This window comes from Mustela erminea, chromosome 6, assembly GCF_009829155.1.
Source record: "Mustela erminea isolate mMusErm1 chromosome 6, mMusErm1.Pri, whole genome shotgun sequence".
In the NCBI taxonomy this organism is placed as follows: Eukaryota; Metazoa; Chordata; class Mammalia; order Carnivora; family Mustelidae; genus Mustela; species Mustela erminea.
In genome coordinates, this window is record NC_045619.1 from 111837783 (window position 1) to 111893045 (window position 55263).

At 43.1% G+C, this 55263-nt stretch overlaps 1 long non-coding RNA gene across 2 annotated transcripts; it reads right to left on the reverse strand.

Moving 5' to 3' along the window:
* Positions 1 to 1991: 1991 nt before the first annotated feature.
* Positions 1992 to 36566, reverse strand: LOC116594219. 2 transcript variants are annotated; one of them, XR_004287103.1, is made up of 3 exons: positions 36479 to 36553; positions 27153 to 27253; positions 1992 to 2460 (listed from the first exon to the last, which is right to left on the reverse strand). It is a non-coding gene; the product is annotated as an uncharacterized LOC116594219 (long non-coding RNA). The 2 variants fall into 2 exon arrangements; XR_004287102.1 differs by lacking the exons at positions 1992 to 2460; positions 27153 to 27253 and adding exons at positions 33667 to 34264; positions 35384 to 35555 and having other exon boundaries at positions 36479 to 36566.
* Positions 36567 to 55263: the final 18697 nt, after the last annotated feature.

The following is a 55263-nucleotide window of genomic DNA, read 5'->3' on the forward strand; positions in this document are numbered from 1 at the left end:
ATATAAAATAGCCTGTAAGATAGAAGTAACTTCAGTTTTTACATAAAGAATAGTTTCTCCTGGCTTTAAAGAATAAAAATTTGTTTCTAGGTGATTGTGAGAATCAGTGCTTCATGTTTTAGTTTCTTAAGATACTTATTTAAGAAGTATATATACATTGTTAAAAACTCGGCTTATAGCTGATCCATGGCAAAGGATACTTATAAATTCAATATTTTACATTCAAATTTACAGCTATAGAATATTTACTTAAAGTATATATACTTAATACAAACCTGTGTTCAGTTAAAATTTCTCCAACTATATAGTAGCAATAGATAATTTATTGAGCTCTTAATTTTGGTTCCCAGTACACCTTCTTGGTTGAGCGAGGTCAAAGTAAAGATGTGAACTTTTAAAGCGCTAGTCCTAAGGGCAGTTGTGCATAGACTGTAGCTAAATGAATAGAGATAATACGGAGAGGCCCACTGGTTGAAGTTCATGAAGCATGTCTAAAGCTGATGCAATCAAATTAGGCAATTCTTATGATACATATACTACCCCGTGGGCTACAATTCATTAAAAGTAGGATTCACTGATGGGGAGAAGCCCCTTTCACATGAAATGACTCTACCACACAGGAAATTCTAAGGATTTTTCCTTTCCCTGTTCTCCGCTCATAGTTCAACCAATTCACCTTTCATCGTCTAACAAACATTTACTGGTGCCAGTGTATTACGTGGGTACAATCGTTGCAATGACAAGCAAAAAAGATTCAGTCTGTGCCAACACAGAGCTTTAGACTTGTAACAATCAGTCATAAATATGCCATTTCTAGTGTAAGTGCTTGTGAAGGAAAACCCTGGGTACCCTGGGGAGAGTTGTGTAAGAGAAGTTAGGAGGGCAGAAAATGAAAGCAGGAGAGCATATTTAAGTAGTAACATCGAAGATCTTCAGGTAAGAAGTGGCAGCCATAACCTAGGAACCAAAATATCTCTGTGGATGAATTACTTGGATTTTATGCAGGGGAGTTACATTTGCTCCCCCCGCCCTCAAAATGTAGGTGCATGAGTAAAATGGAAATACTCATTTTATTATGCTTTATAGTGTATGCATTTATTTTTTTTCTTGGGTGTTTGCGAACTATTTCAAAGTACTGTTTGCAAATTTGAGTGGAAAGTGAATAACCTGCATTAATGTGAAGAATAGACTCTAGAGGACTGTTGATGGTTGGTGTGGATACTTAGGAGACTATGGTGAGGTGAGCAGTTGTGGTGGTGGCAGTGGCCATCTCCAGAGTAATGAAGTAGATAAAACTGATAAGACTTGATAATGGGTTGGGCTAGGGTGAATGAGGAAAGGGGCGAGTCAAAGATGGCTTGTAGATTTTTGGCTTTCACAACTAACACCATTTAGTGAGTTAGAGGAAGCCTGGAACAGGATGAGGACGGAGGAGGAACATGATGACCTTGGTTATAACACCTTGCATTCGATGTGCTTTTGAGATAACCAAATGGAACAGGTAGTTGGTTCTACTGTCTGAAACCGCTTTGTAGAGGCTCCTGCCCTGAATCTTAGAAACCATTCCCTGGAGGCTTTTTGATGCATTCTTATTTCATTGACTCTTTTGCCATGAATTAACAGTGTCCAGGTTAAATGTGATTAGAGGTAAACATTTATTACCACACGAATGTATACATACATTTTGAGTCATAAAAACAAGAATGAAAAGAGATGAGAATATTTAGTAGTTTATACCCATTCTAGGGTTTGTCTTTCTATACTTTGGTGGGTGATCTTTGTTACCCACTTTGAGGCAAGGGCACATGTATGGAAGTGGGGTAACCGAGCCAGAAGTGAATCTGTATGATTATTTCTTATATTCACAAATCTTTGTCAGCTACTAGTTACACACTTCCCTTTAGGAAGAAATATATCAGTGTTTTGCATTCTCCTGACAAGCTTAACGATACCATTTTTCAGCAAGAATTAGGAACCTATGGGAACGAATTTGTAGAAAAGAACTTGAGCATGAAAGGAAGGGTTTTTCCATTTTTATTTATTTTCTTTTTCTCCATTGTTAGTGACTTACTATTTATAGTTACAGTAGTTGAGGAATGAGAGGTTGTGTTGAAGTTAGCGGTCCTGGGAGCAGGTAAAGTTAGCAGGTTAACCAGATTGATATTTTCCTTGGAAGAATTTTGGTGTTATAGGGAAGAGATGAATAATGTCTGGTTTTATCAACTAGCTCATGAGACTCTCCCTAGCACTGCACTCAGTCATCTGTTGAGAACCTCAACTTCTTCAAGTAGGCAGGTTTTACCTATTAGTTTGTCTCTTAGGGAGGAAAGGACAGACATGATAAGCAAAGATCTTCTTTCAGTAGAAATAAACTGGGTTAGCATAAATTGTACCTAATATTTGGCCCAAGGAGGCAACTGATGCAGCAGAAATATTCTGACATTAAAGGAAAAGTTGATGCTGAAAAGAAAAAAAAAAAAAAAGCTGTTTTAGTATTTTAGTTTATATAGTGCTGAAGTGACAGAATTCAAATCTATGCTATGAGGTAAATATCTGGGATTCCTTGTTTGGATTGTGTATTTCAAAATAACCATGTCTACATGTTGACAGCCAAGATGAAGATCTCCAGCCACTTGGTAAACTGGAAATACAGGGTATAAGAAGACATCAGAAAGGAGCATGCTCTCCCACTTGTAAACTATGTGCTTGATCCTGGTTGGGGGCACCCTGCCCACTGCTCCACATAACAGGGAAGAGTGGCACTCAGAGTAAGGAAGAGGTATCCATGACCTAACACCCAACTTTTTGTGCTTTCACTTTCATTGACCCATGTTTGAATGGAGGGAGCCAGTTTGCATTCCATAGGAGATTGTCCCTTTAGGAGGCCAAGCATAGCTCTGAAGAAGTTAGGCTCACTGCTATCCAAGCTGATTAGATCCAAAAGTTCAGAGACCAGGGGAAGAGCTTGAGGCAACTAATCTGGGATTCTGTGTGAAGCAGAGATAAAGGAAGAAACAGAAAGCTACCTGATTCATTTTTGGCCCTAGTAGACTATCAAACCTATCAGGGATGACTTACAAAAGGGCAAGCAAGTAGCCAACTAAGGAATCTATGAAACACAGTGGAGCACAGTAGAAGAGTGCTATAGTTTCTGAAAATACACTAGAGAAATACAGTGAAGTGTAATATGAACTGGGAATTAGGGTAAATCCTCTTGTGTGTTTACTTTGTTAACTGTTCTGCTCTGGGCATATATGCTCATCTTTATGAGAATGATATATTGTATTTTGGCTACATATTGAGTAAATTCAATTCACTCTTACTCTACTGGGTTGGATAGTGTGCGCCCCCGCCCCCCCGCCCAATTCCTATCTCCCCAGAATCCAGAATCTGTGAATGTGACCCTTTTTGGCAGTAGGGCTTTGCAGTTGTAATCAAGTTAAGATGAGGCCATCCTGGGTTAGTGTGGGCCCTAATATTTTGACTGGTGTCCTTCTAAGTAAATGGAAATCTGGACACAGACACACAGGAAATAAGACCACGTGAAGACAGAGGCAGAGATTGGAAGGTAAAGCAACAAGCCAAGAACATCAGGGATTGCTGGGGACCACCAGAAACTGAAAAGACAAGGAAGAGCACACCAACACCTTGGTTTGGACTTCCTGCCTCTAGAATTGTGAGTGAATAAATTTTGTTGTTTTAAGCCACCAAGTTTATGGTGCTCTGCTTCCCTTTTATACATTTTTTCAAATGGGTTTGTTTAAGATTGTTTTCTGGGCTTTTAATATTTTAAATAGTTTACATTTTAGCTAGGAGATGATACTTTATTATAAAAGCTAACTAAACACAATTTTTTTTCAATTTTTCCTTAAAAAGAGAGAAAATAGTTCCCAAAGAATCACCATTTACCAGGTGATGAATCTATATACACAAAAAGCCAAATGCTCACCTGCAGATATGATTGATTAGCATATTTGGGTAGAAAGTTGTTCTTAAACCTTTTATTCTATCAGATGGGACCCTATAAAACTGCACTGCTCTCTAGACAGAGCTTCACTTCTTCTGCTGCTGCATGTTCATGGAAATCACAGTACTGATCCCACACATACCAGGAGAAAATAAAGAGGACTTGGAGCAAATCCAAGTCCATGGTAAGAACTATATAAAAAAGGCCTCTGCCAGTGGTATGTAGCATCCTATTTGTGTGTAAAGTGAGGCACATTCTGTGAAGAAACAGAGGAAGAACTCTGGTTAGATCCCAGCATGCATCTATGGTCATGTTTACTAATTATTTGCTGGAAAAGAGCAACCAGTTTTCCAGAAAGCAGTCTTTTTTGATTCTTCCTCTTCTCCTCAATCTCTAATGTACGAGTGTCTTTTGGTTCAGTTCTTGGACTTTCTATCTACATCAACCTTTTTAGGTGATCTCACCCAGTGCAATGGCTTATATGCTGGCTACATACTAGTGACATCCAAAATAATAACCTCCAGTCCAGGCCTCTCTCCCACATTCCAGAAATGTATGTCCAGTGACCAACTCAGTCTCTGTAGCTGGATAGCCAATGAACATCTCTGTGTCAGCATATCCAAAACTGAACTTCTGGTCTTCCTCCTGCAACGCCATGCATGTTCTACTTACAGCCCTTCCCGTCCACTGATGGCAACTCCCTCCTTCTAGTTTCTCAGGCCAAACCTTAGAGTTTTCTTTACTCTTTCTCTCATGTCCCACTTGTTTATCTCTACGTTCAGAGCATACTCCGAATCTGGCAGATGGGTTGCACTAGAGACTGACAGTATGCCAGCAGAGCAGCAGGTATATGTATCAAGGAGTAGGCTGCATATCAGCATGGCTGGAGGCAAGGGACACTCAGCAGTATGGAAAGCAGAACCTGCATCAGCAAAGGAGTCAGCAGATATCAGGACCCAGCTATGGAGACTGGAATGTGCAAGCCAAGTCCTAGCTTTTTTTTTTTTTTTTTTAAAGGTTTTATTTATTTATTTGACAGAGATCACAAGTAGGCAGAGAGACAGGCAGAGAGGGAGGAGGAAGCAGGCTCCCTGCTGAACAGAGAGCCCGATGCGGGGCTCAATCCCAGGACCCTGAGATCATGACCTGAGCCGAAGGAAGAGGCTTAACCCACTAAGCCACCCAGGCGCCCCAAGTCCTAGCATTTTTATAACAGAGATCGTGTACAGGAAGCAAGACAAAACCTCAGTTAACCCAAATAGAGCCAGCCTAAAAGTCTCAGAAATAGGAAGAAATTCACTCATCAGATATGGGCACCAGCCTGAACTAGCAGTGCTGGACTATAGATCTTTTCTACCACAGGGATTTGGTTTGGAGGCTGGAATGGGGCTACATCTGCAAAGAAAGTCAAGAGGCCCCAGTTTGGAGAGACAGATAGTGGGGTGATAGTAAAGCTGTTCTAACACATTCTAACAAGATCACCAAGGAAATTTGTTTCTGATATGCTCTGATTCCAAACAAGGAGGACAGATATTTGAGTGTATGTACTGAGGACCTCGAGATAGTAGTTCCCAGGCTTATATCGTGTGAGCCTCAGTAGGCTTAATGCACAGTTAGATTGGCCTTAACAGTAAAATAGTTAAAGCTCATACTGAAAAATCCCCTTCCATGCGTTTTTGGCTTAAATGAAATAGCTTTGTCTCTTATGTGCAGAAGAAATACCCAAGGAGATACCTCCAGTTCTCCAGGTTAGACTGTAAACATTCTAGATGTTCCTTTTGTAAGCCAAATGAAAGGAACCTCCAGAATCTCTAGAAGAATTGGTAACATGAGAGACAACAAGGGCTGCCTAGTTTGGTTTCTTTTTCCTAGAAGGAAAAAGATGGAGAGCATCTTTTTCTTGACACCAGGCTGAAATTTGGTTGCTTGGACAACCAAAAATCTGTTTTTCTAGAACTAAAGAAGTGTTACAGTTTCTATGCCACTGAATTGAGGGGTCTGGAAAAATCTCTGGCCAAAAACACCTTCAAAACATCACCCTCACTTCAGTGTCTAAAATTTCTCTATTCAAGTCTCCTTTGGATTTGAGTAAAAATTCCTGGTTATTGTACAAACTGGTTTTCAGGAAGGGCTCATGTATTTCAGAATGCCTCTGCTTTTCCACCAGATGAACACAGCAAGCTATATTTCTATCTGCGTAAAGGAGTCAGGTCACAAATCTTGAGCTCTGGTGGAAGTAGACCATCTGAAGCATTCTAGAGGTGGGGGGAGACTGTCAAGAGACTGTAAGAAAAAGGCAGGGACACTGGAAGAAAGCAGGAATTGGGGAAACAAATGTTTCCCAGAAATGCTGTTTGGGAGCAAAATGAATTATGGGCATCTGTGGCAGGAGGGAACTAGGGTCGCAGTGAAGGGCAAGAAACAGACTGTCACACTGGGGAGCCACATGGGGAAGATGAATCCCCATAACATTTAGCTTTGATAGTGAGAAGGGCTGAATTTTGTGAGTTCTTACAACGAGCAGGACTTAAAGCCTGGAATTTTAAAAAATGTGTGTACTCAATCTAGGAGAGTCTGGAGGGCATTAAGAAGTAGAGTCCTGTCCTTAAAAAGACAGCATGATACAGAGTCAGCAGAGATAAAGAGATGCAGTGTAGAAGCAGCAATTTGAAAAACGCCTGGGTCACACGGTAGAGAGAGTGATTTTCTTATCTCAGGGGATGTCCCAGAGAGACAGGACCATGAGACTGCCTCTCCAGGAACAAAGGATCTGACAGGTATCATTCCCCACCCCCTACGGCATAAACATATGGCCACCTGCAAGAATCACTGCAGTGCCCACACTGCTGCCTAATTTGCTTACACCAAGTCCCATGCCCCTATGCTTCACTGAGTTCTCCCTTCCCAGTCATGCTCACCTCTGCTGTGGTACCATGGGGCCCTTCTCATAGAAGACTGATGCAAACCTCACCAGCAATAAGTGTCCTGATCCATAACTTTTGTGGGATCTCAGTTCCAGCAGTGGTGGCATCAGGTCTTACTTAGCAAACAGACCAGTGCGCACCTTGTTAAAATTTCTCCCACTCAGCTGGGTACCAAACACTGCCCAAAACAGGCAGAAAGAGCTTCTGCAGATGAATGGACTGAAGGAAAAATCAGCCAGAACTCAACAGCAAGGCACATACAACACACATAGGAGACACTTCCTGAAGTGCCAGGTCCTAGGGAATGGGACACTGCACTGCAGAGTACTACAGGACATCTTCATAAGGACATTCAAGAGCTGGAGGCTTAGCTGACATTTCTAACACACAGAAATGGACACAGAGTGTTGGACAAAATGAGGAGACAGAGGAATATGTTCCAAATGAAAGAACAGGACCACACCATAACAAGAGACCTAAGTGAAATGAATATAAGTAATACACATGATAGAAATTCAAAGTAATGATCATAAAGATACCAGGCTTGAGAAGAGTAGAGGACATCAGTGATACCCTCAACAAAGAGATAAAAAGAAACCAATCAGAAATTAAGAACACAATAAATGAAATTAAAAATACACTTGATGGAATAAATAACAACTTAGAGAAATAATGAATTAATGACCTGGAAGAATGAGTAATGGAAATTAATCAAGCAGAGCAAATGGGAGAAAGAATTACGGAAAATGAGAATAGACTTAGGGAACTCAGTGACTTCATCAAGCATAAGAACATTTGCATGATAAGGGGCAAAGAAGAAGAAGGAGAGAAAAGGGAGGGGAAAAATTATTTGATGAGTTAATAGTTGAAAAATGTCCTAATCTGAAAAAGGGAACAGATATCCAGACCCAGGAGGCACAGAGATCCCCCCAAAAATCAACCCAAGGAGGTCCACACCAAAACACACATTAACTAAAATGGCAAAAAGCAGTGATAAAGAAAAAATAAAAATAAAAGCAACAAGAGAAAAGAAGTCAGTTACATAAAAGGGAAACTCCATAAGGCTATCAGCAATTTTTCAATAGAAACTTTGCAGGTCAGAAGGGAGGGGCATGATCTAGTCAAAGTGCTGAAAGGGAAAAGTCTGCAGCCCAAAAAACTATCCAGCATGGATATAATTCAGAATAGAAGGAAAGAGAAAGAGTTTCCCAAACAAAAGTTTAAGTTTATGACCACTAAACTAGTCCTACAAGAAATATTAAAAGTAACTCTTTGAGTGGAAAGGAAAGACTATAAATGAGAGTATGAAAAGTAAAAACCACAAAAGCAGTAATAGTATTTCTGTTAAAAAAAAAAAAAAGTCAAGGGATTCTTAAAATAAAAGACATAATATAGAACACCATATACCTAAAACATTACAGTGGGGAGTAAAGAACGGGTTCAATTTTTTTTTTTAAAGATTTTATTTATTATTTGACAGAGAGAGATCACAAGTAGATGAAGAGGCAGGCAGAGAGAGAGAGAGAGAGAAGCAGGCTCCCTGCTGAGCAGAAAGCCCAATGTGGGACTCGATCCCAGGACCCTGGGATCATGACCTGAGCCGAAAGCAGCGGCTTTAACCCACTGAGCCACCCAGGCGCCCGAACGGGTTCAAATTTAAGTGACCATTAACTTAATATAGACTGCTGTATGCAGAAGATGTTATATACAAACTGAAAAGTAACTACAAATCAAAAGCCAGTAATAGATATGCAAAGAATAAAGTGAAAGGAATCCAAGTATACCACTTAAAAAAGCCAGCAAACCATGAAAGAGAGTGAGGAAAAAAGATCAGAGAAAAACTACAAAAACAACTGCAAAACAAGTAACAAAATGGCAATAAGTACATACCAATAATTACTGTGAATGTGAATGGACTAAATGCTTCAATCAAAAGGCATAAAGGAGATGCTTGGGTTGCTCAGTCAGTTAAATGTCTGCCTTTGGTGCAGTCATGATCCCAGGGGCATGGGATCAAGTCCCTCACCGGGCCCCTTGCTCAGCAGGGAACCTGCTTTTCCCTCTGTCTGCTCCTCCCCCTACTTGTGTGCTCACTCTCTCTCTCTGTCAAATAAATAAAATCTTAAAAAAAAAAAAAAAGACTTAAGGTGACAGATACAAAAACAAGAACCGTCTATATGCTTCCTATATGAGACTCATTTCAGACTCATTTCAATCTGCAGGTGTCTGCAGACATTGTTCTAAGGGGGAATTTTATAGCAACACAGACCCACCTCAAGAAGCGAGAAAAATCTCCAATAAACAACTGAAGGTTACACCTAAGGGAACTAGAAGAAGAACAACAAACAAATATCTAAACCAGGAGAAAGAAGGAAATAATGAAGATTGGAACAGAAATAAATAATATAGAAACTAAAAAAACAAGGAATGAAAAATTGATGAAACCAGGAGCTGTTTCTTTCAAAAGATTAACTTCTAGCCAGACTCATAAAAAGAAAGGGAGAGAGAGGATCCAAATAAACAAAATCACTAATGAAAGAGGAGAAATAACAACCAACACCACAGAAATACAAATAATTGTAAGAAACTATAAATGAAAAATTATATGCCAGCAAGTTGGACAACCTAGAAGAAATGGATAAATTCCTAGAAACATATAAACTACCAAAACTGAAGCAGGAAGAAATAGGAAATTTGAACAGACCAATAACCAGCAAAGAAATTAAATCAGTAATCAAAAAAACAAAAGTCCCAAGACAGGATGGCTTCTCAGGTGAATTCTACCAAACATTTAAAGAATAATTAATGCCCATTCTTTTCAAAGTTGTCAAAAAAATAGAAAGAAAAATTCCAAATTCATTCTATGAACTTGGTATCCTGATACCAAACCAGGAAAGACACACACAAAAGGAAAACTACAGGACGGTATCTCTGCTGAACACAGATGCAAAAATCCTCAACAACATACCAGCAAACCAAACCCAAAAACACATTGAAAAATCATCCACCACAATTAACTAGGACTTATTCCTGGGATGTAAGGGTGTTCATCATTCACAATACATACCATTAATAAGAGAAAAGATTAAAAACATATTATCATTTCAATGGAAGCAGAAAAAGCATTTGACAAAGTACAATGTCTATTCATGATTAAAAACCTGCAACAAAGTAGTGCTAGAGGGAAAGTACCTCAACACAATAAAGGCCTCATGTGAAAAACCCACAGTGAACCTCATGCTCATTGGAGAAAATAACCATTGAGAGAGCTGAGAGCTTTTCCCCTGAGGTCAGGAACAAGACAAGGATGTCCACTCCCACCACTTTTATCCAACATAATATTGGAAATCCCAGCCACAGCAATTAGACAACAAAAAGAAATAAAAGGTATCCACATTGGTAAGGAAGAAGTAAAATTTTCATTGTGTGCAAATAACATGATACTTTATATAGAGAACCCTAACCTCTCCACCAAAAACTACTAGAACTAATAAATCAATTCAGTAAAGTCACAGGACACAAATTCAATGCACAGAAATCTGTTGCATTCCTATACACTAAAAATGAAGAAGCAGAAAGCAAAGTTAAGAAAACAATCCCACTTATAATTGTACCAAAAAAGATACCTAGGAATAAACTTAACCAAAGAGGTGAAAGACCTGTTTTACTCTGAAAACTAGAAAACACTGATGAAAGAAATTGAAGATGATACCAAGAAATAGACATTCCATGCTCATGGATTGGAAGAATAGATATTTTTTAAAAGTCTATGAAACTCAGTATCTTACCAATTTAATGCAATCCCTATCCCTATCAAAAGACCCCAAATACCCAAAGCAATTTTGAAAAATAAAAACAAAATTGGAGCTATCATAATTTCAGGCTTCAAGTTATATAACAAAGCTGTAGTAATCAAAACAGTATGGTCCTCATATCAGGGAGATCATATGATAGTTGTCTTTCTCTGCTTGACTTATTTCGCTCCCTGATATGAGGAAGTGGTGATGCAACATGGGGGCTGAAGTGGGTAGAAGAAGAATCAATGAAACAAGATGGAATTGGGAGGGAGACAAACCATAAGTGACTCTTAATCTCACAAAACAAACTGAGGGTTGCTGGGGGGAGGGGGATTGGGAGAAGGGGGTGTGATTATGGACATTGGGGAGGGTATGTGCTTTGGTGAGTGCTGTGAAGTGTGTAAACCTGGTGATTCACAGACCTGTACCCCTGGGGATAAAAATATATGTTTATAAAAAATAAAAAATTAAAACAAAACAAAAAACAGTATGGTCCTGGCATTAAAGACAGACACCTAGATCAATTGAACAGAGTAGAAAATCCAGAATAGAATATAAACTCACAGTTGTATGGTCAATTAATCTTTGACAAAAGAATAAAGAATATACAATGAGAAAAATTCTTTTCAACAACTGGTGCTGGGAAAACTGGACGGCTACATGTAAAAGAATGAAATTGAACCACTTTCTTCCACTGTACCCAAAAATAAACTAAAAAATGGATTGAAGACCTAAATGTAAGACCTGAAAATCATAAAAATCCTTGAAGACAGCACAGGCAGTAATGTCTCTGACATTGGTCGTAGCAACCTTTTTTCTAGATATGTTTCCTGAGGCAAGGCAAATAAAAGCAAAAGTAAACTATTGGGACGACATAAAAATAAAAAGTTTCTGCACAGTGAAGGAAACCATCAACAGAACTAAAAGGCAACCTATGGAATGGGAGATGATAATTACAAAGGACATATACAGTAAAGGGCTAGTGTCCAAAATATAGAAAGAACTTACACAATACTCAAAAAACTAATAATACAACTAAATATGAGTAGAAGACATGAACAGACATCTCTCCAAAGAAGACATTCAGATGGCCAACAGACACATGAAAAGATGTTCCACATCATTCAACATCACAGAATGCAAATTAAAGTATAAGGAGATACCATCTCACACCTGCCAGAATGGCTAAAATAAATTTAATAAGTAAAATAAAATTTTAAAAAACACAGCAAGTGTTGGCAAGGATATGAAGGGAAAAAAAGGAACCTTCATGCGTGGTTGGTGGGTGCAGCCTCTGTGGAAAACAGCATGGAGTTTCCTTAAAAAGTTAAAAATAGAACTACCATATGATCCAGTAATTGCACCACTGGGTATTTACCCCAAAATACAAAAACACTAATTCAAATGGGTATATGCACCCCTATGCTTATTGTAGCACTATTTACAATAGCCAAATTATGGAAGCAGCCCAAGTGTCCATCGATAGATGAATAGATAAAGAAGTGGTATATATAAAAAAAGAAGTGATAAATATATACAAAATATTGGCAACAACATGAATGGAGCTAAAGAGTATAATGGTAAGCAAAATAAGTCAGTCAGAGAAAGACAACTACTGTATGATTTCACTCATATGTGGAATTTAAGAAACAAAACAAATGAGCAAAGGAAAATAAAATAGAGAACAAACTGATGGTTACCGAGGAGAGGTGAAGATGGGGGTGAAGTGGGAGAAGTGGGTGAAGGAGACTGAGAGTACACTTAGCATGATGAGTGCTGAGTAATGTATAGAATTGTTGAATCACTACATTGTACACTTGAAATTAATATAACACTATATGTTAACAATACGGGGATTAAAATTTTAAAACTTAGTTAAAAAGTACAGGGTTTTATCACAGAATGAGAAAAAATACTTGTGGACTCATACATCAGATAAGAGTCTACTATAAAAATATATATATATATTATATATAAAGAACTCTTACAACTCAATAATTAAAAGTCTACTAGCCCAATTTAAAAAGGGCACAATATTTGAACAGACATTTCTCCAAAGAAAATATACAAATGGCCAATAAGTACATGAAAAGATGCTTAATATCATTAGTCAGTAGGTAAATGCAAATCAGTGAGATGGGAGACATCCTCTACTCACTGGGATGGCTATGATAACCAATGTTAGTGAAGATGTGGAGAAACAGGAACCCTTCACATGATGAAATGTAAACTGGTGTGGCTGCTCTGGAATATTGATCAGTTCCACAACAGTTTAAAGACGGAATCCCCATGTGATCCAGCAATTCCCTCCTAGGCATATACTCAAGAGAACTGAAAGCTTATATTCATACAATAACTTGTACACAAATGTGCATAGCAGCAGTATTGTGAATTAACACTGCATAAAAGAACAACCCAAACATCCACTAACTGAAAAACGGATAAATAAAATGTAATATATCTATACAATAGAGTGTTATTCAGTCACACAAAGGAATGAAATTCTAGCACAAGGTACCATGTGGATAAAACTTGAAAACATTAGGCTAAGTGAAAACAATCACAAAAAAACACATTAAGTGAAATGTCCATAATAAACACATCCTTTGTGACAGAAAGTAGATTAGTAGTTATCATGGGCTAGACGAAGGGGGAATGTGGGGCAATTGCTAATGGGTTTGGAGGTATTTTTTTTGAGAGGTAAAGACTTCACTTCATAGGTAAGGGTGATAGTTGCACAACATTATGAATATATTAAAAACCATTTAATTATATACTTTATGGTATAGGAAACATATCTCAATAAAAAGTTAAATATGTATATATGAGAAAGGTCAATAATAGAGAAAAGCTTAACTAAAAATATCACCGTTTATAGCATTGTATGGTGACAGATGACAGCTACACCCATGGTGAGCACAGCGTAGCACAGAACCTGTTGAATTGTGATGTTGTACATCTGAAACTAAGGTAACAGTGTATGTGAACTATATTCAAATAAAAGAATTTTTTTTTAAAGATTTTATTTATTTTTTTGACAGAGATCACAAGTAGGCAGAGAAGCAGGCAGAGAGAGAGGGAGGAAGCAGGCTTCCTGCTGAGCAGAGAGCCTGATGTGGGGCTCGATCCCAGGATCCTGGGATCATGACCTGAGCCGAAGGCAGAGGCTTAACCCACTGAGCCACCCAGGTGCCCCATAAAAGAATTTTTTAATAGAAAGTTTCCTGGCTATGTTATCTAACCATAACAATTCAATTTAGATAATAATAAAAATAGATAATACAAAGATGTCTAAAGGCACCTTAAAAACTTGGAAACTAAGAAACACTTTCCACCATAGTGATCAAATAGTACTAAATGCTGGCGAACATGCAGAGCTGCTGGAACTCTCCTACATTGCTGGTGGGAACATCAGCCGGCACAGACATTATGGAAAAATTTTTGGCAGTTTCTTATAAAGTTGAACAAATACTGGCCACATGAGCTACTTCTGGATATTTACCTAAGTGAAATGAAAACCTATGTTCACAGAGACCGCTATGGGAATATTTCTGACTGCTTTATTAATAATTGCCAAAACCTGGAAAAAAATTAATTGCCAAAACCTGGAAACAACCCAAATGTCCACCAACTGCTGAGTGAATAAACAAACTGTGGTACATCCATGCAGCAGAATACTATTCAGCAACAAAAATAAATGAACTATTGATACAAGCAAGCAGCAATGTGGATGAATCTGGAATGTATTATGTAAAGTGAAAGAAGCCAAACTCAAAGGCCACATACTGTATGATTCCATTTAAATGACATTCTGGAAAAGGCAAAACTACAGGGATGGAGAACAGATCAGTGATTGCAAGGGTTTAAGATTTGGGGGGCGGGGTTTGACTACAAAGTGGTAACACAAGGGAATTACCTGGGGAGACCGGGTAGTGCGATGAGCTGTTCTGTATCTGCATTATGGTGATTATTAGTGGCACTTGTCAAAATGCATAGAAAAAGAGTGTAAATGAAAAAGAGTGAATTTTACTAGGTAAATTAAAAAATGAAGAGAAACATCCTCCAAAATAACCCTTGGATCAAAAAGAAATAAAAATCAAAATTAAAGATTCTAGAACACTTTGTGCCAAAATACATAGGACAGAGTTAAAACTTTTCTTTGTATCCCAAAGAAAGATTATAACCTTAAATGCCTTCATTATTGAAGAATAAAAAACAAAGAAATAACTTAACACTCATTCTTATAAGTTAAATGAGAACAATAAAATTAAAAGAAAGTACAAGGAAGGAATTAAAAGCATTAAAGCTTAAATCAATAAAATAGAAAACCAAATTTTTTTTACAAAGACAACTAAATCCTAGGGCTATTTGAATAGCTCAATATGGAGAAATCCTTCACAAGCCTGACTACAAGCTGAGACATAACCACATATACACAGATATTAAAATAATTTGAAGAAACTGTTGCTTGTAATTCTTTGACAAAAATTGAAAACTTAGAGGTAATGGCTGTTTTCTTAGGAAAAATATAATTGTCAAAATTGACACACGAATAATGGAACAATTACTATAGAAAAAATCAGAGAGGCAATTGACAATCTGCCAGTCACACAACATGATTTCACAGTTGAGTTCTATCTAATCTTTAAAGAAGAGTCCATTCCAATGTTATTTAAATTATTCCAGGCCATAAAAGCTAGTTCATCCACTTATTTATGAATCTTGCATAATTCATATCAAAGCCTGATAGACAAATCAAAGAATGAAATTACAGATCAGTCTCCTTTAGGAATACAGATGCAAAAATTACTGAGTAAAATATTAGCAAATTCATTCAAAAAGCATATCAAGGGACACCTGGGTGGCTCAGTCGGTTAAGTGTCTGCCTTCAACTCAGGTCATGACCCCAGGGTCCTGGGATCGAGTCCCACATCTGGCTCCCAGCTCAGTGGAGTCTGTTTCTTCCTTTCTCTCTCCCTCTAATACATAAATAAGAAAAAAAAAAGCATATCAAAAATAATAAATTCTGCCTAGTAATGCAAGTTTGATTCAATATCAGAATCTCTATTGATATAATCCAATCACAAGTAAAGAATAAAAAATCTCTATAATCATGTCAGTAGTTGTTGACAGTCATTTGATAATAATCAGTATTTATTGTTTTAAAAACTCTAAATAAAATACGAATAGAATGAAAGAAAACTACTTGAATGTAATGATACCAAATTTATCTGAGCTAAAAACAAAAATCAAAACAAAACCTAACAAAAGGTCTATTTCTATTATTGATACCTTATACTTTTGTGGTCCTACATTCTTTTCAAAACTCTTTCCAAAACATCTCGCTTTGTTCTCATATCTCCGTGAAGCCAGTTGAAGAACAAACTTCAACTATGCTGCTCCTTAGTTTTCATGTTTGTGAAAAGAATGTGGTCTCTGAGATCCCCGCAGACCCACACAGTGATTAAGGTCCCACTTCTGGCTGAATTACCAAGCTGACAAGCAGCAGGGCAACACGGAAACTTGGTCAAAGATTCCAGCTCTGTTCTCTTCCTTGAGTCCGGCAGAGAAACCATCACCCTGAATCCTCCTCATTCCAGGGAAGAAAAGACTCTGGGGCTCTAACTGCTGAGTTATATTTTTGTTGTGATCTAACTCCCTTTGAAGGAAGAAAATTGGAAAAAAAAAAAAAAAAAAAAAAAAAGATCATTTGTTCAAGTTTATCCTTTTTCAGTGAATTTTCATCTTCTTGTAATTTCAAACATACAAAAATGTTGTGAGCGTAGCATAGGGAACATCGTGATGCCCCTCTCTCAGATACGCCAATTATTTACATTTTGCCCAATTTCCTTTATTATTTTCCCTATGTAAACATTTTCCTCCTAAACAGATTGAGAATAAGTTGCTGACGTTATCCCCCCTCCCTAAATACTTCAGTGTGTTCTCTCTCAAGGAACAATAATCAGAAGCCAGAAATGTAACATTTATATACTACTATCTAATAAAAAAAAACCCATATTCAAATTTCATACTTTTCTTACCCAGAATCAAAGCCCAGGTCATGTACTATCTTTTCTGTTGAGTCTATTTTAATCTGGACACTTGTCTCAATCTTCCTTTGTCTTTCTTGACCATATTCTTGAAGGGTAGGCGGCAGTTTGGAGGGGGTCTCTGAGAAGGAGAAACGGAGCCCGTGCTAGCCAGGGGCCGGCTGGTGACTCTCTGTGAGACCCGGGTGCTGTTCGGAGCCAGCAGCACGCTCACGGGAAGGTCTTGGTGTTCTCCTGTCGAACACCAGCAACCTCCCAAAACACCCGCAGCCCCGAGGCCACTCTGTGACTGTGCTGGATTACGACAAAAACAAAACCAGCCTATAATCATGTCCAAACACAGACAAAACATGACCATTGCCAAAACCACAAAGCACCAAGCACTTCATTCTCCGGCCAGCATGAAGAACTGCTGCCTGGCCCATTACAGCGTTAGCCTGCCCTCCTTCGAGAGAAGATTGTTGAGATGCCCAGTTATAACTCACCCCTGCTTCTTGACAGTGCGCAATCCAAAGCAAGGCCTTGCTTCCTTGGGCCCTCCTCCAAGCTTCCCTAGGAGGCTCAAATCCCAGAAGCCCTCTCTGACACCCCCTGACTGAGATCCCCGCATCCCAGGGTGTGTGTTCTCTGTCAACCGGACTATGAGGAAAGCCAGCTCATTCCATCACAGACGTGCTCCTGTCAATCTCTGATGCAGGGCATTGACCACCCCCCCCAACTGCTCCACTGGGGCTTGGTTGATGTTTCCTCATGATTGGATTCAGGTTCAAGTGGGGTCTGCCAGGTTTCTCTACTCTAGTTATTATTTTTCCCTTTGTAATGAATTAAGAAGCAGTTTGTGGGGATCTACTCTGAGACCATGTCAAATACCCTGTTACTCATTAAACTGTCGTCCACGGGTAGGCTTGATTCCTCGCAGTCGAGACCCTGGGTGCAGGCTCCGCCGAACGCATAGCGTTATCTGCTGAGTTTCTCTGTTGCAGCAATATTGCTATCCCCGGTGCGGTGATTGATTCAAATTTTGGATTCTTATAAAGGTGTAAGGGCTGACTTCTGAAAGGAGCTGTGTGGTCTTAGGCCCAGGAGCCCCAGACTTGTGTGTGCAGTTTCCAGTCAGGATGAAACTCATCTTAAAAAGAGTATTTGGTGTAGATTGTGTTTTCAGGGACTCGAGAGTCTGAAAGAAACCTCTTCTCGAATCTTCTTCCCTTTAGCAGGAGAAGAAAACGGTGTGCACTGCCCGGCAAAGGTTCCTAGACAGCCGGGCACAGAGATCCACCCAGTGCCCCACCCTGAGTAAGGGGAAGTTTTAAGAAATGAGTTTTACCAGGATGGGTATATCACTTGGGGTGGGCCCAAAGCAGAGGGTCTCCCCAGGCCCAGCATCAGGTTTCCCGGCTGGTCGGTCTGTTGCTTCACTCAGCCCTCCAAGCCCTTGTTTGCAAAGGCAGCTGATGAGAAGGGGGAGATGGTGCAGACCTCAACTGGCGATTCTTTTGTCCCCCCTCTTTCCAGCTAGGCAGGAACTGCTAGACTCCCACAGCTGACAGCTGGGAACTGCTGGAAAGTGCAGGGAAGAGCCATTCCAGGGGACAGCTGGGCCTGGGCAGAGCCAGCAGCCCCCACCCATGCAGGCTTAGGAACCCTCCCCCAGCCCCAGCTGCCCCAGTCCAAGCCCAGCGACCCTTGACCCCGCCACTGGAAGAACTTGTCGCTCTTTGCTGTAAGTCCCATCAATTCCCAGGTGGGGTCCCAGGAATTAGGAACATTTCTTCCTCCATTTTCATCTGTCAGTCATCTGGAGCTGTTAGCTCTCTGCTTTTACTCCTGTGGTGACTGCTAGAAGATGAACAGAATAAGGAGGGGACTGACCCTCAGTGGTCCCTTTAGTTAATGTCACACCTTGGCTTAAAATGTGAGTCAAAACACGGTGATTACAAATTATATGCTAGGTGTGCTATGTGGACATTGTTTTCCTTTTTGTTCCTCGTTCTCTTCACGAGGGCAGAGCATTGTCATCTGTCTGGCTTTCTTTCTTCCTTCCTTTCTTTTTTTCTTTTTCATTTATTTGAAACAATCTCAAATTTACAGGAAAGCTGAAAACAGTACAGAAACCTCTTTTTTTTTTCCTCAATAATTTGTGTTGCTGACCTGATACTCCATTATCTCTAAACACGTTAACATGTGTTTCTAACGAAGGGAGATATTTCCCTACACAACCTCAATAATCCCCTGGAAAATAGGAAATTGACATTACATATTCCTACCATCTAATCCTCAGCCTCCATGTAAGCATGACCTGTTGCTCCAGTACGTCCTTCACAGCGGAAAGATCTACCTGGGATCACCTGGGGCATGTAGTTGTCACGTCTTTATAGCGTCTTTCAGTATGAAATAGCTTCTCAGTCTTTCCTTGCCTTTTAAGACCTTGACACTTTTGAAGATTAATAGACCAGTTATTCAGTTCCTGAATGCTCTTCAGACTGGGTGTGTCTGATGTCTCCTCATTTGTTGTATCTTTGGTTACTATGTATCTTTGGCAGGAACGTTGCACAAGTGACGCCATGTTTTCTTCATGGCAACCCATCAGGTGGACCATGATTCTGGTTTTTAGCAGGGGACGTGGCCTTTGGTCACTATGTTAGCATGGTGTTATGGATTGAATACCCCGCCTGGCTCCCCAGGATTATGTTGAACCCTACTTCCAATGTGATAGTATTAGGAGTTGGGGCCTTTGGGAGTTTATTAGGATTAAATGAGGTCATGAAGGTGGAGCCCTCATGAATGGGACTGGTGCCTTCGTGAGAGTCTCAAGAGACTTGACTTCATCTCTTTGCTCTCCTCTAAGTAAGGAAACAATGAGAAGTTGGCAGCCTGCAACCCAGAAGAGGTTTCTCATCAGAACCTGACTGTACTAGCACCTTGATCTTAGACCTCCAGCCTCCAGAACCGTGACAAATGAGTTTCTGTTGTTTATAAGGCACCTTGTTTATGGTGTTTTGTCCTGGCAGCCTGAGCTGAGAGTGGCCATTTACTTCTTTCCCTTTGGAATTAAAAAGCATGTTATGGGAAAGTATTTTGAAACTACGTGAATATCCTGTTTCTCACTAAACTTCTATTTATTCCCTTACTTATATCAGCATGGACTTGTGGTTTCCTATTCCATTCAAAGAATTATAATTCACTCTTAGCGTTTATTTGGATGCTCAAATTGTCCCAGATTTGGCCAGAGTGAATTCCTCCAAACTGGTCTCTGTGTCTTTTTGACGTGTTCCCATCATTTTTAGAGCACTTCTTTATTTTCTGGGACAAGAAGACATTTCAATCTCAGCTGTACTTTTTCCTAATCATTACACTGGGCCTTAAACTCTCATGCTGGCTTTGAGGTTTCCAGTTCTATTTGAAGAGAACAAAGAGAAAGCCGAGGGTAAAGCCTAGTCTGATACGCCCAAGTGGAGGTAGTGTTAAGACACAGCTGTAGAGAAAGAGCTGAGTCAACAGATCCATAAACGACTCAGAATCATCCTGTAGGCACCTTCCTAATGTGTGGAATACACAAGCTGGCCGATCTAGGAGGCTTTGATTTAATTTTAGAAGATAATTTGGCTTGGGGTGACTTTTCAACAACCAGTGGAATACGCCAATACGTCCAAGAGCTCTCCTGGGCCTGAACCTTGGGCTAGAGGGACCCTAGAGTCAGTTTGGTCATTCTTGGACCAGACCATCCTTCTACTGAGAAAACTGGTGTAATCTGGCCCCAAGGAGACAGGCTCCTGGGCAGGGGAAAATAGCAGGCACCACCCTGGAGCGCTCTCAGGCATCGGCTGCAGCATCCTGGAAGCCACAGGAACAAGACCTGCTTTGCAGAAGTTGTTGCCTCTAAGACTGTCTCCTCGGTCACAAGTCAGTGTCCTGTGGGAGCAGAGCCTCTGCCTGAAGATCCACCCCCTTCCAGGAAGCCTGGCCTGGGAAGCTATACTCAAATGTTCCATCTCAAAAAGATTTTTATATTTTAATATGTCTACGAAATGTTCTATTTCAGGGACCTGTTTTAGAAATCGGGGCTAGGGATTTCGTTTTGACAAGGAAGCACTTCCTCCTGAGAGTCTAGAATGTTTTCCCAGGCCTGCACTAGGAATGCCAGTTCCTTGTTCATGATGACTCCCACGTGTTTCCTTCTCTCTGGAATGCCTGTTCTTACCCTTTGCCTATTGGGTTGGGTTTTCTTTACTTGTTGGTTTTTAGGAGATCTTTATGTATATTTGGTAGTAATCTTTTGTCAGTGATGTGTACTGCAAATACGTTCTTCCAGTTTGTAATTTGTCATGTTTTTATTTTCTTAAGGAGATTTTTCACTTTCTTAAAGAGATCTTTTTTTTTTTTTAATTGTGTGATTTTATTTTTTTATTATGGAAAATTTAAACACATGAAAGTCTAAAGTATAATATAATGACTCCCCAGATACCCAATGTTTAATAATACTCCACTTGTTAACAGTCATCAATGAGTGATTTGAAGTATTTTGGATAAAAAAAAAGGCATTATGTTTATTGACATCAAGTTGGCCAATATTTTGTTTTATCGTTAGAGATTTTGGGGTCTTCCTTATTTTTAAAATAGAATTTTTCTTTTTTGATAATTTTAGATTTACAGAAAAGTTTCAGGGATAATGAGTAGTGATTTCCCGTATACCCCTCACCAATGTCCATTTTCCCTACCATGATCATACATTACGATATTACCATGTTTAACTCGGAGAAACCAACACAGGAATGTTACTATTAATTAAGCTCCAGACTTTATATAGATTTTGCCAGTTTTCCCATTAATGCCCTTTTCCTATTCCAGGATCTTAGACAGGAAACCACAATGCATTTAGTTGTCATGTCTCCCTAGTCTGTGGTATAGGACAGTGTTTTAAGTCTGTCTTTGCTTTTCACACCCTGACAGTTGTGAGGAATACTGGTCAAGTATTTCATAGAGTAGGGCTTACTTTAAAATTATCCTTTACTCTGAGGTTCAGAAAAGTCACCTATGGTTTCTTCTAAATGTTACTTTTTTTTTTCTATTGACATTCACGTTCTTAATCTATTCAGGATTTATTTTTATGGTAGGGATCCGTGTTTCTTTTTTTTTCCAGATGGATAACCTGTTTTCTGTCACTGAGTAGTTTTCCTTTCCCCTGAGGATTTTCCATGACCTCCTGGTCATATGTTAATATTCCTCATATGTACAGATCTGGTTTTGAGCTCTATTTCATTCTCTTGGTTGTTTTGTCTCTGTGCCAATGACATCCTGGTCTTAATTACTGCAGCTTTTTCGTAAGTCTTTATATTGGCAGAGCTAAGCTCTTCTCTTTCCTCTTCTTTTCAGAAGTGTCATGGATATTCTTCCCTATACATTTTAGAATATACATTTGCGCTTCCTCACATAGTTGTCATGTTTTATAAAAACAAACACATAAACTCTGTTTTGGATTTTGATTGGAGTTGAGTTAAATCCATGGATCAGTGTGTGAAGTATGACTTTTTCAGGTTAAACTTTCCTGCCCATAAAGATGCTACCATTCTCCTTATTTGGGTCTTTTTAAAAGTTTTCAATAAAGTTGTACAATTTACTCTGTATAGGGTTCGCATATCTTTCATTAGACTTATTTCTAGGTTTTTGTTACTATGAAACAGCGGCTTCTTAAAAGTGCAATTTTCTAGTTGGTCGTTGCCAGTGAATAAAATGGAACTACAGTGTATATGCAGTTATCGGTCAGCTTGCCAAACTTTCTCCTGTTTATTCTAGTAATTTGTTAATTCCTTTCAGTTTTCTATAAAGACAATGATATCACCATAAAATATTCTAATTTTCTTTCCTCCCTTTCAGTGCTTATGACTTGAATTTCTTTATTGTGCTGGCTGGGACATGTTGAATGGACCTGGTGATCATGGGCATCTTTGTCTCCTTTCTGACTTTAAAGGATACTATTCCTACTATTTTTTTTTTTTTAATTCAAAGCTCTGCTTGTCTTGTGAAGTGAGTTGGAGAGTAAGCTTTCTTCTTTGTTCTCTAAAAAAGTCTTTATAAATTAGAATGATCTATTCTTCAAATACGCAGACTTGCCTGTAGAACAAACTGAGCTTGAAATTTTCTTTGTGGGGAAAGAACCCACTTCTGACATCCATCTTACTATTTATTTTGTTTTATTATTATTATTATTGTTAAAGTAAGCTCTATGCCAACATGAGGCTTGAACTCATGATCCCCAAATCAAGAGTCACATGGTCTACTGACTGAGCCAGCCACACACTCCCATCATCTTTTTACAATTTTACAAATGAATACCTATTTATGACATTCATTTTTGTAGTAAAAAAAGACTCTCTTATTGATCAAGATATATACACACAGACACACACACAGAAAAAACTACAGAGAGAATGCATATATGTGTGGTGAAGGTTTTGTAGTAGTTGACTGTGTTGTGTGGCTCTGAGGGTAAATGTTAATTGACCACTTTTTGTTTTTTTGTTTTTTTTAAAAAGATTTTTATTTATTTATCAGAGAGAGAGGGAGAAAGCGAGCACAGGCAGACAGAATGGCAGGCAGAGGCAGAGGGAGAAGCGGGCTCCCTGCTGAGCAAGGAGCCCGATGTGGGACTCAGGACGCTGGGATCATGACCTGAGGGGAAGGCAGCTGCTTAACCAACTGAGCCACCCAGGCGTCCCAACTGACCACTTTTGAAGAGCAAGTTTCCTGATTAAAGAAACTGAGTTCTGTTTACGTGCGTCTTAAACCCCACCCACTACTCACACACATTTACATATTGTCCTTGCCAAAATACTTTAAAGAAGATTATGACATTTTAAAGAAAATTCATTCTCTGTGTGTGGATTTTTTAAAAAATCCACTTCGGGATCCCAGGCTGCTTTCTTTTTGACGCCAAGTTAATGTCTAATCATTTGCTTTCTGACTTGCTCAAACATGAACACCTGGAAAGAAAAGCTCTCGGTGGAGCAGAGATTAGCTCCATGAGAAAAAGGAAGAAAGACAGGAGTCTACAGCAAGCCTGAGCAAGTTTCTTAGCTCTTCTTTAATATTCAGTTGTTGGAGAACAGATTGAACTCTTGCTCCCAAGGATAAGATCAGCACTTTGGAGGAAATGTCAAAAACTTAAGAAATCAGAACAAAGCCATTATTAATCATTCTTTCACTCCTGTAACAGTTGCTGTGCGCCTCCCATGCGCAAGGCATCATGATAGACACCAAGGATATGAAGAATAAATATGAAACCGTTCTTGCCTTCAAATAACTTGTAGCCTGATAGGATTAAATGGGTAATTAAGAATGCACAGGTTGTTATGGAAGGTGAAGGGGGGGGGGATTTCCTCTGGGGAAATGATGATTTGAGTGTGAACTAAGCCTGAAGATGGAACTAAAAAAAGGAACTAAAAAAATAGTGGAAAGTTACAAAGATAAGATCCAAGATGAGATAGGAATCCAGAGAATTAAGTCTAGCATTTGGGACTGTTTTTGCTGAGGAGACATTTGCTGGGCCAGAAGAGGTGGCTGGGTATCTGAACAGCATTGCAACAGCCTTCCAGGGCTAGAAGAACAAACACCAGACTTAAGTGATGATCAACAGTGGGGACTTCATGTAACTCCCTGTACTTAACACTGGCCTTTTAAAAGCTGCATCTTTAGAGTAAAGGAAAATCGAAACTAACCCTGATATTACCTGCAGTCTGCTCTTAAGTCCTTTGGATTGTCTAGAAAATGTCAGTTGTTATTATATTCAGGTAATTTTGCCAGTATGTTTAAGACCCTGGCAGAAACTTAAATAAAACATGCCTGAAGGAAAGTCACATCTTTGCTTTGTCACAACTTATTCCTATAAATAGTTGTAAAATTGTAATCATCAACACAAAATCAAATATAATGAGGGGATGAGGCAAATAAACAAAAATCAGCACAAAAAACAGACACTAGGAAGAGACTCACAGATGCTCCAGAGGCGGTTACTAGTTGCAAACTATGAAATAACCGTGCCTGTTATGTTCATGGAGATAAAAGCCAAACTTAACATTTTCAGCAAAGGAGGGGGGGAACTTCAGCCAGAAACTATAATTATAAGAAGTGACATTGCCTGATTGAAATGAGTTGTATCTGTCAGGCTCCAAATAGGAGAAAGAAACCACACAGTAATTTCTTTCTTTCTTTTTTTTTTAAAATTTTCTTCATTTATTTGACAGACAGAGATCACAAGTAGGCAGAGAGGCAGGCAGAGAGAGAAGGACAAGCAGGCTCCCTGCTGAGCAGAGAGCCCAATGCGGGGCTCAATCCCAGGATCCTGAGACCATGAGACCATGACCTGAGCTGAAGGCAGAGGCTTAACCCACTGAGCCACTCAGGTGCCCCACCACACAGTAATTTAAACAATGAAGAATCCAATATAAAGAATTATGTACTATAACAAAGGATCAGAGTAATGAGAGATTGGCTTATAAGAAATAAGAACTCTAATAATATTGAAATAGCAGATTAAGGAGAAATCACTAACCCTAGGGCTGAGATAGAACACCCAAAGAAGGGTCTTCTCCTGCTCCAAGACTGAGATTCTGAACTTTTTGAGAGGCATTGGCTTAATGTGGCTCAATGGATAACAGAAATCCCTGTGGTGTTGCATTGGTGGGACTTGTTGGAATTATGCCCTCTGAAACTTGCCAGAAATCTGCTCTTTAGGGTGTTGGGGAAAGCCGTCCTCAGGAAAGGGTCCCACTAGAAATGCTCTATTACAAAACTGCCAAGATGGGGAGGACTGGACACACTGCAGGAGCCAAGTGCTAGGGAAGCTACAGTCATGGTAGAATCCTAGAACTGGAAAAGCTGTGTGCTCTACCAGAGCTTGCTTATTAGCCTAGTACACTGGAGGCAGGAAGAAAAATCCTTTCCCTGCAGTGTCTCTCTAGCACCCTCCACTAAGAAAAGCTCAGCGCCAACTGACATGAAAAAAAAAATAGTTAAAGGGACAAGATCTATTTTCACAGAGCAGCCCAAAAGAATAAATCTAGAGTTGAGTGGTAATGAAATCAATAACCAGAGTAAGAAACAAGAAGAAATTTTATAACTGGAAAAGAAAATATCCAAAGCTAAGAAAATAGATGTGTGTAATAGTGCATTAAGTACAACTGAAGAAAGAATTAGGGAACTGGAGGACAGATCAGAAACATGTAATATACAGACAGTAAGAGACATTTATGATAGAGTTGAAGGGTTCTAAATACATGCCGTCCAATATGATGGCCAATAGCCAAACATGGATGTTTAAATTGAAATGGATTACAAGTAAACAAAAATCTAAAATTCATTTCCTCTATCACAATAGCCACACTTCAAATGCCCACGAGCTCCAGCACAGATATAGAAAAGTACCATTATTGCAGCAGGTTTTATTAGTGCTGGATTAAATATTGTCTTAATTAAAACCTCATATAGGAGAAAAATGGAGCAGAAACAATATTTGAGGAGGGTTGGCTGAATAATTTCCAAAACGAAAAATAGACATCAAGCCACAGGTTTTAGAAGGCCAACAAATCATAATCAGGGTAAGTAAAAAAGAAACCCCTTACTCAGACCAAGAAAATCTTTAAGAAAACCAAAGCCTTAATGGTAAAGACTTGAAAGCTTTCCCTTTGATGTAAGGAACAAGGCAGGAATGACTGTTCCCACTACTTCTAGGTGACATTTCTTGGCCAGTGCTGTAAATCAAGAAAAGGAAATCAGAAATATAAGAACTAGAAGGAAGGCCAAGGGGTCACTTTTGGAGGCCACATTATTACGTACTTAGAAAATCAAAGAGAATTTATAAACTACTAGAATTGGTAAGTTCGTGAATGTAAAGTCAGCGTCCAAAGATTGAAAATTAAATTTTAAAACGTACTACTTTTAATGACAAAAAATGATAAACTACCTAAAAACAAATATTACAGAAGATATGTAAGATCTCTAAATAGAAACTATAAAATTGTATTACAAGTAACTAAAAAGAGCTAAATAAATGGAGAGATGTGCCATATTAAATGAATTAGAAAACCCAGCTATCATAAAGCTATCACATCTCCCTAAACTGATGTGTAGTTTCAGTTTGATTCCCTCTCAAGAGATGTTTTTGACAATCTGGTCTTAAAATTGATATGGAAATACAAAGGACCCACAATAATCAACACTCTGCCCTGAAGAATAACATGTGGGGAAGGTTTGCTCTTCCAACTATTAAGACTTATTATAAAATTATACATTAAGTCAATGTTGTATAGATATTTAGTAGTAGAATAGACTAGAGATCCCAGAAACAGATCCTGGAATACACACAAACACAGGTTTTGACCAAATGTCAATACAAAACAGTGGGAAAAGATTCACTTACAGATAAATGATCCCAGGACAACTGGTCACCCGTAAGGAAAAAATGGAACTCAATTCTTACCCCAAACTGTACATGAAAGTCCATCCCATTGAGGTTGTCAGCTAAATGTGAAAAGCAAAGCAATGAAACTTTTAGAATAAAACATAGTAGAATATCTTCATGACCTTGCCTTAACACTAAAATTCTTTTAAAATATTGATACATCTGTGTACCTTAAAATTCAGAACTTCTGTTCATGAAAATATACTATAAGGAAAGTACAAAAGGCTAGCCACAGACCAGGAGGACTACACTTGCATCTGACAAAGGGGCTTAAATCTAAAATATTGAAAGAAGTACTGAGTCAATAAGAAAAGGACAGATACGGGCACCTGGGTGGCTCAGTGGGTTAAGCCTCTGCCTTTGGCTGGGATATTGATCTCAGGGTCCTGGGATCGAGCCCCTCATTGGGTTCTCTGCTCAGTGGGGAGCCTGCCTCCCCCCATCTCTCTGCCTGCCTCTCTGCCTACTTGTGATCTTTGTCTGTCAAATAAATACATAAAATCTTTAAAAAAAAAAAAGGAAGAAAGAAAGAAAAGAAAAGGACAGATAACCCAGCAGAAAAAATGGCAAGAGATTGAACTTTACAAAAGCAGAAATCCAGATGGTCAATAAACATTTGAGATGATGTCCAACCTCATTAGTAATTAGGAAAATGAAAACTTAAATGACAATGATATACCACTACTCACTCACCAGAATGGCTAAAATTTTAGAAACCGACTAGTCCAGGATGACAATGTTATGCATTATTGGTGGGAATAAATTGCAACAATCACTTTGGGAAACTGTAGCATAGTCTCCTAAAATTGAAAATCCTCATATTCTGTGACTCAGCATTTCTACTTCAAGATATATACCCTGCCCTGAAAAATGCTCATACAGATGAAAAAGATGTATATGAACATACATAGCATTATTTGAAATCACCCAAGACTAGAAGGAACCCACATGTCCATGAACACAGAATGGGTGAGTGGTATATTCGTGGAAGGAATGCGGTGGGAGTTGTATTCACGGAAAGCAATCAGTGATCCCACGATGGTCACTGTATGCAGCAACGTGGATGAATGGGCTCCAGTAGCAACCAAGTGACGAAGAGGAACTTCGCCTGAGCTGGAGAAAGGTGACCACTGGGAGCAGAGAAGCCAGCCGATGGGGGCGCCCTCAGTCCCTGGGGCCCCAACCCGCACCTCAGTGCTGCCACATCGGCTACTGCTTCTCTATCTTGCAGTGAAGACCACATTCCTTTTCACATCTGTCCTACGCTCTGGATCCCTTCTCATTTCTGAATCTTCAACTCACTTTCTGGATGGGAGCCCGCTTCTCTCCCAGCGTTCCTTAGCACCGCAGTTATTTGTTTGCAGTTAAGTCTCCTTGCCAAAGTATGAGCTCCTTCGGGGCAGAAAGCCCATCTGTCGGGACCATCCTGCATGGCCAGAGCTTCAGAGGGCTCAGCACTTGGAAAAGGTTCAATGACCACAGCCATTTGCTCGATGCACAGGCCCACTCTGCCTCGAGGCAATGCGGCACTTAGTAAGGCTCTTACTCTTTCCCAGGTTCCCATCTCTTCACCGGTGAAGGAGCTCTCCCTTCCAGGATTCCAGGATTCTCTGGTCTCTGGGACTGGCCCCGGTGCATACTACCCAGAATGCTAAGTACCTCCTTTCTTCAGGAGGTACTGAGAATATCTGAAGCAGAGAAGGAAGAGGGAGCAAGCTCAATTTAGCTGAGTATCTACTATGCACTGGGATCTGTGATAGGCTACCTGTGTTTTTTCTCCTGAATTAAAAAAATAATAATGTAAATCTCAAAACAACCTTTTTTTTTTTTTTAAAGATTTTATTTATTTATTTGACAAAGAGAGATCACAAGTAGGCAGAGAGGCAGGCAGAGAGAGAGAGAGGAGGAAGCGGGCTCCTTGTCAAGCAGAGAGCCCGATGCGGGGCTCGAGCCCAGGACCCTGAGATCATGACCTGAGCAGAAGTCAGAGGCTTTAACCCACTGAGCCACACAGGTGTCCTCAAAACAACCTTTTGAGGTGGATGTCATTATCCCTTTTCTGCAAGTGCTTGAACTGAGGTTTAGGACTGGTGAGTAATTTGCATAAGGTGACCAGCGTGTTGGCAGACCCTAGAATCGAGCGAGGGCAGAGTTGCTGTCCTTCCGCTCCCCCTGTTTGCCTCTCCTAGTCTGATCAGAAGATGAAGGATATGTGGAAAGACTATCAACCAGGTCATCAGAGTCTAGCTTGAGTTCGAAACTGACTTCTACTTCCTACAAACTGTGCGGCCTTGAGCCGCTAAACTAAAATCTCTGGGCCAACCTGGCTGGGTATTCACACGGCGTTGGGGAGGTGGGGTTGTGGACTAAGTCCGGGGGCAGGTTTCCCAGGGCTGGGGGTTCAGGTGTGTTTCAGCTCTGCCCTCTGCCCTGTCCTGTCTCCCAGTCTGAGAGGGAACAGAACGAAGGAGGATCTTGCCTGCACAGAAAACCCCAGGAGCAGAGAATAGAGTCCGCAGGTCTCTGGTTGTTTCCCAACCCCCGAACCGCCCCCACTGGACAGGTGCGATATGCTGCTTACAAGACACCCCTGCAGTGTATCAGACACCACAAAATCCCCATCCTCTGACTCTTGGGGTCCACTGCCACTGTCTCCTCAAGTTCTACCACAGGCAGCACCCATCTCTTGAGTCTTGCTTGGATGTCTTGGTTTAGAAAAGGCTGAAGTTTTCCCAAAACAAACTCTGTGTCCCCTCCTTTCTACTCTTCCTGCTTTAATGCTGTAACCTCTTTTGTAGATGGTTGCTATGGCTTCCTTCCGATCTCTTCATATTGGCCTCCCAGACTCTTCAGATCAACAGTTTGCTCCTTCTTCAAAGCTCAGCCATGACGCGGTCTTCTCTGATCTCTTCTACCCGAGTTAAAAAGCTCTTGACGGGAAATCCTGACGTGGACTTTCCCACCTTTGGGACGGGGTTTGTCTTATAGCTCCGGGGGTTTCTCCTTTCCCACAGAGCTGACAGGAAGCTCCAGTGTTGTCTGCATGCCCTCCGATGCCTGTCCCTCGCTTAGTGCTTGAGTAGGTGAGTAAATGAGAGACTAAAGAACTGGTCATTCTCTCAGTGGTCTTGCTTCCTCTTCTCCACTCCTGAGCAACTCCAAACTGCACTGAAGACCCTTCCTGCGCTTTGCTTCTTTCTCTCAAGTTTTCTATTAACCACTCCCCTCCTTTCCTCTCCTGTTCTTCTCACAGCCCAGCACAGCACACATAGAGTGAGGGGTTCCAGCCAGGGAGCCTCTGGATGGAAGGTTCCAAAATTCTCTAGCTGGTCTATGGTTCCTTAGACCTCCAGAGGTGGAGTTCCTGGAACCAATGAGACTTCTTATCTAGAATGCACTTAGTCTTAAGAATGGGGCTCCCGAACCTGCCTTCTCCTCTTGGATTTTAGAGATAATCTTGTGGAACTTCTTTTTTCTCCTGTTTGATCCTTTATTGTTTCAGTCAGAAGCTGCAGTCTGGGGAGAACTTACATACACGTTGGTCTCTGAGGACTCGCACATAAGGCGGCATTCAAAGTCGTCTTATGCATTCAAAGCGTCTTGCTCAAGCCAGGAATGTCCTCAGGACACTTCCTCTCCCCCAACCTCCACCCTGATTTTTAAAAAGAAATGATGAACTGGAAGAGTTGCTTTGAGGCTGAGTTATGGGAGAACCTGGCCGCGGCAGTCTGGTCTCCAGTCTCTGCAGGCTCCCCTAAGTCACAGAAGTTGACAGTAAGGTCTCAAGGGAAGTAAAAGAAAAAAACATGTTCTTATTCTGAGAAGGGGATGGCAGGGTATGGAATGACAGAAGAACGTTTCATGAAACCACAGGGCTGGGGTCTGACTCCAACCCCCTCCCAAAGACCTTGTCCCCTGGTCCTATTCAGAGTCTACTAACATTTGTGAGTTTCTGCTTCTTGATGGAATGAGGAAAACTGAAACCAGGCCGTCAACCTCTGTCCAGGGCCTGAGGTCAAGGCCTTCACATTAACTATGCTCTTGCCTCTTCTGCCTGTGTCTGGGCCTTCTTATACATTTGACTCTATTTACCCAAATGGATCCCCTGTGCCTGAATGATTCTCCTTTATTTGCAAGTCTTCACTCTGAACTTTCCCAGTGAGTGTTCACTTCAGTTGAACAGACATTCCTTGAGCTTCCAAGAGGGTTGTGGTCCCTGACTTCAAGACGCTTTTAACTTTGGGAGCACCTGGGTGGCTCAATCCATTAAGTATCTGCCTTCAACTCAGGTCATGATCCCAGGGGCCTGGGATGGAGCCATCATTCTGCTACGGCTCAGGTACAAGTTGAGAGAATGACAGAGAAAGAATTAGAAAGGAAGGTTGAAATGATGTCACTGAGGGTCTGCATGCCAAGCTCAGAAGCCTAAATATTTTTTGTATAAAAGTGTTGAGCCAGAGCAAAATTTTGAGTTAAGAAATGTCCAAGTCTTGGGGCACCTGGGTGGCTTAGTCGGTTAAGCATCTGCCTTCGGCTCAGGTCATGATCCTGGGGTCCTGGGATTGAGCCCGCCACTAGGCTCCTTACTCAGCAAGGAGTCGGCTTCTCCCTCTCCCTTCCCCTGCTGGTGTTCCTCCTCTTTCTCTCTCTCTCAAGTAAATAATTAAAATATTTTTTAAAAAAAAGAAAGAAAGGGAGAGAGAGAAAAAGAAAGAGAGAAAGGAATGCCCAAATCTCAGTCTGTGGGCCATTTAATCCCCAGTCAGTCACCGAATCTACATCCGTAGCCTCTGGCATCAAGTCTCTCCATCCTTAGGGTCACCACGGTCCTTGTTCATGCCACCACCTTCTCTTACCTGGGTGTGTGCCGTGGTGCCCTAACTGGTTTTCCATTCTCCAGACTCCCCACTGTTGTGGCTGCTCCTGAGTAACTCCCCACCAGCAGCCAGACTTGGCCTCTGTCAGAGCACAAATCCAATTTTGTCAGTTTCCTGTTTTGAGACTTTTGGGAGCTTCATGTTACCCTCAAGATGAAGCCAAAATTCCTTTCATATTCCACACCTGTCCCTTCCTGTCTCTTGCCATTCCTGTCGCAATCTCTAATTCTGCAATCCCTTTCTCCGTGAGAATGCCCCTTTTGCTCTTCACCTGGCCTGACCCTACAGGTGGTGGGTCAAGGTTTGGCTCAGGTGTTACCTCCTGGGGAGCCGGCTCTGACATCCATCCTATCCTCTGGCTTCTTTAGCTCCCCAGGCTTCCTGTTGTTTTAACTCTTACTACACAGTATGGAAATAGTCTGTTGATTTATTTCCCCCCAACTCTCTGTTTTATTATAGGATCTGTGTTCCCACACAGTAGGTACTTGGAACTCAAAACGGAAAAAGTTTCCTCAAAGGGAAGAATAAGTGTTCACTTCCTCTCTGGACTGACGTCTCCTGGCCCCCAGAGCCCCCACACACTCTGGAAGAGTTATGTGCTCCTGTTTCTTCTTCCCATTGTCTTCCTGCCCCTAAATCTGTCCAAAGAGGTGACTGCCATGGTCCAACAGCTATGGGAAAGCCTGGACTAAGGTACCAGACCACTAGCAGCAGTGGCCTCTGGGAAGTAGGACAAGAGTTGGTATCGTATTCTTTCCATTTAGCTTCAGTTTATTAAATGTAGTGTATTTTATAAGAGGATTTTTTTTTTTTTTTTTAGCAAGAAATATCAGTAGATGGGGACTGAAAGAGCTTGGTTTCAGTCAGAAAAACAGAATAATGTATACAGTAAACTATCATCTGTCTAAAAAAGAAAAGCAAAAGACATATTTATAAAAGCCTCTAGGAGGCCATATAAGAAACGGACAGTACCAGCCACCTCCTTGGAGGGGAGCTGGAAGCCTGGGACCTGGGAAGATAGAATTTTCACTCCATCCCCAAGCATATTTTGGATTTTGAACCACATGAATGTATTATCTATACCAAAAAAAAAAGAAAGAAGAAGAAGAAGTGTAGGGGCACCTGGGTGGCTCAGTTGGTTAAGCCTCTGCCTTTGGCTCAGGTCATGATCTCAGGGTCCTGGGATGGAGCCCCACATTGGGCTCCCTGCTCAGCGGGGAGCCTGCTTCCTCCCCTCTCTCTCTGCCTGGTTGTGATCTCTCTCTCTGTGTCAAATAAATTAATTTAATTTAATTTAATTTAAAAAAAAGAAGTGTAAATTGAAAACAGCTGAGCTTAACGTCTACCCCACCAGATAACTTCGGAAACCTCCTTTTCCCTACCTGGAAAATGGAGAAAATACGTGGACGTCACAGGGTTGTTGCAAGGAGTGGCAGGCGAGGGAGTGTGGCCAGGTCCGGGAAGCTTCGAGGCACCCCACCCAGACCAGGCCAAGCCGCGCCTTCTCATTCCATGCCTCCTTCCGACGGTTCACCCCTTCTCGTCCTCCAAATGAAGCTGTCAAGGCCAAGCCCTGTGTCTGCCAACATCCCCACCACCCCCACTGCCCCGCCAATAGAAGTGCCTAACTTGGCCCTCGGCCCATTGGAACCCAGCTAATAGCATGAAGGCAAAGCCACACTCTGAGGATCGGGGCATTTCAAAGCAGCGAACAGCGCTTTTTGTTCTCTTAGGCTCTCAGCCTGCCAGCGAGTTCCACACATTAGAAATATTTTGGGTCAGCACTGCAGTTTTCAACCATAGATTCATTTAGTTTCATGACTACTTCCTTATAATAGCTCTGGGAAAAACTGCACTGGGCTGGGACCCAAACCACGTTCCTGGCTTCGCAAGCTACGTTCAAGATGGTGTCTTCGGTTAGTAGTCATAAAAGACATTGAAATCTCCTGCAACTGACTAGGAATCGGTCTGGAAAGAAAGGACTGTTTGGGTTGAGTTTCTAAAGGGCTGTCAGCACCGTGACCTTCAAGCTGCTGGAGGCAGGAAGAGGAACATAACTTACCATGTTTCTGCCTGTTGAAAGAGCCCTGCTTTTCTCAGCAGCCCCGTGGATTTTTTTTTTTCTTCTGGATGTGGATATTTATTGAGTATCGATGAGACTTGTGATGCCACAGGGAGTACTTTCTTTGTTGCCTGGGATAGGGTTACCAGATTTGGCAAAATAGAAATACAAGATACCAGTTAAGTCAAAATTCCAGATAAATAATGAACATATCTTCAGCCTAAGTAGGTCCCATGCTATATCTGCATACTTACACTGAAAATCATTCCATGTGGATTTAAAGTTCAGCTTTAACTGAGTGTTCTCTATTTTATCTGGCGTCCTTGCCTGTGAAGGACACGGGGAGAATCCTCGTTAGCTCTGCAGAGGAGACAAGAGGCCCATTTCTCTTGCCGTCTGGCCTGGTCTTCTTTCTTGAAACCAGTCCTCCACCCCTGGGCCACAAGATCAGAACCCAAAAGGGCCAAGACCCCAGCATGCTTGCTTTGCTACACCTTCTCTCTTGAGCACCCTGTCCTGTATCCTGCTTTCAGAGTAATATCTGCTCCCCTGGTTCCTGCCTTAGCCCATTTTCTCCTATAGGCTCTTGCTTTGCCTAAACCTTGTCACAGTCCCATACAGCTCCCCTGGGTGGCCTTACTCCCTCTTCAGCAAAAGACTCACATGTCTGCACAAATATATTCTGTGTCGACACTGAAGAATGGTTCGGCCTGATTCACAGCAGCTCTGAGAACCCGCTCTGGCTCCGGGTCCTTTGACTTGGGCTCTCACCAGATTTGTCCCGCCCTTTTAAGAGGAGTCTCCCTGGATCCAGCTCAGGGAGGAATTTGCTTTGACATGGTCCTGTGCTCCCTTTCTTTCTCTTTTTTAGAGGTTTTATTTATTTGACAGAGAGAGACAAGGCAAGAGAGGGAACACAAGCAGGAGGAGCGGGAGAGGGAGAAGCAGGCTTCCTGCAGAGCAGGAGGCGGATTCGGGGCTCAATCCCAGGACCCTGGGATCATGACCCAAGTCAAAGGCAGATGCTTAAGGACTGAGCCACCCAGGCGCCCCTTGTGTTCCTTTTCAATGAGCAGCCACGTGATTAGGGCCATCTTACCAGCTGGTGGTCACCAACATGCTGTGCAAAGATGCCCCCTGGGTCTTAGTGATGTCTATCGAACATTGCGCTTCAGAGGACATGAAATATCAGAATCTATGTTGGATTGCTAGGACTGCTGTAATGAGGTACCACAAATTTACTGACTCACAGTTCTAGAAGATGGAAGCCAGAAAACTTCTGAAACTGTAGGGAGGGATCCTTCCGTGCCTTTCTCTGACTTCTGGCAGATTGCCGGCCATCTTCCTTGGTTTCCAGACGTATCACTCCAATCTTCCATCTGTGCGTCGCCTTCCCCCTGTGTCCTGTCAGCCAAAGGCTGTCTGTGGACACGGATTTTAACATAAATTCGTTGGTTGCTAATAAATAAAAATTGGAAAAGCCGACACAAAAATCTGGACTTCTGTAGGCCTTTGTAATTAAGACCACACCATAGGCTTTGTTGGAGAGCAGGTGACAGACTTGTCATACACGAGTGCAAATGGGTTTTCATGTCCTTTCCCAAGAAGAAGCACAGAAAAAGGCCGGAAGAAACAGGCTCTGGGAGGACATATGGGGAGGCTGAGGAAGGGCTGAGAGGCAGGCACTGAAGCCGGTTTGGGGCTGGGCGTTTTCACATGCGGAGCTGCACCTCAGACTCTTTTCCTCTGTGGCACTGGGCAGCGGTCCCGACCCTCGAGTCAGCTGTCCTCACTCCTTCCGGACCTCTGCACCACTAGGGGTCCAGCTCCTGAAGGATTTCCTATTTCTCCGGCAATTTCCTCAGACATGAGAAAAGGATCTTTGAGGGATATTTTTGGACACTTTGATAATCTATACAAGTTTTGGCTAAGGAAGTGTTTGTTGCGATTCCTGGCTATGCATATTTCCATCTGGTTCCACATGGTTTCTGTGTCTCTCCTCACCCTGCAAGTTAATTAGAGTTCTAATTTTCAGTAATATTTCTCACATGTGCAATTTTTGTACTACTTAGAGCCTTTACTGAGAAGAGTTCCACAAACCGCCGTCTGTGTTTATTTTCCTGTTGCTAGAGCGGAGTGTGCTCATCCTTGCACCAAAGGCAACACCGTAGCTAAAACTCTACTCCTTCATTTACTCAAAATTTTTCTTTTCCTGGTTAAGAACCATCACCTTCTTAAAATTTTTTTTTGAACTTCCACTACTGACACACAACATTTGGCTTTTTTAGGACTATTTTCTATAAAGCTACTCATCTTTTTCAAATAAATTTAAGTATAATACCTACACAAACTCAAAGTTATAATCCCTTCATGAGAGAGTTGGAATGAGAAGACACGCTGAGTTTCGGCTGCTGGCTGGCCAGCAGGGCAGAGTTTCTGGGAGTCCCAAAGTTCTGGGTTTATGATGTGGCCAGATGCACTCAGGTGACACCACGAGGTAGACATCACAATCATCCACGTGCTGGAGGTGGGACGGCCAGAGCTCTGAGCCCAAGGAGCTTGCCCAAGGTCACTCAGCTACAGGATAGCAAAGCCAGACTTTGAACTCAGTTCTTTTTCACATCAAAGCTTAATACTTCCACAGGCGTGCTGCCCCACCTTCTGGCCAGATGACCACCTACCATGCATCTAACCACCCGGGAAGATCTCGGAGAGAGCACACTCTTTTGTGGGGAAGGTTGGTGGTGGCAGTGGTGAGTTAAGAAGACACATTTTTTACTTTATTTGCTCATGTTTTATTTGACTTTGATCCAATACCAGTTTATTACCTTGGTAATTTTTAAGAAGTGATAAGATATAAAAGTCAATCAATCAATAAAAATAGAGATTTGAAGCCTAAAAGAAAATTAAAGAAATGGAGGCTCAGCAAAACCACATTCCTCTATGTCATCGGCCTTTAGAATTCTTCTACAAATTTTTGAGAATAGTTGCAAGTGCTCTTGTAAATCAGTGGACATTAAGAGTCTGGTATTAACTTAGTTAGATTTTGTCTCATGTATATGATTGCTCAGCTCATGACTTTTTGGGGTGAATTTTATAAATATGAATACAAAAAGGATGGCAAGCCCCTTTGGAATGCTGAAACTCTGTTCTGATTGCAGCTTTTGCCAACTGTTCTTTGTGACATCTTGTGCAAACTGCATAAACATCCTCGTCCTGGGTAGGCATTTTTGGATCTGTTGGGACACTGGGAATCAGAACAGTAGATCTCTCTCTCTCTCTCTCTTTTTTCCTTCCTTTTTTTCTTAGACAACTAAGCAACAGAAAAACAATTAGGTAATAAAAGTTATACGAGAAAGGAAACATACAGTGCACTGCTTAACTCAATGGTAAACATTTACATAGTTAGTATAAAATAGACTGTTAATGAGAATGAAAGGGGAAAAAGGAATAGGTGGTTGTGTTAAATGCACAAAATCCTGTCAAAACATTGGATCCGAAGTTAACATATATCAGAAGTATCAGCTAACATGGGGAAGGGCTGCTGGTTTTCGCTGGAAGCCGGTAATCCATTACTGTCGGGGTCCTTGGTCGAGACAGCGGAACCCACTGGAGCATTTTTTCTCAAGAAGAGAGCAAGCAGCTCCAAGTAGCTCCAAGAACCATGGGAAGACTGAAGACAGAGACTCTAGGCTGTGTTTCTGCTGTGGCTGGCAGAGCCGAACTGCTGAAGCAGCCCCAGAGGGAGCCACGGCCTCTACCACGCGCAGGGGCCGCCACCCTGATGCCCACGGCCCCAGCTGTGAGCAGCAGGTCGAGCCTCCTCCTCCTCGCCACAGCCTCACTGGCAAAATGCATCCCCGCGCCCTCCCGCTTTCCCCACTCGCTCATTTCCAAATCAAAGGTATGGAAGGGCCCAGGTGACAGACAGAAGCCACCTCACGCACCCTCAAGGTGTAAACAGCCTGGGAAGGCCGGTTTACATGACATGGAACTGTTCAAAAAATGTTATGTTTTGAAGCCAAGTATACATATTGCTCTGATGAAAATAAAAAGAATTAAAAAAAAATCCTTTGTGATCCTTAAACAGAGGACTTCTAGCATTGTCAAGTCCTTTTGTTTTAAAGGATGAGCTGGCGTTTTCATGGGAGGCAGGTGGAAAATTACCTGAAGGTTTGGTTTTCATCTTGCTCCTTTATTTGAAGGGATTCGGGGCAGCCATCTTGCTGGCTCAAGGGAAGTCAAGGGCGGGAAATGACTATGTCTTTACTCAGGAAAAAAAGACACTAGGAAAGCTAGTGCCTCCTTCTCCGGAGACTCCCTGCTTCTCCAGACCCCTTAACAGGCAGGTCTATGTCGACATTTGAAGCTTGCTAGTCCTAGCAGCAGTCATTAGGAATTGCACTGTCTCAGACAGATAGCGGAGAGCCCTGCCAGGGACAGCTGCCCGTGGAAGAAGGAACAAGTTGCACATGCTAAGGGGCGTATTTATAGCAGCTGGAGCTAAACCAGACTACAACCAGCCCAGTCCTAAAGCTCAGCCAAACACAACGGTGTAGGAACCTCTGATGAGTGAAGCCTTAACACAAAGGAATGGAAGTGGGGTGGGAAGAGAGGCGCCTTGGTCATAGAAATCGCAGAGACAGAGTCACCCTGATGCTCTGTGTGGCCTGCAGAGATGGACACACAGGGGACAACTGGCCACGGGCAGCTGCCACAGGTGTCCTCACATAGCTGGCTCCCATACCAGCTCCCATACCGCAGAGACTGTGGAACAGAGAGAAGTCAGGAGGAGCTCCAGAAAAGCTTTTCCTGAAATCTGCAGGAGAATGGAGGACCTTATTAAGCAACTTCATGTTTAGTTAAGGTGTTTTTCCCCCGGTTTTAATGAGCTATGATTGATGTATAACATTGCATTCATTTTGGGTGTGCAACACCATGATTTGATATTTGTACATATTGTGAAACGATCCCCACAATAAGTTTCGCTATTATCCACCACCTCACACAGTTACTCTTGTATTCAAATTGAATTGTTGGCAAGTTTGCCTTTCATGTGCACCCCGTTTTACCTGTTGAAGGGCACTTCTGGACACAGATGAACATTGGGGAAACCTGCTCCCATAGACGGAAACATTGTTGCAAATGATGAAAAGCACTTTGTGGAGAAAGAAATAAGCAGGGAGGAGAGACAGGGGAGCGTCTCTGCCCCACTGCCTTGGACCCAGCACAGAGTGGGTACCAGGCTGTGGCCAGAAGCCCAGACACCGGATTTAGGAAGCTCTTTCAGCCAGACCAGGACTCCGTGAATGCACACAGCCAGAGAGGCTCTGGAGAGACATGGGCTCCTTGCCTCCCACTATCACCCACCATGGAGGGACTGAGGCTGGGGAGCCCGAGTCATGTCCCTTACCGAACTGCCCACCAAGAGGGAAAACCTGTAGCAAGGAAGACCCACCAAGTGGTGCCCAGTGTGACCCCGATTTGAAATCAATAAAGAGGTTTTTTTTTTTTTTTCCTGAGACAGTTTAAAAGAAGTATGCTGAGACTTGGGTATAACCAGATTATGTTCCTTGTTCCTGGATCCTGCACATTTTGTTGGTTGATTACTCACCATGGCTGTGTTGGGGAATTTAGGCTTTTTTCCCTGTGGAGTTGGGCAATCACAGTCTGAGGGTTAAAATAAATAAAGAAGCACGGCGCCCATGGGTACCTCTGGGTGGCTCAAAGGGAAAGGAGAAGAAAGCAGGGTCCTCCTTGTCAAGCTGACAATGGACTAGGAAAAAACCCTGCCTACAGAGACCCTGACTGAAGGGGGGATTCCGCGTATCAAACCTCCAGTGTCCTTTCCTTTATTCCTCCCCACCCCTACCTTGCTCAGGTGCCCAAAGCAAAAAACAACACCGGAGTGACAACGTGGTTAGCTTACAGAGGGAGTGAGGAACACAAATTCAAACAAGATTTTCAAGTCCACCTGGACCCAGCCCTAGTTAAGCTACTTTCCAAGTGGTTAAATCCATGATTCCCAGACCTGGTTGGAGGACACCTCCAGGTGTCTATTTCAAGGGCGATTGTGAAATACTAAAAATAAAGTGATTCGAAGTCCCTGCAGTTAAAAACAAGCTCACACCCTTGCGTTCTCTAAACGCACCCACTTTGGGAAGGGAAAGAGATTGAGAAATCTGGTAGACAAAACTCTTCTGTCCAACTCCAATTGGCTGCTCCAGCAATCAAAATACCACTTTGTATTTGGGTAACGCTTTGTGGCATTGAGGGCACTTTTCGATTACTGGGTTAGTGGCTAAACGTGTAAATTAATACAAAAGATGACTGTTCCAGCCTCAACACTGCTCTGAGGTAGAACTAGAGATGTGGCCTTCCTCCAGCTCAAAGCCATTGCTATGTACTATCTCACCTGTGACATTTCAGTCTGACAGCAGCTGGCCAAGGTGACACTAGGAAAGAGGCCTGGACAGCGAACAGTCGAGCAGTTGGGGTGGCGACCCCCCGCCAAGGACAGTGCAGCAGGCAGCCCTTGTCAGCCAGATGAAGGGGAGATAGCTCCGGGCTGGCTTTCCCGCTGGGCAGAGCTCCTCCATAGCTTAAAATCCCAGGGTAGCAGCATGAGCAGTTGGCCAGGTCCTGAGAAAAGAGCCCTCTTCCAGTACTTTCCTTGGCCAACAATGCAAATTTGGATGATTACCACTTTTGTTTCACAATGGGAAAGGGAAGTCATTAAGTCCCATCTAATTATGCCTTTTCAAGGACTGTGCCTGCAAATACATTCAACTTTATGGTTGTTTGTCTGGATGTGTCTCCCCTGTACAGTGTTCCCGGGGTGGGGGGTGTGGTTTCTTGGGCAGCCTGGGCGTGAGCAGTCCTCTCTGTAGCCCCCGAGGAGATGGCGGGTGGACTCGAGTCTGCACGGGACCAGAAGCCAGTGCAGCGAAGTCAGCTCTTCTGAGTAGCTGCCCTGGGGGTTCGCCTCAAGGCATGCCAAGCGCTCCACATTCCTCCCACTCAACTGCGGGGCCTTCTGTCGTTTTTTAAATTTGAGATGAAGACACCGAGCCTCAGAGCATCAGGTAAGAAGGCAAAGGACCCCACGTCCTAGGCCACTGTCTCCAGAGCTGCTCCCCTCGCTGCTGACCACCCCGGTTAACAACCTGTACTGGGGAGAGGGAGTCATTTTCTGGGAGTGACGTGGCACTTGGGGATTGACAGAGAATTTACCTGTGCTAGACTCTTCCACGGCACGTACGCCCCAGCAGGCCCACTAAGTAGCTGATATAAAGTTGCTGTAGGACTTCACAGGTTACAAAATGCTTCGCGGTGATTATCAGTCCTCCAAGCGGCCCCGTGAGGCAACAACGTGCTACTCAGGGTACTTACCCTGTGGTGGCAACTACTGAAGTACCTCAGTTACTCCTCACAGCAGGGGGGCGGGTACTCATTTGCCTATTTCGCAGCTAAGGAAATGTGAGGTCAAGTGAGGACTGAAGCTCATGAACAGCGAGGCCCAGGCTGAAATCTTCTGTTTGTTCCAAAGTCCACACTCCTACCAGCCTGGAGCACTGACTCCCTGGAAAGTCCCTAGAACGGAGCTGTGCTCACAGAAACACGGACTCCTGTGGAGGCATCCGTACCCATGATGCGTTGGTATTTATTTTAAGACAATAATATAGAAATGGGAGAATGGAAAGCAAACTTGGTGTTTTTTGTTTTTTTGTTTTTAAAGATTTTACTTATTTATTTGAGAGAGGAGAGAGAGTGTGAGAGAGAGCAAGCATGGGCCCGGCGGCGGGGCAGGGAGGAGGGACAGAGGCAGAGGGAGAAGCAGACTCCCCACTGAGCAGGGGACTCAATCCCAGGACCCCTGGGATCATGACCTGAGCCAAAGGCAGACCCTTAACTGACTGAGTCATCCAGGGGCCCCCCAAACTTAGTTTTAAAGGCCATAAATACAACACAGAAATAGTGTTTGTAATGGAGACCCAACTTGGCAAGGTTCAGGGAGGCCTTCAACTTCATCGGGCAGAGCTTCCTTCCCCGTTCCTGCCCCTGGCTTCACCCTGCTCAGCTCTGGGTCCACCTTGTTCCCTCCTCGCAGAAGGCCGGGGCGGGTGTTCTGCTTGTGGCTGTGATGCACCAGGCCGGATGGTTCGGGGTCCTCACAGGAATGTCACAGAGCACATGGCCAAGGGCAGAGGGATGGCTGCAGGGGCTGATGGGGCCAGCCAGAAAAGAGAGTGAAAGACATCATTAATGAGAATTTGGCTATTTGTCTCCAGAAGTCTAGCCCAAAGGGTATACAGAGTTTTTAAAGAATGAGTTAGAATTGAAAACACCAAAACGTGTTTTACAACAGTCTGTGTAACTACAGGTCGGACATTCACACGCACTAGGTACCATTGTACTGAATACAGTTGCACAATCCATAGGTGATATTAGGCAAAGTAATTATTTTGACCATCAGATCAGCTGTATTCAAGCAACAGATAAAGCCACAGATGTTCCTAGAGTTTGGCATAGTTTATTTGTATTTGGGGGTTACGGCTAAAGCCACAGAAACACATCAGAATTCGCTTTACCAACTCAGGGACTGAGTGCTGAATTCTTTTATATTTTACTCCAAAAAACTAAAATTAAAAAAATTTAAAATAGAAAAGCACATTTTAGAGTAATCTTTATATCTGTTATTTCCTCTTTAAATTGACCATATCTGGCTATATACTTTTTTTTTTTTTAAGATTTTACCCATTTATTTGACACAGAGAGAGAGATACACAGCAAGAGAGGGAACACAAGCAGGGGAAGTAGGAGAGGGAGAAGCAGGCTTCCTGTCAAGCAGGGAGCCTGCTGCAGGGCTCGATCTCAGGACTCTGAGATCATGACCTGAGCCGAAGGCAGATACTCAAAGACTGAACCACCCAGGTACCCCTGGCTGTATACGCTTACCTTATTTCAGTGTTTTCCGTATGTGGTTGGATCTGGGGGGAAAAAAAAATTCCTCAGGGCACACTATACATTATAGAAAATTACTGTCATTCTGTATTCACACTGACTGAGAATTACAAAAAGGAAAACCTGGGATCTAGAGTCAACTTCATTTTCCACATTGGTCATAAAAGGCAAATGTCTATTTCCATTTTGGAAAAGGGTTACTTTTTATTTTTGTTTTTTTGGGAGGGAAATGGGTTACATTTTAAAAATTGGATTAAAAGATGCAAATAGTTTTCCCTGTTTATATGTAACTTCACATACTGAAGAGTGTTCTTAATGTTATTTTTTATCTCCTACTCATTTATTAGCTTCTGTTACCAGCTTTAGGTGGAAAGAAAATTTCTGGAAATGACTTCATCAAAAATCATGTACCGCTTCCTCTTAAGTATAAACTTTCAATAGTCAGGAAAGGTCTTTAGATGTCAATTTTCTACCTAGGTTCTGGCAATTTGGTACGAGTATGTGGTGTTGGTTCAAACTATATATACTGTTTTATGATGACTCAGGCAAATTCAGGTTACCAGCGTCTTTAGGAGACTTGCAACCTTTGTCACTAAAGAAATAGACAAGGCTGCGTAGATCATTTCTGACACCACAGTTAACCGAAATGAATGGCAGCAATATACTGCCCCTAGTATCAGATTAAAAACTTTGCAAGCATTCTTGACTCCTGTCTTTGTCTCACCTTCTACGTCCAAATCCACCAGGAAGTGGTTTTGACTCACCCAGCGGATATATCCAGAATCTTACTTCTGCTCGCCTTTCCCCCGCCATCTGGATTCAGGCATTGCGCCTCTCTGGTCCACCTGCCCCTGTGCTGGTCCTCTTTCAGCCCATTTTTCACATGGCGGCCAGAGTGTTCCTTTCAGAACATGAGTCAGGTAGTGCTGCTCTCTTGCTCCAAGCCCTCCCACGGCCGCACTTCTCCCAGGATAAAAGCTAAGGGTCTGCAATGGCCCTGGGGTCCACACAAGGCACCCCGTTGCCTCTTGTCCTGCAATTTCTGCCACACTCCCCTCTGTCCCTCTGCTCCAGCTGCAGGGACCTCCTTTGTCCTCACATCTGGGCACACTCCTGCCTCGGGCCTTTGCTCTAGCCGTTCCAGGATATTCATTTGGCTAGTTCCTTCAACCCTTTCAAATATTTGCCTAAATCTACCTTCTCTGTGAAACCTGTCCCGAATATTCGCATTTAAGATGGCAAACCTCTGTCCACAAACCCTCTCCCTGAAACAGTGTCACATCTCCCCTATCCCACTCTCCTTCTCTTTCCAAGATCCCTATCACCTTTGGGCACACATTTGCCTTTATACTTGTTTTCTCCCTTTGCTGTAGTGTACATTCCTTGAAGGCAGAGGTCTTTGTTCTGTTCACTGATGCGTCCGAAAACTCTAGTATAGTCCCTCGTCCATAGCTGACACTTGATAAATATATGTTGGTGGAATCAATGTGATGCCTCCATCTGCCTAATGGAGCAACCTCAAATGGCTGGGAGGGTGACGGCCCCAGCGCACCCCCAGCGCTGGCCATGGCTCAGTCACACTGACGCCCCGTGTTCCAAGCTCCTCTTGGTGGAGTCTGTTATCTTTTGGATGCATTTATGGAGTGCCTGTTAGCCTTTTGTTTTTCTTTTCCTTTTTAGCACCTTTAATTCTCACCATCTCTACCTTTAAAATCCTTAAAAACAATTTCAGTGTGATGGTAAATTAAAACATCTTTTCTAACATGGGTAATTTATTCTGATGTATGTGCTTTTCCAGGTTTGCAAGTGGGCCCAGCCTCATGGGTAGGCCACACATGAAGTCTTACGCAGTTTGAAGGGACTGCGGAGGCCCCAGGTATCTTCCTTCCGGTGGTATGGTCCACCATGAAGTTCAATGGGGGTGGAGAGATTGTTATTGAGGTTCGTGATGGCTTCCAACGGGGACAGGAACATCCTGACCGTTCACTTATTTAGATACAACCTAAATGGTAAGACACTGGAAACACATTAAAGAACGACAAAGTCGAGAACCTAAAAATGCACATTATAGCAATAGTTCATTGCCAACAGGTGTGACAGTCATACATACTATGTACAATTGTGCTGAGTACCGTGTTCCTCTAGATGTCCTCTAGAATGGAACATCAGTGTCTAGTCAGGGGAGGAAAGGGGAAGAGTATATATGCCAAAGACCAAAGTGCTGGAGGCTGCTGGTGTGGGCTCCCCCTGCCAACCTTCCCGTGTTCCTGGAGGAAGGCCGACTCTGGCTCCTTCCCTGACTAGAGGTAAGGCTCAGTTTAAGAGAATGAATTTAAGAACGGCAATCAGTTACTAGAGAAATAGAAAAAGCTCTGTTCACATTTTTAAGATTTTATTTATTTATTTAATTGACAGAGATCACAAGTAGGCAGAGAGGCAGGCGGGGGTGGGGGATGGGAAGCAGGCTCCCTGCAGGGAGCCTGATGTGGGTCTTGATCCTAAGACCCTAGGATCATGACCTGAGCGGAAGGCAGAGGCTTTAACCCACTGAGCCACCCAGACACCCCTCACATTCTTAAAAATCACTTCTTAACAAAGGTGAGTACAAGAAGGTTTTTGTTTTTGGTGTTTTGTATATATATATATATATTTTATATATATATATATATATATATTTTTAAGATTTTATTTATTTATTTGAGACAGAGAGAAAAAGAGAGAGCATGAGCAGGGGGAGGGGCAGAGAGAGAAGCAGACTCCCCACTAAGCAGGACCCTGAGAGCATAACCTGAGCCAAAGGCAGATCCTCAACAGACTGGGCCGCCCAGGCACCCTAAGAGTTTTTGTTTTCCCCCCATCTGTCCGAACTGGGAAGTTAATGTGAAGGGATTTTCTGACCAGCAGTCTGGGATCAGTGTGGTCCTTCAGCCTTCAGCCTTCCTTCCAGCACCGCTGGGGCTGGCAGCTTTCTAAAATTAACATATAATGTATGATTTGCTTCAGGGATGCAGGTCTGTGATTCACAGTCTTACACAACTCACAGCCCTCACCATAGCACAGACCCTCCCCAGTTTCCATCCCCCAGCCGCTCCATCTGTCCCACTCCCCGCCCCTCCAGCAACCCTCAGTTTGTTTCCTGAAATTCAGAGTCTCTTGTGGTTTGTCTCCCTCTCTGGTTTTGTCTTGTTTCATTTTTCCCTCCCTTCCCCTAAGATCCTCTGTCTTTATTTTCAAATTCCTCATATCAGTGAGGTCATATGATAATTGCCCTTCCCTTACTGACTTATTTCACTTAGCATAACACCCTCTAGTTCCACCCCAGTCATTGCAAATGGCAAGAGTTCATTTTTTGTTGGCTGCATAATATTCCATTGAATATATAGACCTCATCTTCTTTATCCATGCATCTGTTGATGGACATCTGGACTGTTCCCATAGTTTGGCTGTTGTGGACATTGCTGCTATGAACATTGGGGTGTGCATGCCCGTTCGGATCACTACATTTGTATCTTTGGGGTAAATACTAGTAGTGCAATTGCTGGGTCATAGAGTGGTTCTATTTTTAACTGTTGGATGACTCTCCACACTGTTTTCCAGGGTGGCTGCACCAGCTTGCATTCCCACCAACAGCGTAGGAGGGTTCCCCTTTCTCCGCATCCTTGCTAACACCTGTCATTTCCTGAGTTGTTAATTTTAGCCACTCTGACTGGTGTGAGGGGGTATCTCATTGAGGTTTCGATCTGTATTTCCCTGATGCGCCTGGTGGCTTTCTTAAAAGGCACAGGCAATAGACTCCTGTACAAAGGAGGAAAGGAACGGCTTTGGGCCTAGATGCTGCCCTAACTCAGACACACAGATTAGGACGCAGTGGGTGAGGGAAAGATTTCCCTGCACACATGTGGTCCTAGCACTCAGAGCATAACCTCCTTCTCTCCCCTCTGAATCAGGAACTGCAGAGACCAAAGTGCACACAAGGAAGGGGCAAACTCTGTATCTCTGTACATCCGGGGTCCTAAGGGGCAGGCTCCTCAAGTATAACCTCCGTGATACAAAAGGATAAGTCTTCTTGTTGTCTCTCCCCGCTCACATTTAGGGTTCCTGGGAGGTGCGTCCACCGGGTCTTCACGGTCATCTCAGCACGGCTCAGGGGGCACACTCTGCTTAGAAGTCACCAAGGCATGGGGTGCCTGGGTGGCCCAGTGGGTTAAAGCCTCTGCCTTCAGCTCAGGTCATGATCTCAGGATCCTGAGATCGAGCCCCACATGGGGCTCTCTGCTCAGCTGGGAGCCTGCTTCCCCCTCTCTCTCTGCCTGCCTCTCTGCCTACTTGTGCTCTCTCTGTGTCAAATAAATAAATAACATCTTAAAAAAAAAAAAAAGTCACCAAGGCAGCAAGGCAGGCGGTGGCTCCTCCCAGGCCTGCACCACTCAGTTTCTTGAGGCTGTTATCTCCTTTTCCTGCTTCCTGGTGCGCACTGAGCCCAAGGCTGGACAACGTTAGGGTGCCCGGGGTTGAATCTGCCAGGGTAGGTGAGGGGGGCTGGGGTCCTCATTTGTCATCCTTATCCGATCTGGCGTCCGTTGCTGCCTTCGGCGGGGCTTCCCTGGACGCCTAAAGGTTTGGAAATGTGGGACCTCGTGTCTTCAAAAGCTTTACAAACAACGTCCTGCTCGTGGGTAAGCCCGATTCCTTCCATCTTCGCTGAACTCTGGAGAGCGAGCCGCAACTTGCTGTCTGTGGAGGAACCTCTGTTGTGGCAGCCCCGAGAGTCCGCTGACTGGACTCAGGGGTTCTCTCCAAGGGCGCTGCCAGGATTCGCACCCGGACACAGCGCGAGGGTCCCAAGGCTCCCAGAGCCAGCCGGCCTAGACTCCGTGGGGAGGAGTCTGGGGAGGGGCGGAGCTCGGACTCCCGGGCGGGCGGGGTCAACGAGGCCGGGGCTGGGCGGGGCGATTGACCCCGGGTAGGATCTGGTCTGATTGCAGGAAAGATGGCGCGCAGCATCCTGTGTTTAATCCCATCCCTCCCCTGACACACAGATAAGCTAATTGGTTCAAACCAAGAGAAATGTGCTCCATCAGTGGTTCCAGGCTTCCTTCCCCGTTCCCAACCAAGAGAGCCCATGAGACAGACCCAGGCCGGATAGGAATAAGCTGATGTACAGGTAAAATGAACTTTACCCTCCACTTTTCACTGTTTTTTGTGGTTGAAAAAAATCACAGCAGTAATAGAAGATTATTGCTTTTTTTTTTTTTAAAGATTTTATTTATTTATTTGACAGACAGAGATCACAAGTAGGCAGAGAGGCAGGCAGAGAGAGAGGGAGAAGCAGGCTCCCCGCTGAGCAGAGAGCCCAATGCAGGGCTCAATCCCAGGACCCCGGGACCATGATCTGAGCCGAAGGCAGAGGCTTAACCCTTTGAGCCACCCAGGAGCCCAAGATTATTGCTTTTAATAAAAACTGCAATAGGGCTCCTGGGTAGATCAGTTGTTAAGCATCTGCCTTCGGCTTGGGTCGTGATCCCAGCGTCTTGGGATCAAGCACCACATCGGATTCCCTGCTTCATGAGAAGCCTGCTTATCCCTCTCCTACTCCCCTTGTTTGCACTCCTCTCTTGCTGTGTCTTTCTCTGTCAAATAAGTAAATAAAATCTTTTAAAATATTAAAACTAAATAAAAAATAAAAATAAATAAAAATCACAATAATGCTGAGGTATATGGGATAACAAAGACAACTAACCCTTTGCTCTTCACTTCCACTTTCCACAGCTAAGCACTATTGAAAGTTTGGGATCTCTTTCCAGAGGTTTTCCTGTCTGTTAAGTGTGAGTGCCCACACAGTATACATTAAACATATACATGCTATCTTTATCTTACACAAATAGGACTATATTTTACATACTCAAAACAAAAACAAAAGCACAGGCATCAGGAGAGCCTTCCTGGCAGTAGATTTGATCCATGTCATTCTTTTTAACATGGCATACCATTCCATAGTAGGGAGGCAACCATGAACTGCTGTAACAAATTATCACAAACTTGGTGGCTTAAAACAACAGAAACGTATTCTCTCGCAGTTCTGGGGGCTAGAAGTCCAATATCAAGTCATTGGTAGGCCGTACCATCTCTGAAGGCTCTAGGGGAGGGTCTTTCTTTTCATCTTCCAGCTCTGGTGGCTCGAAGAAATCTTTGGTGCTCCTTGGCTTGTACGTGCATCACTCCAATTTCTGCCTCCATGGTCTTAGGTGGTCTTCTCTCTGGGTCTTCTTCTCTTCTTATAAAGACGTCAGTCTCTGGGGGCTCCTGGGTGGCTTAGTCATTGACTGTCTGCCTTTGGCTCAGGTCATAATCTCAGGGTTCTGGGATCCAGCCCTGCATAGGGCTCCCAGCTCAGCAGGAAGCCTGCTTCTCCCTCTCCCACTCCCCATGCTTGTGTTCTGTCTCTCACTGTCTCTCTCTGTCAGATAAATAAATAAAATCTTAAAAAAAAAAAAAAAAGACACCAGTCATTAGATTTAGGGCCAATCTTCTTAACTAATTGCATCTGGAAAGACCCTATTTCTACATAAAGGCACATTCTGAGGTTCTGGGGGACAGGAATTTGGGGGGGACCACTACAACTCACTACAGTAATCATAGGTTTTGATGATTTCATTTTACTGCACATTATCCGTGTCCTAGACCCCACCCAGATGGAAGAGTCATAACAGCACATTCCTGAAGAACTTTCCACATTCTATCAACAAATATGTACTGAGCCACCTACTATGTGCTAGGCATCTAGATTGTAATAAACTGGGAACGAGATTGCTGTGTCTCCTGCCTCACACAGTACAGTTGCTCTGTGAGACAAAGGCTATGCTCATCACCAGAAAATTGCTAGTGCCTAGCACAGTGTCTGGCCCTTCATAAGAATGTGTTCAGGAAATGACTGAGTGAACAGATAAATGAGAGACACAGACAAGCAGGTATTAACTATATGTGGTGATAGGATGCTGTGATAGGGGGAAGTTACAGGGCAGACGGTGTTCTGTAGACATTTGGGGGGGGGATGCTTTCTTGGAGGACATAACTCCTCAGTTGAGATCTTGCTGGAGTTAGTTGGGCAAAGAGTGTGGGTGGGAAAGGATGGAATGGATCTAGACAGAGGAAATGTTGGCTTGGCAACTGGAGATGAAGCAGATTATGAAGAATCATAAGCCTGTAGGAAGGTCAGAACAGCCCTGAGCCATATCCATGGGAGACCAACAAAGACAAAACTGTTGGGCCATCTAGAACGGTGTTGTCTGCTAAAGCCTTCTGCACTGATGGAAATATTCTAGATGTGATCCGTCTGAGGAGGGAGCCATGAACCACATGTGGCTAGTGAGCACTTAAAATGAAGCTAAAGTAACTAAGGACCTGATCATTTAATTGCATTTAATTTTATTAAATATTTAATCATTTAAGTTTAAGTAGCCACATGTGTTTTAGTAGTTTTATAGTGAACAATGCAGCTTTCAATCCTGATATCCTAACTTAATTTAAAATCACAGTTTTGTCCATTTATTCAGCTTCTTCCTCAGCCAAATCGTTTGTCAGATCTACTTCAGGAAGCCAAATGGGCCTAAGCTCTGCCTGCTGTTCAGGTTAACAGAGGTTCTCACAGATGGTTGCAGAGGCCAAGAGCTGGCTGACAGAGGCAGGGTAAGGGCTTAGATAGGAAATGGATTAACATTTAGTAAATGTCTGCGGTAATCTAGACACACATTATCTTTTTTCTTATTTTGAAATATACACTGTTACTTTTAATTTTAAAAAGCAAAATGTAAATAAGCACCAGCAATGGAAGAGACCCATTGCCTCTGGGAAGAGTCAACAGAGGGTCAGAGGTCAGGAGGTCAGATGGGAGGAGAACTGCTTTTCACAAAATGCCCTTTTCTACTGTTTCATGTAATATGAGCACACACCATCATTAAAAATGAACCCAAAACCAAGACCAAGAACAATGGCTGTTAGTGGTAAACAGTGGCCGCCACAGACCGAAAGAAATTAGATTGCCCATTGGCCACGGGAGCCCGCCAAGCAAAGTCCAAGGTCGTTGAGATTTACTTGGATGCATTTGCTGCAAATGAGATTTAAAAAGCTCACCATTTCCCAGAGAAAATGCTTCCCAGCTGTTGTCTGGGGATGTGCAAGGAGGCTCCCGAGATCCTATTAAGAAGTGGGCAGCTAAGATGTCCCCAATGCCAAGCAAATAAGCCATGAGTTGTAATTTGTTTAAAATGTAACAGAACGCAGGAAGCTGAATCACAGCTGTGAAAACGTGGTCCCAAGGGAGAAGCAGTTGGGTGTAAGGGTTGGCAGGGTGACTGCCCTGACACGTCAGGGCGGTGGGTCCACAGGCTGGCCCGTGTCCTCCAGAGAGGCCACCTCAGAGCCCTACACACAGCATGCTGGTTCCCCGCTGCACACCTGATAAGGCTCACCTTTTAAGGCTATCGAATTCCTTTTGTTCTTTTATTGAGTAAGTAGCTTTTTCATCTTAATTTGCATTTCCAGTGAGGGTTCCCACTGGGAAACTTGTTTTAAAACAAGCAGAGTCCTGAAGCATGGCCCCCATAGAAAGGAAGGCGTTAATGCTCACCCATGCCCACATTCAGTCTGGAGTGAATCTGAATTTAGGGAGCCAGCGCCAAGTATGGAACCAACACAGGCTTGGAAGGAGAGAAATCCAGCCCCCACTCTCAGCTTCTCTACTCATTAAGGTGGGATCTTGACCTTGTTACTTAACCTCTGAGCTTCAGCTCCCTCCTGTGTGAAATGGAAATGATGAAACTTGGCAGGGCTTGGGTGAGAACTGAGAAAATATAGGCAAAGCACTTGAGATAATGTAATGTGACACACATTTGATAAATGGTTCTCTCAATATATATTGTATGTATTCTATCTCTCTCTATTTATATAAACCATGAAAAACAATATGTATGGTGAGCTGACTATGCAAGCGACCTGGCTCTGGGGGGACCCCCCCCCCCCCGCCCCGGCATATGCATCAACCTCTAAGCCCTTCAAGAATCCACCTGCCCACTCCCCATCAAGTTTATTTAGGTTTAAGACATCAGATAAAGCCCTGAAGACAGGAGCCTGGATCTAGGCCTGGTTCTACCACGAGCTGGCCCAGTGACAGAGCGAGTGACAGAAGCTGCTGGGCCTCAGGCTCCTCAAGTGTTAGACGGGAGGGAACTGATCCAGACTAAACTTACACTGAGACAACTAGCTGGGCCAGATGCTTTCTAAACCTTTTGTGCTCTTTGGTTAAAAGTATGTTCTTTGCTGTCCATGGCAGAGGTTTAAAAAGGTACATGCTTCGTGCTCCCGGAGAGCGCATCCTTCTCTGATTTGGGAAGGGGACGGTGTATGACTCGGTAGGAAGAACCAGGTCCACACATGTCTTCCTTCTCATCTGCTGGACTTCCTGGCGCTCCTCCCACCTGCACCTGGAGACAGGCCAGGTGGAAGGCCAGCCTTTCTCCCACGTTTCCTTGGGCATATCCTAGGTGACTGGTCCTCAGTCTTCTGTGTGTATCTGAATCACCAGGGAGCTTTCTAGAATTGAGATTCTGATCCTTTTCCCTTTCCATTCTGCTTCTGTGAGCCCAGGGTGGGGTCCCAGGATGGAATCAGGATTCACCCTAGGCACTTCTAAGGTGGATGGTCTATGGACCACCTTGGCCTACTCGCGGTTCCTCATGCTGCTCCCACTCTGATTCGGGTATGAGACAGGAGGGAACAGGGGGCCCTTGCCGACTTATGATGAATGAAATCTTGTTCGCTGGAGAGAACGGTGTCTGAGTCAATGCCAATAGCATTTCATGATTTGTCAGCTGGGACACCTGAGAGAGAGCGAACAGCCCTGTAAACCACAAAGAACAAAAGGTGGGAGTCATGGTGGAACAAAAGGAATCAAGTCAAAGACAGTCAAATGACAGGTTCCATTTCCAGCGTGCCCCATCTTCTCCTGGGATTCTGCTTGTCTGAATCGTGCTAACTGACGACACCTGCAGCCATGGTGGCATCAGAGCAAGGGCCCTCAGTGTGGGAAAGGAGGGGGCCTCCTTGGAGACATGCGGTCAGCCTGTGTTCAGGGCCCAGTTTGCGCCCCGACTCTGAAGTCTGTCAGATAGCAAGTGCCTTTCAAGTTGTCTGCTGTCGTGTTTGAAGATGTCTTTCCCTGACTGGCCCTTAAAGAAAACGTCTTCTGGCATTTACTGAAATTTTTGCAGCTGGTTATTTTGTGTCAGAAGCAAGTGTGACACATTCAAACAGCCCAGCAAGGAGAGCACAGCAGGAAGAGTTCGCACGGATGTGATTTAGGCCTCTTTCCCCCAAAAGGGTAAGCGATGAGCACACTCTGGAATGGACAGCAGGCATAGGGCACATAAGGGGGGTGCAGAGCTGCTGCGAGGAGAAAACAGGATGCTCTGATATGCGAGAGGGGCCTGAAAGGGCGGGGTGGGGGGGGGCGGCGAGCTGCCGACAGCATTTGTACAGAGAAAGGTCGGAAAAATAAAGGCCATTACTTTTCCCTGAATCAGTAAAGATTAAGACCGTGAGATTCCGAAACTACTTCCTCAGGCTGAGCCCCAGCTTCTACACCAATCTAGACTGTTACCGAAACTCGGTTCTCCGCAGGTGCCCCTGTCATGCAGGATAGCAGTGTTCGCGTTTTCTTAGGGTTGTTCTGAGCATTAAATCAGTCAGCAGACGCAGAGGCTGGCAGATGGCACTCCCGGAGGGTTAGCTGGCTGTCAGTCAGCAGTGGCAGGACACGTGGGAAAAGTTATAAGCAGGATGGGCGTTCCAGCCGCAAAGCCGGGCTTTTGAGCAAGCCCAGGTATTGTGGTTGAAAGAGAACTACTTCTGTCTTTAAATGGAGAAGGGAAGGCTTAATCAGTAACCAGCCAGTGAGAGAATGAAAAATGTAAGTTTTCATCACCTTTTCTCCATCTCTCCAACATATAAATGCAATGTAAAATGTCCCCCAACAAGAGGATCCCTCTTTGGCCCTCAAGTCCCTTGGGTTAGCTCACTGTGTCTCTCTTCCATTTCCAGCACAGCTTCCCAGAACAGCTGCCAAATACGCCATATCTGGTGTGCTTCCTACCACGCTCTTATGAGCCTGCTCCAGCCAGGCTTTGTCTGTGAACACTGCCATTGTCAAGGTCTCTGATGACCATCCAACACTCAGGTCTTAGTCTTCTCTTGACTAATCTGTAGCTCTTGGCATAGTCAATCACTTCCTCTTCATTACACAATTTTCAGTTGGCTTTGGGGACACTACACCCCCTGATTTTCCTCCTATGTCCCTGGCTTCTCCTTTTGAGTCTCCTATGCTGTTCCTCCTCACCCCCAAACTCTGTAGATGGGGTGCTCAGGCCTAGTCTTTGGTCCTCCATCACTTCTAGAAGGTGATGTCTCCCAATTTTATGTCTCTACCAGAGACCTGTCCCCTGAATTCCAAACTTTATGACCAACTGCTCAGGTGGACAGGCATCCCAAGCCTGACATCTTTGAAACTTAACTCTTGCTCTCTCCCCCCAAACTCACTATGTAGCCCAACTTCTCATTTTGGTAAATGATAGCTTCATCCTTTCAGTTGCTGCTATGGACTTAATTGCATTCCCCTCCACCCAAAATCCACATGTTGAAGCCCTAAGCCCCTATGTGACTATATTGGAGACAGGGCTTTAAGGTCATTAAGTTTAAAGGGATTCATAAGGTTGGAGCCCTGAGCCAATAAAATTGGTGTCCTTATAAAAGAAGCGACACCAGAGCTTTTCCCATGGTTGAGGCCACAGAGAGAAGGGAGTGCTCTATGAGCCAGATGGAGAGCTCTTACCAGAAACCCACCACGCTGGCACCTTGATCTTGGACTTCCCGGCCTTCAGAACTGTGAGCAATAAATTTCTGTTGTTTAAACCACCCAGTCTGTAGTATTTGGTTACGACAGACCAAGCAGAGGAATACAATTGCTCAGATCCAAGCACTTAGCATCATCCTTGACTCCTTTCTTTCTTCCACATCCTACATTCAATCTGTCAGCAAATCTTATCAAGTCTATCTTCACAATGCAGCCAGGCTTTACCTACTACTTATCACCAACATGACTGAGGCCGCTGGATTA